The sequence below is a fragment of the Cyprinodon tularosa genome, unplaced genomic scaffold (assembly GCF_016077235.1).
Source record: "Cyprinodon tularosa strain WSP-4 unplaced genomic scaffold, ASM1607723v1 ctg333, whole genome shotgun sequence".
Lineage (NCBI taxonomy): Eukaryota > Metazoa > Chordata > Actinopteri > Cyprinodontiformes > Cyprinodontidae > Cyprinodon > Cyprinodon tularosa.
In genome coordinates, this window is record NW_024039045.1 from 67293 (window position 1) to 125969 (window position 58677).

General features: G+C 36.8%; 1 protein-coding gene across 2 annotated transcripts; it reads left to right on the forward strand.

Moving 5' to 3' along the window:
- The first annotated feature begins 5593 nt into the window (after window positions 1–5593).
- Window positions 5594–50081, forward strand: mgll (monoglyceride lipase). 2 transcript variants are annotated; one of them, XM_038294040.1, is made up of 8 exons: window positions 5594–5874; window positions 7242–7380; window positions 21799–21905; window positions 28245–28381; window positions 38903–39013; window positions 39307–39396; window positions 43995–44210; window positions 47225–50081. In XM_038294040.1, the coding sequence occupies exons 2-8, from the start codon at window positions 7253–7255 to the stop codon at window positions 47354–47356; spliced, it is 921 nt and encodes a 306-aa protein (XP_038149968.1). In that variant the 5' UTR covers window positions 5594–5874; window positions 7242–7252; the 3' UTR covers window positions 47357–50081. The 2 variants fall into 2 exon arrangements, with proteins under 2 accessions (XP_038149968.1, XP_038149967.1); XM_038294039.1 differs by lacking the exon at window positions 5594–5874 and having other exon boundaries at window positions 7006–7380.
- Window positions 50082–58677: the final 8596 nt, after the last annotated feature.

Below are 58677 nucleotides of genomic sequence, written 5' to 3' on the forward strand. Positions count from 1 at the left end.
TGGCTTAGAAAACATGCACCCTGAAACTGGAAAACCAGCTCCACCCCTTAATAATTTGAGTTCCTCTGTTTAAGGTTGGAAGCAACCTTAAACAGAGAGGGTGGACTCAGGTTTCAGCTCTACAACGCAGCGATGCAGTTGATTCCTTCCCAAAACCATCTTAGCCCCAAAAGCTATGCAGGGGTAAAATATATCTCGCCAGGCAAATAATGACCCTTAACGACTGCCTTTTTAGAGGAACGGGCCAGTATCGGGTTTAGCAGGCCAATAACACCTTCAACGACTCTCATTATTAATGGGTGGAGCTTTTTTTGGGCTACTCTATAAAAGTCTGGAACTCAACGCTAATCCATAGATTTTGAAATGAGAAAGCTTCCTGGATGGGAAGCGAAACATCTTCAGACTTGGAAAACAAAGTCCAGTGGTTTGTTTTTTAACTTTAACTTTTTGGATGTACCTTTTTTTTTGCCAGCATATAAAGTATCCCCACAACACAATGCTGCAACCAGTATTTCTCCCTGAGGGTGTAGGGCTTTATATGAAGTATAAGTTTTCAGCCTTTTTGCAGCACAGTGTGAAGGAAAGCCCTGTGTTTATACCTTGAAAGTTTCTCTCTCCAATGCTTTTCATGAGACATGTTTTGCTTGGAGGTCAAAACTTCTATTTTGCAGAATACATTTTACAACGCACCTGCCCCACCCCTTGTACGGCTTATTTCAAGCTTTAAATGAGACTGTCAGGCCTTTCTTTTATTACTAACTTTCTTCCTGTCACTCTTTCCTAAAGGTCATATTTGATGCATGTATTCTTATCCTGTTAACAGCTTCTTCTGCTTTTCCGTTGGATCTCTGCAGCTCCTCCAGAGTGATGCTGAAGACCTGTAGTCTTCAGAGGATGGCAGTACAACACAAAGATTAAATAACACAGATATATTCTCTGTTTAATAATTAGGTCAGTTCTACAGATAAAAATGATTGCAGTGGATTTTATTTAAGACATTGGGGTAAAGAAAGTGAAGACAAATGCAAATGGATGATACATTTTTTTATTTATTTTCAACATAACTTCTATTTCTACAGTTATTTTTATGTTGTGTCTTTCACATAAAATAACACAATGCATGAAGCATTTTTGTTTTTTAATATGACACAATGAAAAAAAAGTTAAATGAGCGATGTACATATTTGATGTGTCTTATTTTCCTGTTAAAATTTAATTCAAAAATGTTACACAAATGCAGTTAATGTACCATGAGGAGAGAAGTGTTAAAATGTGACCAAAGTATGTTTCTCCTCATCTTCTTTCCTGGGCCCACGTCTTTTTTATGTATATATATATATATGCAAGCAATTAAAGGAATGGAAAGAGATTGGTTACTATTATTCCTCAGAGGTGATTACCATTCTCAACACTCTTTAGCTAACCAAAACCAGGTATGGAGAGTCATTCCTTATAAGAAAAAAAACACCCCACTGTGAATCATATTATAGTAATTTTAAAACAACTAAATGTGCCACTAATACTTACAAAAAAATTCCTTTATGATTTGATTTTTCCCATTTGATTTTTTTTTTTTTTTATCATATGACCTTCCCATCGCCATCAGAGGCACATCCTGAAAGTTTTTAACTGGGCGGCCATGGTGGAATTCTCAATCATCAACGTTATGACGGGTATTTAGGACTTTTATTTTACCATCATCCTATAAGCGGGATGGCATTTTGAAAATGTTCTGCAAAGAATAAACATATAAATGAATCTAGAAACTAATTGAAATGTATCCTTGATTGTACTGTTTCCACTTAAGATGAGTGAGGAGTTAACCACTTCAGCAAACGTAGGACATGAGCCAGTAGAGGTCAGCAGAAATAAGGTTTCCAAGAGCTTTTTCAGTTGCTGAGAATGACTGCTGTCTACTACACACTGATTAAAGAGATTAGCTTCTTCCTATTTTGGCTTTAGCACTTTTCCCTTCAGCAGTTAGTTAGAATATTAAGTTAAGAGATCAGATACCCAAATATCTAATATATATTAGGTTTTATAATTTGATTAACAGGTGAAAATTGTTTAATTTTTCAAGTGTTTGTTGTAATGGACCAAACTTCAGAAGATTATTTATTCTGGAATGGAGATATTTTGGTTTCAATGTGTGTAATTACGGTTTATTTAGTTTTTCAAATATTTCTCTCTTACAGTTTGGCTTGGAGTTTAAGAGTTGGTTGTCTTTGGACAACAGGTAGAAAAAGGATCAGTCTTTGAATGTACAGATAAAATAATGAACATTAATGAAAGCTCTACCCAATGAGGGTAAAGTGGTTCAGGTACAAATGCAGTACTGAGGTGACACATGCATTATTTTGACATTTTTGTCCAGATACACTTTGAACCTTCAACTCCCTCCCAGTATAATTAGGTTGATTTAAAATGTTCAGACTGTGGAAGCTGTTGCTGCTGACCACACAAGAAAACATCTTGTATCTGTGATTTTAAATAGATTACGGTTTCACTCTAAACCAGCTTTAGAAGGATTTTCTAAAACAAAACAATTCTGCTCCCATCTGGACTCCACCTTGAAACTTGTTGGACTTGAAACGCCTACAATGGCACATTCTTAAACAGAAAACTTTGACAAATGACAAACATCTTTATTCACCCATGGCAGATTTGTCAGGACTAAGGCTACTGAATGGGTTGGTAAACCTTTATAACCCAATTGTTGAATAAAACAGTCAGCTTAAATATGACTCAGGGTTCATGCCTACAGATAGGTTTAGATTTATTGCGATGAGCAGCATGGCCTTGGGCCCTACACCCCTCATCCCAAACAAAAAACAGTGGTAATATTCACCCTCTTCTACTGTGGTCATCCTAAAAAAGTACAGATGGTGGATGATGATGTTGAAGTCATCAACAATGATTTGTTTATAGATCAAAGAGTAATATCAATGCTTATTTTAAAGAGTATGGAGTGCATTGTTTCTTTTTTCAGTTAAAAATCTTTATTGCTGTAATTAGACTGTTCATAAGTAAAAATCTGCGAACATAAACAGTCTCGGAATACTGTAAAAAACAAAAAAAAACAAACATGCAGACCATTAAAACCTAAAGTTCCATTTAAATTGGTGGGGTTGAAGTTCCGCATTAGTGTTAAAAAAGGGATAGTGCTGATTTTTTATTGTAGCTGAAGTTTATCCAGCCCATTTGGAGCAATACTTTGTCTTTTTTTCAGTTTGCATTTATTTCTAGAGGTTTCATTTTATTTTTCTCAGGATGGATTTGTACTTGGTAATGTGGGGATAACAGAAGAGGATTGTGAGGTTTGCCTGGGTTTTGAGGTTTTTTTGGTGTGAGTGAGCTTCCTATCACAGAGAGGATCTTTGCTGATGTGTTGCTGCACACCTGAGAACATTTCTCAATCAAAGGGGCAAGTGCGTATTAACTGAGGTGTACTGTAGGCTTATCTCTCTTCACTGGATTATTTACCCTGATGGTATTCCAGCCAAATATCTAACCCAGGAATGTCTTTCTTGTTGAAATCTGTCTTTTTGTGAATCCCTTCTAATCTAGAGAGGTGTGTAATTGTTCCAGGCAACCAGTGGACCTCAGTTCATTTCCTATCTTCATAGAAAAGGTCTTACCTGTATGCAGCAGTTCTCAGTCTTCTCTTGGACCTCTGGGGTACAGCCTGCAAAACCCACTGAAACAAACCTCTACAGATCCATGCTACCTTCCCTGCATCTCTTAACTAAGAAAATCAATCAGTTGTCATTAACCAACTCCCTCCTGATTAGCCGGCTTTCTCCCTTCAGAGCAATCAGAAAGTTCAGCTGACTTCCTGCAGTTCTCTGCTTCCAGATTTTTGTTGCATTTTGTAAATAAAACTCTAAAATCCACTGGTTTTCTGTGTGATTCTGCATATCAGACAAAAAGCTACTAACAAACATGTCAAGGGTTGCTCCACGTACCATTTACAAGAGGACCTCCACTGATCAGGTATCACTAAATGATTCATTGTATTTTCCCTGGTTTTCTTTTAGCTCTTAGTTCTTAGCTCTGGTACACATCTACAAATGGATGTGAAGATCCAATTAACCTGGAGGAGGACCTAAGAACAACAGAAAGCAGTTATAGGTTTAGTGATAATGAGTGTTTGGAGGAATTTAACAGGTTTTTCTTTTCTCTGGTGCAGATATGTGATAGTTTATATATCATTGAATACTAACAATTAAAAGAAAAACGCAGGATATCATAGGGAGAATACTTGTAATCCTTGCTGTAAAAAAAAATAAGGTTGGCTATTAAGTAATTTCAGTTTTCCACATTTTGGAGAAAAGTAGACCCTGCAAACATAAATTCAGTCTATACTAAATTAAAACATAAAAAAAACAGACCTAGTTTATCATATGATATTCAAGAAAATATTCTCTTTGAAATAAGGTTTGACGTTTCATTTGTTCCAAAATTTAGAATAAAACCAAAAAACCAACATGAAATCTGTTGTTTCACAACATCTAAAATCCTGAACAATGTTGTTTCTTCTGGATCCTCAGCTGATTGATTTGAAATATTTTACATGGATGAAACAAACTACAAAACTTTGAGAACTTTAAGTAAATTTTAACGACAACCAATTTTACTTTTTTTTTAGCATCTTATATAGTGTTTCCATCTATGTTATTTAGTATCACTGAGGGCAGACATTGCTCCCTTTATTGATAAAGGATACTGACCACTATCAATATTTAAAATCATGGGTGATTCTAGACTGGGGCGAAAAGGGTCAGTAGAATTAGTCATGGCCCCTTTATATGTTTTGGAACCTTGGACCAATAAAATATTTTATACTAACTGTTTGATTTTATCAATGATATAAATAAAGTTGTTGCGCTTTTAGTTTCAAGGGGATTTATTCAGCTTCAACAGGTTTCCAGGGCTGCAAATGGGTCTTTGGTTCCTTGGAGGCAATAAACGATGAATTCGCCCTGTTTTGTTGTACCTTTCTTTTTTTTCTGTTCCCCCCATGAAAAAACCCTGGCCCTACCCTTGGGCCCCTGGTAAATTCAGTCTAGAACTGCCACTTAACAAAATGCAGAATTTTGAATCTTTTTGAAGGTTCATTTTGAAACCTTCATACTATTAGATTTCTCTTTTCCTGCTTAATGAGTAAAAACTATTTATTATTCAAGAATAACACACTTATTACTATTTGTTATTTATTCTTATATTTATTTTTGCTTTATATGCTTAGTACAGGCATTCTGTTGTCCTTGTGCTGCTCCTCAATATTCTGTTCTGTTAACCTTTGAAGATTTTGTAAAGTTAAATGAGAAAACCTAAATTGTGAGATAAAGAGATATCTACAAATGTGACCAAAATAAAAACCTTACCAAAACAAAAACAACCAAAGGTTGCATAAGCCAAACAGTTTCTTGCTTCAGATTATTGCAAAAAAAAACAAGAAAAAAATAACTCCCTCATAAGGTAAACTCTCTTTAAAGAATGTGGGGTAACAGCAGAGAGAGAGAGACAGGCATGACAATTATTAAACGCATAATATGCGCCTGGTGTGCACAAATGGGAACCATGTGGGCGCAAGCATGCTGCGTCCTCCTAAACTGTAAATGAGACTAAACTGAGGGAGGGACAGAGGAACTGCATCTCTGCCTCTGGGGAAATCTGTATGTGTGCGTTTCTGAGAAAGAGAGCTGCGAGGAAAGGATGTGTGTAGGAACAGTTATTTAGTTTCCCCCGCTCGCGTCGCTCACTGCTTTCTTTACTGGAGGCAAAAGAAGTGCGCGAGAAACAGCGATTGAGAAACAGCAGGGAGACACCTACATTGGTGCTGAAACTTCGCTGCAGACGCTCCTTTTGCAGGTTGGTTGATCTTCATTATCCATTAATATTCGTATAACAATTCACCCTGTACGCGTTCAGCGCGCGTCTTTGGGACAGAGTCACCAGCGCGAACAGCCTTTTCGGTCTAAGTTAAAGATTTGCACATATTTCTAGGATTTGTGTGCCTTTATATCATGAAGACAATGATGCTGATGTTGCCAAAGCGCACATTACACCCACTGCTCCTATTATGCACAGGGGGCCATATGTTCAGCGGTTCGGTTTATTGATTAACGCAAGGTTTAAATGTCAAGTCACCTGAAGAATAGTCATTTTTGCGCTTCAGCTCCTGTTCAGTGCACCACGAGACCTCCACCAAGCCTTTGGGTTGGGGACTTAGGACCCCAGCAGTAAACAAACGCGAGGTTTTACGCACGCATGCCAACAGAACAGCATTTTCCCGTTAGAGTCTCCTCAGTAAACAAATAAAACCTCAAAGCACATGCCGCCCCCCCCTCCAAGGTGGGGTATGCGCAAAGATGCAAACATAGAACTGTGAGCGCAAGATCCAATTCAGACTAGACTTGCTTTAAAATGCGTTGGCTGACAAAAAATTATAAAGATGATTGGGGGCTTTCTGTGCCCGGAATGAAAGAAATCAATTCCTCGAAACGCTGACCTTATAAGGAAAATGGGGCGCTTCCTTCCTGTCAGGTCACTTAACAAGAAAGACAAGTAGGTTTGTTTATCTTATATAGATAGTTGCGCCCATATCTGTCTCTATTTATTGTAAATACAAACATTGAGTTTAGGATTGTACTGTCCCACTCCACCCAGTTTCACCTGAAAGAATAAGGTAGATGTATTGTTGAATAAGTGAAGACTAAAAAAAGTTGAATATTTACAATAAATTAAAATTTTGTGACCTGAAATGCATACATTAAAATTCTGTTGTACAAAAATAATTAATTTCTAAGTCATGCATCTGTATGTGCGCAGTATGGATGATGCACAAAGCAGTTTATAGAATGATTTTAAACCGGATTAGAAATAGGGCAGTGTAAAGAGAGATTGGGAGACATGCAGAGCCAGTTTGCAGTGAACAGACCATATGGTCCTGTGACGTAACATCCATGACAACATCGCCTCTGTGCGCGCGCCTGTCCGTGTGTGTGTGTTGTTTGAGCGCGCGCAGCTCCGCGTTAGATACAGACTGACCACCAAATACCGCGTAACACCACGCTCACAGCCTCGCGCGATAAAGAGAGGACATCAAAACAATTTCCTAAAACACTAAAAGATGAACGCCTTGACTACCGCAGCATGTCTGCTGGTCGCCGCCTTCAGCTGCTACCTCTACGGCGGCAGCGACGTGCTGTCATCGCTGCTTCGTGTCTGTGTTGCAGACCAGCCCTCCATGCCAGAGCCGGGAGATGCTCCGCGGCGAAGCCCGCAGGGAGTCCCTTACACCGAGCTGCGGCACATCGTCAACGCCGACGGACTGCACCTGTTCTGCCGCTACTGGGAGCCCGAAAGTCCGCCAAGGTCAGTAAGGAGGAGGGGGGGAGAAAATGACAGCCATGCTGCGATTATTGCCAAAATCAATAGAAACACTCTCCACTTAATCGACCTGCATTCATTCTTCATTCATTTACGATCCTGTCAAGTTACCAGTAATTCAAAGCACGTGCCATTTTTATGTCATGGAGTCACGTGACTTAACAGACGGTTGATCTGAGGATTCAGCTGACTGCAGGGTTCTCTGTTTGGTAATTATACATGCTTTTAACCCACAGTAAATGCACCCTGTTAGTGTTCTCTGCATGTCTGAGCTTTTTGACCTCAAATAAAAATTAAATGTGAATTTTTAATCAGTTCTGAAGAACTGTTTATTTAAATAATTTCTAATAACTTATTTATTAACTCACACCTGTTGACTGGAACTTTGCTGTTGGGACATCTTAGAGGTTTAAACAATAAAAACCAGTCAGTAATAGACGTCAGTGTAGACGAAATAAAGGACTAATCTGTGGGAAAACTGGAACATTTACCATTGTCTTCACATTTTAATTGTGTTAATCCCTTCTTGGTGATAACAGACCATATGCTTACTTATTTTGGGTTGTGACCCTGTTCTTAAAAGGCTGGGTCTGGATATTTGGCTCACTTTCTAAGTCAAAATGCAAATTTATGTTGTTATGCACATGGTCTTTAGAAAGCCAGATAAATTACCACTGAATTATTTTAATTGTACAGTTCATGGTTTTAAAAAACGCAGCTTATTAATAAAGTTTGGTGAGACAAACAGGACTGTAATAGCAATATAATGCTGGGGAGCATTAAAGGGGAACACTATATTGTTTTACATTGGCCCCTTGATTTTATGTTATTACACCATGTTCTAGTCACCCATATGAGTTTTGTGTCATTTGGAGGCGTTCTGAAGATATTCGGTTTTGTAATCCAAGTAACGTCTTCCTATGGGCAACAACTTGCAGACACAAACTAAACTGTTCATAATTTATTCTTTATGGTACGCCAGCATTCATAACATCAAAAGTCAAAAAGCCTTTATTGTCATTATATTCTGTGACAGATACAATGAGATTTGGGACTTCCATAACAGCTACCGTGAAATAAAAATAAAAAATATATAAAAAATATATAAATATATTAAAAGGAAAAGGAAATGTAAACAGTTACAAAAAATATATATAAATATATTAAAAGGAAATGTAAACAGTGAAAAGGAAATGTAAACAGTGAAAAGGAAATGTAAACAGTACTGGCACAGATTGTGGGGGGGGGGGGGGGGGGGGGGGGGGGGGGGTAGTGCAAAACAGGTGTAAAGTGACCGACAGTGCAGGTCGGAGTTGAGGGGGGGCAATGGCTTGGGGAATAATGCAAACCAGGTGAAAAGTGTCCGTCAGTGCAGGTCGGAGTTAAGGGCGGCAATGGCTTGGGGGAAGAAACTGTTTTTGAGTCTGTTTGTCCTGATCCTCATTTGCCTGTAGTGCCTTCCAGAGGGCAACAGGTCAAACAGGGTGGAGCCAGGGTGGGAGCTGTCCTTGGAGATGGCCCTGGCTCTGCTGAGGCACCGGGTGGAGTAAATGTCTGCCAGGGAGGGGAGAGGGCGACCGATAATCCTCTGCGCTGCCTTTATCACCCTCTGCAGCCTCTCCCTGTCGGCAGCGGTGGAGCTGCCGAACCATACTATGATGCAGTAGGTCAGCAAGCTCTCGATGGAGGAGCGGTAGAAGGCCAGCAGCAGATCGGAGTTGAGGTTATACCTTCTGAGGATTCTCAGGAAGTGTAACCTTTGCCGGGCCTTCTTGATGATGGTGGTGATGTTCTCTGATCAGGTGATGCGGTCAGAGATGTGGACGCCGAGGTATTTGACGCTGTGAACCCTCTCCACCTGCTCGCCGTTGATGAAGAGGGGAGCTGGCTCAGGGCTGTGCCTCCTGAAGTCTATGATGAGCTCGTTGGTTTTCTTGGTGTTCAGATTCAGATTGTTCTCTGAGCACCAATCAGCCAGCTTCAGGACCTCCTCTCTGTAGGCGGCCTCGTCGCCCCTGGAGATGAGACCGACCACAGCGGTATCGTCCGCGTACTTGATGATCCGGTTGTGGTTGTGGATCGGTCTGCAATCGTGGGTGTGGAGGCAGAAGAGGAGGGGGCTCAGCACACACGTACCGCTTTGTTTTAAAAAAATATATAAATATAAAAAATATAACCGCGGATGTCTGGGGGACAGTGATTCACCTACATGTTATGAATGTTGGCGTACCATAAAGAATAAATTATGAACAGTTTAGTTTGTGCCTTCAAGTCATCTGCCCATAGGAAGACGTTACTTGGATTACAAAACCGAATATCTTCAGAAGGACTCCAAATGACACAAAACTCATATGGGTGAGTAGAACATGATGTAATAACATAAAATCGAGGGCCCAATGTAAAAAAAAATGGTGTTCCCCTTTAAAACTCAAATAACAGAGCTGCACTGTTCAGAGATTTGTTGCTTTTTGTAAAGCTTGACAAAACTGATATCCACTCTATAATTAATCCATAAGAACTAATCCATAATATTTTAAAACCAAATTCTCCGCTGCCTTTCTAGAAAAAAAGAAATGTTTTGCCCTTTCAAGATAATTACAGTGTAAACAGTTAAAATGGTCACTTATGTTAGCAGCAGCCTCCGTCTATGTATTGAAACAATTCTAGATCTTTTTATTCGAAAATATATTTTAAAAAGCGGAAATCGTCTTATGCATGCTCAATAACAGAGATTTTAATCTCAAAGGGTTGAACAAAGGCACTTTTGTTGTAAAATTTGCTGCCTTCCTGTTGTCTGCTGAAGGGTAAACTCTCTCTTGTTCTCTTGCAGCTTTAATTAACAGCAGACAGTTCTTTTTAAATCTTTTTCTGCTTCTACTCACTTCATTCTCAAACACCTCATTGATCCTAAACATAGCTAACACTGTTCTTTTTTCCTTAGTAACATAGTTCTTGTTACCCTTTTTTTCTATGTTTTATTTATTTATTTATTCTGTACAGCACTTTGCTCAGCTGTGGTTGTTTTTTAAGTGCTTAACAAATACAATTGGATTGGATTGGATTGGATTACCTCTACCTGGTTCCTCTTTTTACGGTCAATGATTTCTGAGTTTCCTACAGAACTGTTTGGGGACAATCGAGCTGAAAATTGACCTGTTTCCTTCATTGGTTGATTTCTCTATGCATCAAAAACTAGTCAAGTATAATAGAATAGGCACCAGTTGGAAGACAAGAACTCTGTTGGATAAATAACACCATTGTGTCTTTGCCAAACTGACGTCTAGTCACGAAGAAATTAAAACAGCACTTCTGACTAGTTCACTGCAGCTCTGATATGTCCCCCAGCCTGCTGCTATAGGCCTCTCTTCAGGCATGCGGTCTCAGGTTTTAAAGTCCTCTGCAGCATTCACAAATGTGTCTACAGCAGCGTGAGAAATGCAGGACAGAAAACGTTTCCACACAAACTGGAGAGCTACTGGGATTGGGATGTTACAGATCACACTCTGCTAACACATTTCATTAAGGAGACGGTTTGTTTTCTGTCGGCTGTAGAGGAGAATTATTGTTTACAGCCACATCTGTAAATATGTGTGTATGTGTTTACAGTGCAGTCATTCTTGATTAACTCCATGTTAGCACACAGAGCTGCTTGTATACCTTTGCGTTTATGTCTGTAGACTTGAGCTGCAAACACAGAGGTGTTGTTTTTGTGTAACTATGGCCGATGAGACAAACATTGGACTTTATAATTACCCACAATGCCACTGTGGACTAAAACAAGGCAGTCAAGCTAAATCCATCTTTAGTTTATTACCTTCCACTGGTTCATCAGCACAGATCAGAGTTTCCCTTACAGCTACAGTTAGAGGTTGGATTAAAAATATCCCCGTGATCTGGCTGTTTTTAAAGCTGCAGCTTGATATGGTTTCTGTAGGCGCGCTCTCACTTGGAGGTCAACCAGTAAACCTGCCAAATCTGCCAGCAGGCACAATAAAGAGAAACTGAGGAGCCCCTATGAGGTTTATGATTTTACTTATATTTAACATCAGGCATGTTACAATGGAACGGATAACACTAATTTTGGATAAGAATTGTTTATTTTTAAGTAAATAGATGGGCTTCTAGCATGAGAAAGCAACAGAAACTTCAGTTAAACTTTATTAGGATGGTTAAATTCCTCACTCAGGCTCATTTTATTGGGTTTGTGGCTTATGTAATTACAGTTAGATACTTTATGTTTTGTTAGCTTCAAAACTTCAGCCGCTCTACACTGATGGAAGATTGACAACTGCAATTTCAAAAGTTTTTCTTCCCTTATGGTAAATTGTTAATGTTTGGTGGTGGAGTGGTTGTCTTTAAATTGCTAAGTTGTGGTTGAATCCCTAACCTAATGGTATGCTGTGTTCTTTCTCTTTAATCAGAAAGAACTGAAGGTTTCCTGTTACATACATGATAGATCCACATACTTAGATGATGATTTACATCAGATCCTTATCTGTAAACAGCCATTAAATTGTTTATATAAGAAGTCAGGCAACAGTTGCAATTTAAGCAGAAAGATCTTTAAATAATGTAAAACACTAGGATTTAATATAACCCTGCATTAGTTTATAAAGCAGATTTTTTTTGCAACAAGAAATACTTATTTTTCTTGATATACACAGAACTCAAAGAATATCACAAAGTAATTCCTTCAAGCCATTTCTTGTTTTTCCTCAAAAAGATGGTTGATTAGCATCGATCCTGCAAAAGTGAGTCAAACACCATGGAGTTGATTACATGTTAAAAATAAGCAGCCTATTTGTCATCAGCAGGGTAGATATTTAAAGGTAAGTGGTCCTACTTATTATCAATTATTCTGGTGATATGTTTACTTAAGGCCGTCCTACGGGCTCGTCACTATTTTCACTCACCGGTGGTGAGTCTGACATCGTGGAAAAACTGCAAATCTTTTGGAAAGTAAGCCTGTATGAGCGATGAAAACAGCAACTTTTAAACAGAGCATGCACGAGGCTTGTGCATGCTCTTGCATTTAATAGGTGCGTTTAATAGGTGGTCCACAGGAGTGGGTACAGGGTTGTGCATGTGCATTTTTTCTTTAAAGTGGAGAGGATAGGTCTTTTCAAGAATTCACATAAATCCTCCACTATACCTTTAAGCCACCTACTTTTCTTTGACATCAGGTTATTTTTTATTCCCACTACTACAGTTTATTATGATGCTGTTTACATTTTGACCAAGTATGATACAGAGAGATAATTATCCATCAACTCCAGACAGTGAAAAGGAGAAATGAATCATACATGGAAACAATTGCAGCGATTAAAAGGGAAAAGCCCAAGCAGAGCATTCAGTATGACCTTTCTTTGATCCTACTCACGGATTCGATGCGCAAATGCAGGAGCAAAAACAGTGACAGTGAAATGATAAAACACCTGCACCCACCAGGCTTATTGTTTAAAAATAATATTTCTCCCACTCAAAAAAACATATCTAAAGTTCACTTTGAGATCGGTGTAGTTCTGTGTAATTTGAGGGTATTTAAAGTTTGCTAGTGTACCTTTAAACATAGAAAAGCTTCATCTTTTATTTCTGGAGCTGCTGAAAAGATTAACCATATCTGTTGTTATGTTTGTATAACCACATCTTTTGATTTTTTCGATTTTAATATATAGAATAAATTATTATGTTGTTAAGCTGAAATCTTTTCATAAAAGCCAAGCAGAAAATCAGAAACCTTCTATCAGCCAGCTGACCTGCAGTGCTAAACTATTTAATCCATCCAACTTCATAAAGCTGTGGGAATAATGTCACAAGAAGCATAGTGTTTTTCAGCAAGTTTTTCTTTTTAAATCTTGGTGTACATGGATACCAGAAGGATCAAAAATGGCCAATAAAGAACTTTGAAATTCTTACTTTCTTGTAGTTTATTTTCTGACAGGAAGATAATTATAATAAACAAAACAATTATATAAATGTGCCATTGTCTATTATTACAAGTCTGTTTGACTGGTTGAATGTTAGCAAAAAATAAAAGTCTTAAAATTTGAATTTAAAGATCAATTCACACATCACATATCAATAACACATCTACAACACTACTTACTGAAAACAACAAAAACCTGAAAAATAAAGTGTCCAGGGGTCAACATTAACAAATCATCCCAGGTTGCTTTACTGACATTACCATGTTTTACATGTTTTTTTTTGCTCATCAGAATATTTAGAGAGACAAACTAATGCAAACTTTACTTTTAGACCAAATCATTATGGTATATATTTTAAAGAAAAAAATAATAGCTCAAAGGTCCCTATAAAGCTTCTGAATGGTCTCCTTTTTTACAGGAAGTGGGTAAAAGGTAGTGAAACAGGCGCAGGATATTCTGCAATCATTAACAGGCTTCTAGCAGATATTTGACTTAAGTTAACCGTCCCCAACTTGAACATAACAGCGGATTGTGTATCTGTAACCTTTTCACATCCTCTTTGCATGCATGACAGCTTCCCCCCCCCACCGCCCCACCGCCGCCCCCCCCCCCCCCCCCCCCCCCCCCCCCATCCATACACAAACAGTAGGTTTCCCTTCATCTTTGTGTTTGAGTCTTTTTAGGAAGTTTAATTTCCCCACCGTGCTTGCAGAAGACACTTTCATCATATTGGTACTTTGCAGGAGCACTTCAGCGTAAATTATGCCTGAGCAATGGCATCTATCTACCTGAGGTGCCCGCTGACTGTAAACGGGCAATTTATCAGGAACTAATGTAGGTTTTTAACACTTACATACAATAACAATACAAGAATACATTCCTCTGGAGGTGCTGTACACTGGAAAAAATCAAAATCTAAATAAGTCTTTTTTTTCTTAATATAAATGCATTTGTTATTGGATTTAGGAGGAAAAAAACAGACATTTTGCCAATGGAACAAGATAATTTACATTTAAATTGAGAAAACACAATTGAATTGTCTTATTTCAAGTGCATTTCTTTAGAATTAAACTTAGATAGATTTTACTTTGTCATTTTGTTTACACAAGTGTAGAACAAAAAGAAATTTCGTTTGGAACAGCTCTCTGGACAATTTCCTTTTTTTTTAAGTGCAGCCTTGAAAAATAGTAAAAATGACTGTAAATTTACAGTTCTAACATTTTTATTTATTTATTATTAATTATTATTTTATTTCATCTAATTATCTTGTTTTAAGAGTAAAAATACTAATTCCATCGGCAAACTATCTCTTTTACCTACTCAAATTAAGGGTAAATACACTTAATTTAAGACTTTGTTACTCATTTCTAGATAATTTTTCCAGTGCTTGCAATCAGCAGGTATGTTTCTGTTAGAGAAGGATCACACTTCCTAGTATCGGTAGGAAGATTTACTGTGTTTTGTAGCTAAATGCTAAAGCAAAGTCATGGGGAGCGTGACTGTGCTGCTATGGTGGGACAAAGGATGTGTTAAAGGAATATCCAATGCTTGTATTCAAGAGTAAACAGTAAACAGATTGTTAGCTTTCTGAAGACAAAGAGGAGTTTGTTTCTGATGCTTTTAGGACTCTGTCAGACCTTCCCTTTATTGCTAGTGCTGTTTTTGATCTTCACTGATAGAATTGAAGTCACTTTGTTCACATCCTTTGGTTTTTAGAGATAATGTGGTTATGATGGCTTCTAGGAAGTTTGTTCAACCAGTGAAGGTGGAATGGAGCAGGAGAAAGATTGTTAGATGCTGCTCTGATCTGTTCAAGGTAAGAAATCAAGTCATTCGTTATGGATCATGACCCTAAAATTGCAGAATCTGGTTTCAGTTTACTTAGAAAAAGCTGGAGAGTTTCACCTGCAGAGTGGGGTTTACTCCTGAGGCAGAGGAACATAATCTATGTAGGAATGGATGGTGTGATTCACTTATTTTTCTGATAAGTTTGTGGAAAAACGTACCTGTGCTGAGGAATAGATAAAATATGGAAGTTGTCAGCATTCCTTGGTCCACTGGTTGAAGCATTCCTGCCGCAACAGCTTGTCTACCTCCATTTCTCTACATCATGCAGCAATTTCCTGATTCTTGTCTTTCTTTCCGTCTCTGCTCAGCATATTTCAACAGCAGGGTAGTAAGGGTAGACACTTCTCTACTGCTTTGTCACACTCACTTTCTACCTGTCAAACTGCCTCATTTTGCAGCTGTCTTACAGTTTTTCTCTTATCCATTATTTTTTTGGCTCCAAGTACATCAAATCTTCCTGCCACCTGGGAAATCAGACTGAATGAGTCTTAAATGGTTCTGACAACTATTGAATTAAGGAGACTTGAGTTTCATCTCAGCCTCTTTGGGTCTTTTATACTGTATTTTTTTGCCAATTTATTTCTACACTGCAAAAAACTCAAATCTAAATAAGTCATTTTTTTCTTAAAATAAGTGCAATCTTTCTTGAATTGAGGAGGTAATTGAGACACTTCGCCAATGGAACAACACAATTTTCATTTAAAATAAGAAAAAAAGAAAAGAAACATTGTATTGTCTTGTTTCAAGTGCATATAATCTAACTATATCATTTTAAGAGTAAAATATCTCATTTGATTTTCAAATCTTCTTATTTACCTACTCAAATTAAGGCTAAATATTCAATTTCAGAACTTTTTACTTATTTCTAGATCGTTTTTCCAGTGTAAATTTCAGAAACGAAGTAATAAAATTCATCTATTTGCTCAAAGGGCTGGGCAACATACAAAAAGACTGTAGCAGCCTTACATGTGAAATGTGTTTAAAGCCACAGTGTGTAAATTTCAGCGACATCTAATGATCAGACTGCAGCAACACGAGCCACCCCACAACCCCGGTCGTCTTCATAACAGGAATGCAAAAAGAAAATAATCTAAATAAGTCATTTTTTTTTCCAAATTGAGGAGGTAAGTAAGACACTTTGCCAATGGAACATGACAATTAACACTTGAAATAAGGAAAAAAAAATTTCAAGTGCATATTATCTAAATATCTTATTGTAAGAGTTAAAAAAAATATATTCAATTGGCAGATCATCTTATTTACCTACTCAAATTAAGGATAGATACAATTAATTTGATACATTTTTACTTATTTTTATATCTTTTTTTCATTGCAACGTGACTGCGGCCTAACTTGTAATGGTGATCTCCACAGTCACTAGTTTGTCTGCTCTGTGCTGCCGTAACTTAAAGATGTCTGCCTCCACGATGGGAGACTAGCTGGAGAAATATTGAAAAAAGCAACTAACATTTAAGATATACACCTTAAATCCTATTGATTTATTCAAGGAAGTGATTTGATTGTCAAACAACAACATTTTTGTACTATGGTACAGCAAAAATATATATTTTTAATTGATTGGCGCCAATGGGGCTAATAATAATAAAAAAAAATGTCTCGCTCTAAATCATCTATCTGCCCTTCTTATTACAATATTTTTCACTAGTGACTAATTGAAGATGAGGGAATAGAAATATGCCAAATCTCATCAGTAGTAGCATCAGGAAACGGCTGTACAATCTGGTATCTAAATGCATGCAGCTCACCAGTGATGGTGGGACCACTGAGAGCCATACAAATCTCCTAACCTTGTTGTACCCCAGTAGCATTACATAAGGCGGATTAGGGCAGTGGCTTTCTTTAAAGCCTGTGGTCCTTTGGACCAGCCCCATGTTAAAGCAGTGGGAGCCACAACCTGTCTCTCACTCTCTGGGGGTTTTAATAGGACTTATTCTATGCCACGTTGTTCCAGCAGCGGAAGCTGTGTGAGAGACAAGTAGCTCTCCAGTTCCCATGACAGAAGAGGCAGTTAAAAGAGAGGATCCTTCAAAAAGAACTAAAACCTGAACGTTTTCCAGCTTTACGTAATCAGTACAGGTCTGAACGGGAATTAGTTATGCAGATGATGAAGCAAGCATTTTGCTCTAAAGAAAAAGTTAGAACTTATTAAATCTGGTGAAAAGTTAGTATTTACCCCACAGATCCCTTCTATATCTGCCTTTTATTTCACACTCAGGTTATCAAGCATGTCTTAATAGGATGCATAAAGGTAGCTATCCTAATACTATATCCTAATACTCCATAACTAGTCATGTCACCCTTGCTATTTGCAATAACTGGCAATTAGTCTTTTAAATCAGGGTGGAGGAATTCTGTACCATTCTTCTTTGAAGAACTGTTTTAATTCTGTCACGTCCTAGGTTTTGAACACATTTAAAAAATCATATAACAACATTTCAACAGGATGAAAGCCTAAATTTTAACAAGGCAGCTGTTAAACCTTATTATTTGTAAGCAATTTAGAAGGGGACCTGTGCATCTAAAAAAGATTGGTCATTGAGATCTTTTTCATTAGCGGCAGTTTTTGGCTTAAAACTATAAGCAAGTCTTATTCTTCTTGTTGAGTCAGAAACACGGTACAGAGGCCAATCTCTTATTTCCGGCTGGATCATCTTAAGTGGTCCTCCTAATTGTCAATCATTCTGGTGATATCTTTACGTAAGGCCGTCCTACATGTTTGTCCAGTTTGCTATCTTTTTCTGTGCAAGAGCATTTTCAGGCGTATATATGTGGTGAGCTACGGTTTCAGACAGTTATTGAAGCTCACCTTTCTCACTGCAGTTCTTTGAAAATGGCCGATGGTCGTAAGAGAAAAAGCGTCTATAAAGTGTAAAAAGAAAGGCCTCAGAAGAGGCAGATATATCCCAGAATGCTTTGAGCAGAGAGCGAGCGGCCTGCTGTCGCCATAGCCTGTTGCTACCCGACAGCTGCGACTAATAAAAAAGATGGCGCAGCCACTGCGTAGTGGAGGAGGAGTTAATAATAATAATAATAATAATAAATCCAATTTTGTACCGCACTTTTCATTAAGAAAAATCTCAAAGTGCTAAAGTTAAGTGTCCAATGAGGAGCAAAGAGTTAAGTGTCCAATGGGGAGCAAAAAGCAGTGATCATCTGTCCGAAAGTAAGTTAACTAAGTCCACTATATAGTCCCCGCTCTTTATAGTGATTGAGGGATTTAGGGGTTAGAGCATTCGGACACAGTAAGCTTGTACGAGCTATGAAAACAGCAACTTTTAAACAGAGCATGCACGAGTAGAAATGGGCTTGTGCACTCTCTCTCAGATGCATTTTTTTTTTTAAGTGGAGAAGTTGGGTCTTTTAAAAGATTTGCGAAAATCCTCCACAATACCTCAAACTGAGGCAAGCGAGGCCTGCTTGGCTTTAGAAGATTGTCAGGCTGTTTTTGTGACCTCCTGGATGAGTCGTGGATGAGCTCTTGGAATAATTCTGGTAGGCCGGCCACTTCTAAGGAAGATCACCAACATTCAGTTTTTTTCCCCTTATGGATATTTCCTCTCCCATTGGATCAGTGGAGCCCCAAAGCCACATAAATGTCTTCATATCCGTCACAGATGAAAAGGTGTTAATGAAATTGTTTCTGATCACTTCTTGAATTTCTTTTGATTCTTCTTGATTCTGCAGAGGAATGTGGCTGGTTACATTAAAAGAGAAGTGATATTTTAATGCAATTGCTGTTTGCTTATCTTTGTCTATTTTTTTTATACATTGCAGTTTTGTCTCAAAGACTCTCTAGTACCTGAAATATACCTCAAACTGAATTTGGTGAGCTGATCAAATGACTTCAGTATATATATCTATATATAGACTATGGTTCTATTATGGGAATACCATCACAGTTAATAAAAAAATGTAGTTTCTTCAAGGAATATTACAAAAGAAGTTCCTGGCAAGTCTTAACAAGCTAGTTTTAGAGAAGTGGAAAAAGTGACCAGGCCTTCTGTAGCTGAGCCAACATACTGAGGATGCCTGAGTCATGTCACAGAGCTGTCGGCAGTGTTTGTTGCTGAACGGGGCCCAGTGGTTGTGGGTATTCTCAAAATGGTATTCAATTTCTTTCATGCTTTTTCATATTAAAAGACAGAGATGAAATATAAGATCATCCAGCACATGAAAAGGACATCTTAAGAAACGATAATTGGAGAAAATCTTGAAAAGAAAAGTGGGAGTCTGCAGCATGCCGTTCCCTGTACAGTTGCCTTGACAGCGAAGCTAAATTAGCCCCACTAATACGCTGCAGCTCCTCTGGTTGTGTGTCGCAGAACATTATGCTCACACAAAGACACTCATTCACACACAAGTTTGCTCGTTTGGAGTGCAGAGGAAGTCTTAGCTCCGAGCGATTGGAGCCTAAAAGAAGGAGGGAAAGAGCTATGAGTGAAATGAAACTACTGATGAACAGCCACTACTGTTCCACTCCTCCTCAGCACCCCACCCGTAACGCTTTCACTTTTTTTCTCCTTGTTTCACTTTGTTCCCTCCTTCCTCTGTCACTGAATGCATTTGGGTTAATTGTCTGCTGCTGATTAGTGAAGCTCTTGCAGGCTTCTCAGCACCACCGATGCCTCAGAGAGGAGGAACGCTCAGCTGCACCTGATTAGTATGCATTGATAGAAAGCGCTAAACATTTGCTAAAATCAAATGTTGCCCTAAAAAGCTCCGTTCTTTCAATACAAATCAAGCAGATTTCTCATCTGCATGTTAAAAATGACCATTTTACTGTCTACTACGTGTTAATGTAAGTCTGGTGCATCACAAGTTCAGGAGCTTTCTTCAGTCAGAAGAAAGCTAGATAACGGAATTATATCGAAAGAAAAAAAATTGAGACCTTTGGAAAAAACAGCACTTTAGGTTTATTGGTGGTTTATTCATTTCTGCAGGAGTTATGTGATGTATAAACAATATGATACAAATAAGAACTTTAACCAGCTCTGAGTTTGAAGAGATGAGTGCAGGAGAAATTTGATCCAAAATTTGTAGTAAAAACATGACATATACATGTGTGTGTGCAGCTTAAACAACGTTTTACCGTCATAAGATGAAAAAGTCAAAACATGTCTGAGAAAATATTCCGTCCCTATATATCAGACACTCATTCATGCTGGAGGATTATTGGCTCCGATTGGTCACCCAGATACCTTCCTTCTAATGCTCTAAAGTTTCAAAACGCTTCACCTTCTTCCTCCTCTGTGTTTTTCCTCTGCCCTGAACCCTCTGATCTTCTCCTTCCCACTCTCATCAGCCCATCTGTCCACAGTGGGGTTTGGAGCCTTCTGCCCCTAGTGCGTAAACTCATTCCTAGAATGAAAGAGACTAATATCCAACCAGCTCATCCTCACCTTTTTTTCCAACAATTAAACTAATTGATGTGTTTTTTACTTCATATTCTTGCCAGAATAAGAAAGAGAAGCTAACGACTGATAGTGCTCTAAAGAACATTACCTTGATAAAAGGTGAACAGTGTACTGCTGCATTAGGTCTTTCTAAGGGACTGCAGTGCTTTGCATACATATTTATCCCCTTTTAAAATTTCTTTACATGCTTCTTCCCAATGTGCGTTATTGAGTTTGCATGTGATACACCAATGCTGACTTTGAAAAGTTGCTGTCCATTTTTATTCAGCCCCTCCTAATGTCACCATTATCAATAAATCAAATGCAGGGCAACTAGGTCAGCTTTTCCTAATAGAGCACTGTGTGAATTTTTAATCTCAGTATCAAATCCAGCTGTGCTGTGTTTGTTGGTGATCATCTCTAAACAGTAGCATGAAGTCTCTGTTTAGTTCAGTCCATCATCCAGTATGGCACAGCTACAAGCATCCAGGACATGGCTGCTTTCCACAGGTTGGGTCTTCAGTTATACTCAGCATGAGTAGACTTTAATTTGGTCTATTTCTTAAAATCCCAATCTCAGACAGAGCAGTAAATCTACAGTGTTTAACAGAACACAAATACTTTTGAAATGCAGTAAGAAAGTTCATAACTTCAGTGAAAACATTCCAATAAAATCACTCTCTCAAAGCAGCCTTGTTAAACAGGTACATGTTAACAATTTAAAAAACTTATCAGAATCCTTTTCACTTTTTGTTTTCTTTATTTTTTATTTAGAGAGAATTTCAAGAATATGCAGTCACGGGTTTTGCTAAATTCAAGTGTTATGCTGTGTTTTGATGGCTTCTAATGTGTGTGTTTAGAGTCCAGCAGGCAGGGGTGTGTAGAGGCAGGCAGACTGACAGATGGATGATAGCTGTTATCTCTAAACACACAGTCTGCTTCACTCTCAGCTTGTCTTTTTCTGCTCTTGCTCATGATTTTCTTCCATCACCCTGCAACTCAGTTTCAGTCCTCCGCCGCTCAGCCGGAGGGTCCGTCTGTAGGAGATTTGGGCTATTTCCAGCCTTTTCCTCTGACCTTATCAATCAATCAAGGAAGGATGCCACACCCATGCAGAATGCATACCTTCTGTCTCCTCATGCAAGATTCAGAAAGGAAATCCAAGGTGTTATGCATCTATAATAACTTTTTTCCTTCTATGTCGTCTCTCGTAGGGCTCTGGTGTTTGTTGCACATGGAGCAGGAGAGCACAGTGGGCCGTATGAAGAGATTGCACAGAGACTGAAAGAAATGTCCCTCCTGGTGTTCGCTCATGACCACGGTAAGTGACAAACACACATCGCAGGACGGCATACATTTACACCCACACTCACTGTGTCCCTGGTGTTTATCAGTAGTGGCACACCACCCTGGCTGACAGATTATTCATTGTAGAGGGAGCTAATCCTGTTTAACAAGATGATGTGTTTTCCATGATGTGTTTTTGTTGCACATATGTTTGAAGAACATTGTCCAGTTGACTGCTTAGAACAGGAAGAATTGGTACTAAACACCACAGACCTGATGTTCTCAGGGTTTTAGACTTTAAGTTAATCCTTTGTTATCGTATGCAACAGTGAAAAATAACAAGGGGTTGGATGCTCATCAGAAGGCACACACATCATAGTCATTAAGAGATACACATATTCAGCACAAGTAGATAGAGATTTAACTCTGGTGCCGAAAACATATCCCCACCACGAATAAATACCTGCTTTAACAGCTGATACCAAGCAGAATGGATCCTTGCTGTCTTGTTGTTTATGCTCATTTCTGACCCTACCATCTGAATGTTGCAGCTGAAGTAGAGACCTGTCGGACCGGCTGATATTTTTCCAATCTATTATCGCCCAATTTTGATGAGCCTGTGTGAATTGTAGCTTTTGTTACATGTTTTAAGCTGACAGTAGTGGTACCTTGAGCGACGGTCTGCTGCTGTTCTCCATCTGCATTCAAAAGAGGGTATTTTTTTCCTCTCTTTCTTGGTTGATTTGTAAATCCCAGAGTTATTTGTGTGCAGGATTCCCATTAATCAGCAGTTTTTTCATTACTCTTACCAGCCTGTCCAGCACTAACAGCCAAACCACTTCTATCCAGTTTCTGCCCCAATTTGATGCTCGGTTTGAGCTTCAGGAAGTAAACTTCAACGCATGTAGATTCCTAAGATGCTGCCATTTGTGCTTAGAAGCTACAAAACGGCTGCACTTAAAAAATTGGTTTGTTAATCACCAATCAAACTTCCGTAAAGCAGGCCTGTCAAGCTATTTTTTCTACAGAGCCACTTCAGCATCATCACATTTTGAAAGAGGCAGTTGCAGAAATGTAACTTTTGATTTCATCGTTTTGTTTACAAAGAGCTCACTACTTGGCTATTACTCTAATTTAATTAGTAGTTTTAGTCACTTTGTAGACTTTAAAAGATACCTCTATTTTATGACATGATGCACTTTTTGGCTTTTTGGCTGGAGTAATTGCCTTGAGTTTTACACGTATAATTCAATAGGAAAGCAGAACTTTGGTAACATCTATTCAAAGCCACAGTTGTCACACTATTGTCACAAGTCTTTTGTGCAAACAAGTCACAGTTTCTATCCTCATTTTTAGTTCCTTAATTTCTTATCTCCTTTAAGGGTCAGATGTTTGGGAACTAAATCATTAGGTCTACTGTTTCACTGTTAATCATAACAAATAAGATATCATATTATCTTTTTATCAGATTTATAAAAATAAAGTGTTTTCTTCCAGTTAATTGCAAAGCAAGACGGTATTTTAATGGTGTAGGCCTGGATTTTAGATGTTTTATTTTTGGCAACAACATAAAAGGCAGAGAACACAATATTAAGAGCCAAAACCTAATTCAAGAGCAAAATCAACTAGATTCTGGTTCTGATCATTTTTCACCCTCCTATACCTTAAGATGAAATACAACAAAGAACTGAACTACAACAAAATACTTACATCAGCTGTTTGTTTTGTGTGTCATTAATTAACTCTATTTTGACTTTAAACAAATGCAAATTGAAGGGGTCAGTGTAAGACTTGAGTGTGTTTCAGGATATTTTTGTTTCATTGCGGCATCAGCGTTTGTACTAGAAACAGACCAATTCATCAGCCCACTAATATTTGTGTTCCTCAGTGCAGGCAGGTTTAATGCCTTAAGATCACATGAAACCCATGCATTACTGTTCCATCCATGTGTCATCCACTATTAATGTTTTCTTTGAGTATTAACAAATGCTTCTTTTTGTTTAAACTGCAGCTCATGTAACATTTGTCATTGTTGTGTCATTTTTTTAGCATGTAGGCCTATGTTGTTGCAAGGGACTCTGTGGAATTTCTAAGTGATGTAGTATAATAACAAATACCAGTATTAGAAGCGTCAGTGTTTTTTTTAAAACAGTATTTGATTACATTTTCATAACAGAATCACACTTTAAAACAACCAGAAACATGTTTTTAGATCTATTTTTATGGTTAGATTGGGAATTATGTGTTGTTGTTTTTTTATATCAAATAATATTCTATAGAAGAAAATCCTTGCTTCATCTTTACGGATCATTTAATGTTTTTGTTTGTTTGTTTTTTTTTACTTTAAAAGCTAAAAATACAAATAATCTGTCAATTGCTGAAAATGGCATCAGATTTACTTCATCAAGCGGAATAAGTTGCATTTTATTAAAAGGTTATATAATATTTGTGGCTCTAAATACTTTCTCTCAGCTAAGTAATATCGATCAAAAGACCAGCAGCACATCTCGGGGATTGCTTAGACCAATTATGTCAAAATAATGGACACCAGCCTTAAAAAAACTGTATCCATGTAGTTTTTATTCATTAATGATCACTTTTGTCCGCTCTATATAGAAATAAATAAATATTTGATATTAACATAGTTTACCTGATCCAGAGACTTAACATATAAATTAATACCATTAATTCTCATAGTTGGATTTTTTATTTCCATGCTTATGTTAACTACAACTCATCTGACAATAAAAACGCACATAAAGCTCAGCCTAACTGTAACAGAATAAATGCTTATAATAATAATTGAGCATCATTGATCTCACAATGGAGAAATTTACTTCTGCAGTCCACCCATCCCTCTGGGAAACAGTGGGCTGCCACTGTGCAGCGCCTGGGGAGCAATCGCGGGTTAAGGGTCTTGCTCAGTGTGTGTGCAGGCTGTGGGGATCAAACCGGGTACTTGCAACCTTCTCAGAGCACAAGCGCACAGCTCTAACCACTAGGCCAACACTCCCTTATGATATTAAACATCAAGTAACATTTTTCATCTCATATTACAAATGAAACATTTTAAGAAGTGTTTTTATTAGGGTTTTGGACTAACTTTATTGATCTCACATTGAAGAAATTTACCTCTACATTTAACCCATCCCCTTGGGGAACAGTGTGATGTCATCATGGCACACCCAGGGAGCAATCAGGGGTTAAGGGTCTTGCTCAGAGAGCCAGTCTGTAGGATTGGATTTCAAGGTTGTCAAAACAACCTCAGGATTCCAAGCACTTTGCCTTAACCACTAGGCCAACCACTAACCATTAATGAAGGGAGTGGCGGTCACTCATTGTTAAGTTTTAGATATCTGATAGTCAAACTGGCAGCATCTGTTACATTACTGATGCATTATTATCAGAAAGACGGAACTAAACAATAATTGTAACACCTCCCATAGCAATATCTGTCCACCAACTTGCATTCAGTATTTATGCTAACCATCTGTTTTACACTTTTGCATTTCTACATCAGGAATTTCAAGAAATTTAGCTGTGTGTCCCTTAACACATTTACAAGCCATATATTGTCTTCTATACAACTTACAAAAAAGTAATCTCACTGCCTATGATTTAAGCTTTTATTTTTTCTAACAGTCTAAATCTGTATTTATATGTTCTTTAAAAACCCATTTTCTGAACAGAAATGATGTTTTCCAAAACAGGAAGAAGACATTCTGTTATTCGGTTCTTGTTTTCTAATGTCACTTTAGTTCAAGCTAAGATTTGCTCATGTGAACACTGTAAAACACATTAGACTTTAACTTGGTTGGTAGCAGGGGGACATAATTTGACTGTGCAGAAAGAAAGCTTCATCATGTTAAAAGTTACACTCAAATGAGCTGCTAGCAAAGCAATAAAAGGAAGAGAATGATTCTAATTTTATGTTCAGTGACACTTTTTGAAATATGACCTTGTTAGATGAAAAATTCAGAAGTGGAACATGTCCCTGCAGACACTATTTCACCCCCCCGTCTCTCTGCAAACACAGATGCAAAGAAACGCGCATCGCCTTAGGGAGCTCCTCACTCTGTTCATTAATTGAGATCTTTATTTTCCGTGCTCCCTCTCTTGGGTATACCTTTATATATAAAATAATTTTATGTCACTATTTCTTGGTGTTTAGGTTTCAATTTTTTGTGTGTGTGTTTGAATAATTTCCTTGTTATGTTATTTTTATTATTAGATATGTGTTGACTTCTGAGTTTACTCCTTTATGCTTAGTCTTCTAGTTTATTCGTGCGTTCATGTTTATTTTTCTCTGCCACCTGTTTGATGGCTTCTTTGGCTCCTTGCTCAGCTCTGGCTTTGTTAGCCTAATCCCTAATTTCCACAATGTGATAATTTCTATAGGTAATGTTTTGCTGCGGCATGATGGACAGACCACCTCCATTGGATATATGGATCAAGTGATAGAATATGGGGCAAAATGTGTTGATTTCTAAAAACCAGATTAGCCAGACAGGAAGTACTTTTGTTAAATTTTAAAAGAAGAGGTGATGCACTGATTGATCTGACACTCATGGAGTGTGGACTGCTATATGGCTCATTTTGGAGGAACGGCGGCGCAGACGGAGAACGTAGAATAGGTGAAGCCAACCTGACTTCACTGCGAAGCTAATTCAGCCCACCTGTGCCGACCACTCATCCGTTTCACCTGCTTTTTTAGTTCCTAGTTTCTCTTTGTTCTCTACTGGATTATTCCATTCTAATTCCATTACCTTGTATTTTACTCCCCCCTCCGCATTTCTGCCTCTTCCTCCATCCATGCTCCTTGTTCTGTTCTCTTTATGCTTTAGATGTATGTTTTTTCGCCTTTTGTTTTCTGTTGAACATTTAATTTACAGATAGAATCAAAGCACCAGCGATCCTCTCAGTGCTTTGGTGCATTTCAAAATCTGCACACTTTGACACTTTAGGTTGTTTTATTCACGCCCTGCACAGATTGAATGCCTGTTGCATCTTGCAAACACTCCATCTGTTAGTAGTCAACATTGTTTGCAATTCATCTTAAAAAGAACTCAGATTTAGGAATCAGCAGATCAGAATTTCTAATTTCCAGCGTCTGATTCAGCGCAATTCTAATGTTTTTTCTTATAGCAAAGAAAACATGAATCAACACTTTAAACAATAAACCATTTTATAGCTTACTTTAGCTCTGAGTTTTTTTAACGTTACCAGTGTTTTCAAACCCAACAGGCTCCAGGTCAGAAGCTAAAAGCTCGACAGGAATAAAAGCTCCTCTGTTTTACACTGCTTATCCTACCTGTTATCCTCTGTAGCAACAACCCTCTCACTGTAGCCTGGAGACCTCCTTTGTCGTAGCTCTTGGTGAACGTAAACCACGCCAGCCATTTTTTACATTTAATAGCTAGAATGTACATTAATTACTGATCTCAGCAACCTAACTTTGCCGAGTCCAAACTCTTGATATCTGTAAACAGATTCTGACTTGTATAAACTGAACTACAGATATCAAACAGCTTTTCTTACCCCTTTTTTCTTTTACATACAATAACATTTCCTTCTTTTAGGTCATTAGATATCTGGTTTCTCTGCCATGTAGCTGTAACAATTAAAATAACGATGTCAAGAGTGATGCTCCAGGAGATTTTTTTTTATTTTTATGGCTGACTTGGGTTTAGTTATGAGTCCTGCAAAAATTGGGTTTTTACATAAGCAGACACAATGTATGATGGGTTACAGAATATCACCCCAAAAAAGTACAAGCGATGATGATGAAAAGTCAAGTTTTATTTTGAAATGCTAGAGAACTGGGGCTGTGGCTTAGGTTCACCAGGCGAGCTCCATGAGCGTCTCAGGGCCTCCTTCGACTTTGCTCCTTGTTACTGAAATAGTTTACGTTGAGCTCTCTTCGCTCAGTTAGTCTCCACACCAAAAAGGGTTGTTTTCATCACCACCTAGAAGACCTCTGGGATGCTTGTTCTCTTCCTGCTAAAGATTAAAATGTTTGAACTGAGTCTATGCATTTTTTTTTCGCCGTGCATCTCTTCCCTGATTATCTCCAGGTTCACAAAATTGAAGTTAACTCCTTGCATTAAGGTTGATAAATAGATGGAAATATTCTTTTTTATTTTTAAATATCTCTTCAAAATGTTCAATCCAAGAATCTAATCTAAATCAAATGATCTAATATTTGATTTCTTTATTCCTTTTTAGTTCACAATTTTAATTTCATCCCATTTTGTTTTAAACAATTTGTCTATTTAAATCTTATAACAAAGCAATTTCCTAAATGTTATGTTTGCAGTGAAGCTCTTTAATATTTATTGTGTATTAATGCCTCTGTTATCTTTCTTTCGTCCAGTTGGCCACGGTCAGAGTGAAGGAGATAGGATGAACATCAGGGACTTTCAGGTTTACATCAGAGATTCCCTGCAGCACATTGACCTCATGAAGTCCAAGCATCCAGATCTTCCCATCTTTATTGTGGGACACTCCATGGTAGGACACTTCCCAGGACCTTCACATATTTTACTTTTTTTTGTCAGTCATAGTAGATATTATATTTATGTTATAGTTTAACCCCAAATGTAGTTCAGCTCTATTTGAATGTGCTAGAGTTTAATTCCTGGTGTGTTGTGAACTCAGGACATTCACATTAGTCCTTACGATATAAGCTATCCTTAAAGCCAAACCACAGAAAGGTAACAGAACTGAACAACCAGCACCCTGCCAAAATAAATAAATGATTAAAGAAAAAACAACTCTGCCAATTTTTAACTCATTTTTAGCTTCTTCTTTGTTTGTTCTGGCTCAATGAAACCTCCACGTGTATTATTTGAGTTTAAAAGGTTCATGCTAGTAGTTCAGGGAAGTTTTGTGACCTTTATCAGCTCTTTACCTTTCACTCAGTGCCTCACATTACACATAGCTGCTTCTGGTTCACCGAAACCCCTAACAGAGCAGGTTAGTGGCTGGGTGACCTGCTAAGGGTCAGGGTGGGAGGGTGTGTGGACAGAAAGAAGAAACTGTTCACAAATCCTCCACAAAGTCAATTTACTTTAGTCGGTAAATTGACTCTCTACTTGTTATAGTTTACCATTACTTTCAGTTTATTTGAGGTCTTTAGACTTTACCAAACTGTGAAAATTTCAATGAGCATCATCTGTTGATAAAAAAGGTTAACTTTTAAAAGGCTGCCAGAATCACCAAGGTTACTTCTGTACAAGACTATTTATTTTGAATCGGTAAATAGCGATAGAGAAAGTTTTTTTTTTAACTAAGCGTTAGATAAATTAATAAAAAAAAACATATTTTAAAGCAAAAGAAAATTGTTAATTTTAAAGTATCTTTTACAATGTCTATCAATGATTAGTATGATCCATGACAGATGGAGCAACTTTGTTGTCACACATTATTTGGCTTCCTGGAAAGGACCCTGTGTAAAATCCTGACAGGCTTCTATAGAAAATATAGTGCCCTTTTTTTAGACATTTCACACAGCTATTATGCTTCCTCTGACCTTATATTGAAATGACTGTACAGTATTGTTGCTGGTAAAGATTCTTAGTCATTCAGGTCATAGTCATTCCAAAAAAATTTAAAAAGCAAAAAAAATAAACTGTTGGATTTTGTTTTCCAAGTCTGCAGAGGTTTTGCTTCCCATCCAGGAAGCTTTTTCAAATCAAAATGTCTTGATTATCATTGAGTTCCAAGCTTTATAGAGTAGCCCAACAAAGTATTATAATTAGAAAACATGTAAATTGAACCGAAAGAAAAGGTCCACCCCTTAGTAATAGGGAGTCGCTGAGGTCGACGATGGCCTGCAATACCCGATACTGCACTGCAAAAATTTTTTATCTAAATAAGTCTTTTTTTTCTTAAAATAAGTGCATTTTTTCTTGAATTAAGGATGTAAGTGAGACACTTTGCCAATGTGACAAGACAATTTACATTTAAAATAAGAAAAAGCAATTACATTGTCTTGTTTCAAGTGCATATTTTCTAATTATCTTATTTTAAGAGTAGAAATACTAATTTTATTGGCAAATCATCTTATTTACATACTCGCATTAAGGGTAAATACACTTAATTTAAGACATTTTTATACATTTTTTGATCTTTTTTGCAGTGTGGCTAATGCCCTAACGACTGCCTTTTCAGAGGCATAGGATCTATGGTTTTCCTGTTTTTGTAAATCGGGCAACCCCAAAATAACGGCAGTTTAAACCAGGAGCTGATATTTTATATTGGTTAGGGGTTTTCTTGAGCCCAACACAACAACAGCTCAGAGTTGGTGCTGAAACAGCAGCGATTTTAGAGTTTGGCTTGTGTAGTGGAAACAGAAATCAACGGTGCTAATAATGCATTCCCTTTTAACTAAAAATGTGGAGTTTCCATTTTCCCAGTTCCAAAATAGTTAAATCCTTCCTGGCTGGGAAAGTCAGAGCTTGGTGAACTTATCTGAGCTCATAATCCAATATGGCTGCATCTATGTAGAATGCAGTGAACAGTACTGGTTCATTTAACCAGTGGATCGTTAAATGTTAGCTTTATGAAATGTTTTATATTTATAAAGCAAGTCCAAATGTCTCCTACTGCCTCAATTTTTCCAAACTCTAATAAATTGACGTTTCATTGTTTCATTAAACTGGTGACCTAGACTGGTGTAAATTTAGGTGCAGGAAGACTTTTATGTTTAGTACGTAGCTTTGTATAAGATCAAACGGGTTAATTAAATAAAACCATGATAGAGAAATAATGAAGGGCAGCAGCTAAATTAATTCTGAGAGTTTTCCAGAGATGCAAAACAGCAGCTCAGCCTCTCATTGATCCGTTCTGTGACCCAATAACTATGAGCACAAACAAACAGAACAAAAACATTAGAGATGAGTTACATAACGGATAAATGCTGTCAGTGTTTGTAGGCTGAGTCAAGTTGGATCTCCTTGAACTCATCCTTGTGGGATTAACAGCCTGTACTCGTAGTTTAGTGAGTTTATTGACTGTTTGACATAGAGTCACACTTCATATCTTTTATGGCATAAAGGGATGGACAAAGAAAGAAATACAGATAAAATTTTTATAATTTGGCTCATGTCAGGAACATTTCCAGCTAATAAGTTTACCTATTATTTGTCTTGTGAGCAGATGATCAAAGGACTCAGAGAAAAACTGCAAATTCATTACAGAACTAATCCCCCATTCAATGCGGAGCCTTTAGGACGCAGTAAATCAGAGAGCATGAGATACTCAACACAAAGAGGTTTTGTTCAAACCTCTATGATCTAATGAGCTTTTCAGAGAAATAAGAACTAGATTGTTTGAAACATTAAACATGAGATTTGTGCTTTTAAACATTTTTTAAGAACATTCACAATCTCCGACGAGTCTTGATCACGTATGTGGGAGCATAACTTTATGTCAGAGTTGGTGGATGTTGTTGTGGATCCAAATGAAAAGTAGAGGAGACATAGATAGTTCATACAGTTTTAATGGTGAAGTAGATGGTTCAAAAACATAAATCCAAAAATAACAGGCTGGGAACTCAGGAACTAAAAACTAGAGAAGCTCAGGACAAACACACAAAAAGAAATGAAGAGAATCCAGCACTGAGGGACTGCAGATGATGAGTATATATGGGAGCAGAACAAAGAGTGGGGTAATTGGGAGCAGGTGTGGACAGAAAGCTAGAAAGGAGCTAAGAGGAAAGGAAAGGGGCACTGGGGGAAAACAAAGGCTCTTCGAAAACCTAGGACGGGTCCTCCAAGGACGCGGTCTACCTAGACTGGATCCTTCGAAGTCCTTGAAAATAAGGAGACCGGAAGAGTTTTGGCTGTGAATTCGACCAGGTCTACCTTTCGGCGGGTTTTACCGCAGTATGCGCTGTTGCTTAACAACCGTGAAAGTTGACACACAAAGCAGGAAAAGATGAATACAGAAGTTTTCAAAACTGTTTATTTCTTTTTTATTGTGAAGTGAACAAAGACTACACTCACAAGAATCCAGAATGGAATAAAGGTTCCAACCACCGGGAGCAGGAACAAATAAAATCAAATGTAATGATAGAAACCTTAGTCAGTTAAATAACCTGCTGCTGTCATTCTGCACATCTCTGATGTTGCTGCTATTTTCAAATATCCATTACTGTAAAAATGTCCATAGCTGCATATTGGTTATTTATTCTCCAGTTTAATATTGTTAAAACACTTTACAATATTTTATTGTTTATATTTTAACTCTTCCCTATCATGTTATTCTTATACATTTTTCTAAGGTCCACATTTGTGTGACCATTTTCAATAATCTTTCTGCTGCTTTAAATTTGCCCATTGTGGGACAATAAAGGGATTTTCTATTCTATTCTATAAAAGGAGTAGAAATATATAAGTAAATCTAAACAATGTATTTATAAGATATATCTGCAAAATCTCTAATATTCAACAACAAAAAATACGTAGTTAAGCATATTGTGCAAAACAGCAATAAAAAGATAAAAATCCTATCAGATTTATAGTTCCCACCCTGCAGATATATTAGAATCTGTCCTTAAATTCCAGCCAAACCCATTTACACAGTAACAGATAAAAACCTTTAGATAAATCAAACATTACCGCCACATATCTGACTCTATAACCATTAAAACAACTATTTTCATTCATTTCAGACGGAACTATTCACAGACTGGATTATATTAAACTGAACTTCCAATTTTCACCACTGTTCGGCGCCAAGTAACCTTTCCTCTGATCACAGCTTGCTTGGTCTCGCAATGAATCCTGGGATATCCAAGAATACCGAGGATACATCGGACCCGTCGTTCAAATCGGGCAAAAAGAAGGACGCATTTTAAGGCCGCATAACGAGGACTCTTGGAATCCGACCAGACCTCGGCGCCGCGCTATGACGTAATCGGCCTTCGAATCCGGTCTTCTAAGGATGCGTCCTAGGTTTTCGAACAGAGCAAAAGAGTAACCAGTGAAAACAGGGCTATAACCAAGGAGAAAACTATAGGATAAGAGAAGGGACTAGAGATAACTGAAGCCATGGAAAACATTACCTGAGGATAATAGAAAGAATAACTAAAACTAGACCAAGGAATGAATAATAGCAAAAATGCTGAAAAGAGATAACAAGGAAGGGTGAAACTAAGAATTCAAAAAGGATATAAATCTTGACATTACAGAAAAAAAAGAAAAGAAAAAAAGCATAATTGAGAACCCAAAATGAAAACTTACACAGAACCAAAGAGTCCAGAATGGCAGATCATGACACTTTAAGCCTTTTCTGATTTATCTATAACACTATTTCCCTTTTACATGTTCTTTTTTGTTATTCTATTTTAGTAACCCCAGCTCCTGCATACATTGTGGAAATTTCTGCTTTAAGACTCCATAAATGTTAACAAACTACCAGCCAGACAGCCATAATAAAAAAAAAAAATCCTTATTGGAAGAATTTTATATAGCAAAGTTGGCCAAAAATTATTTATTATCTTGTCTCAAAACCAGGGGGGGATTTACCATTAGGCAAAACTAGGCAGTTGCCTTGGGCCCACAGTTCCTGGGGGCCCAATAAAACTCTGTTTACATGTATAGTTGATACAACTATTCTTTATTTGTGCACATTAATTATGATTTTGATAAAAATCCTTTCGCTAAAATGACATCAAAACACTTATAATATTAAGTGTGTCTCCCATTTAAACATTGCCGCACATGTTCAGAAAGATCCAAACAAACAGCAGCAAATCATTTAAAAACAAACAATGCAAAGAGCAGTGTTGCCAACTTAGCGCTTTTGACGCTATTGTTAGCGACTTTGCACACCCCTCTAGCACAGAGCAAGTACATTCGTAACCCCGCCTCCTGCCCTCCTCTATCTTGTCTGCTGTCATGATTCATGCATATTTCATTCAAATGAAAAATGGAGAACAGATAAGCAGATCATTGCTTGTCTACAAGGAAAAGAAGGAATGTGTTTTTTTATTTTTGCCGGCGCATGAGAAGTCATGCGGAGTACAAAACACAGAGAGGAAAACAACAAGAAAATGGAAAGGAAGAGAGGGACAAAACACAGAACAAATAATGTATGTTTATTCTATTAACATTTCTGTATCTGTCTGTTTTATGTGCTGTCTTTTCAATTCAGAGGACCCCCTGCCTGTCTTTGCCTAGGGCCTCAAATTTCCGGAATCCGCCCCTGCTCAAAACAATGACAAATCCTGCTTTGACTATAATAGAGTACATTTTAAGGAAATCAAAGGAGCCTGATTGTTTGTTAGAAAAGAAGTTATAGTTTTTTCGTCCAGGGAGCAGATCGGCCTTAAGCAGAACAATTCGTGTCTCTTCATATCTGCTCTTGAGTGGTGGTAGGATGGGTGGGCTGGGAAGGACATCCTCTGCAGTTATGTGGGTTAGTACCATCTGTCATGATGGAGAACAATCTCAATTTACTGGTCTGTCTACTTTCCAAGCCTCACCTATGATCAAGAGATTTAGATCATGAGCAAAGGAATTGGATCTTGGACAGAAGCCACTGAAATGTGCTTCATCTGTAGTGAAGCACATTTCCGTCCAAGAGATAAAGTGAGGAGTTCCGTCAAGAGGAACAATGAACCGTCTTTATCCGAACAGGATTCCTTTAGGTAATATGCCAAACAAAAATTGCATTCTGTCTACTGTTGTCAGAAAAGCGATTGTGGCTTTCAACATCCCTTGATTTTTGTGTCTGAGTTATTTTGGCTCTAGACGTTCAGGGTTTAAAGAAACATCCAGGAATACTGCTTCTTTATTTGGATTAAAATGAAAACTTTTGGTGAGATCATAGATGAAGGCAGAGCATTTTTAGACATTAAAGGGTGTAAATATCAGAACTAAGCTGAAGATATGATTCCCTAAGGTTTATTTCTGTTTCTCTTGTTCTCCCTACATTTGCTCCATCATCTTAGTCTTTCATCTCATTGGTTTCCTTTGGTTCTCAGCAGATATCCGACTCTGAATCTACTAACTTTAATCTGTCAGATTCTTCTTCCATTATCTATCATCCTCCTTCATCTCACATTGTTTTGATTTCCATTCCTTTCTTTTTCCATCCCTTAAAAGCAACAAAACCCCCGGCTGAGAGTTACGGAAACCGAGCCCATGCATAGCGTCGTGTTTTCATAGGCCCTGGTCTCCAGCTTCCCAGCATTGCAGCAATGCTTCCTGTTGCCATTAGCCTGTTCCTCTGCTCCTCTTTGTGTACACGAATCTGTTTAAAAAGAGCCTCCAATGACGTAAAAACTACAAGACAATGAGCCATCTGTAGATTCAACTATGTCTGCTAAGATTGTAATGAAGATTTCAGGATCCAGACACGTTGTCACCAAAAAACTACATAAGCGCGTTCCTTTTTCATCAGATTTAGGGGAAAAAACACTTAGTTACTCTGTTATTGTCATATTATTTTGAAATTTAATTCTGGATGATAGTAATTAAGTGTTCATGAAACCAGACATGTTTCTTAATTGTTGGTTGCATGGGGAAGGGAGGGTCTTTGTATCTTAACCGTTCTAAGGACCTTAAGCTTATTATGTTATCAATCCCTGGAGAGCTCCAGATTTCAGATCCTGAGCTTTAGCATGTCAGGACTATGAGCTTGACACTGTAACACAGCTTAAGCTCATAAATAACTCCCATATACAGTAGGTATTTCTCCATGTTCCCTCTCTAAGCTGGCACTAAGGAATCTAATTTGTTTTTGTATGAGCTCATAAGAACATTCCAGCATGTGCTTGCAAGCTGAGTTTCTTCTTTTCTCTACATGCAAAAGTTGTTCCTCTCCAGCAGAAATTAATTTATTCTACTTCCCAAGTACCTTATATTTATGTAAAGGCTTATCACAGTTTATTGCCTGTTTACTAATTTTTTCCCCTATTTAGATTTATATGCATCTCCTTGGATGACGACCTGCATACTGCAATTTAAGTACAGCTGTACACCCTTTAATTGTTTCTATTATTCATGAAAAATCAGCCATTTGAAACTTGACAACTACTATTGAAAAATGAGCTCAGAAAAGCCTTTAAATTATAGAAAATTGCTGTTTTCTGTTAAATCCCAGCTATCATAACAAGACTTTTTCTATTGTTATATAAAGTCTTTTTTTTTCTTAGATAGTTTTACTTGTAATATTCTGCATATTTATTGTGGAGAATTCATTAATGTTATTTAGATTTATTTCAGAAATGTCTTGGTAATGATATATCTATCGTTTGTTTTTTCTTAAAACCACAGCTTATTACCAGAACGTTAGAATTTTTGATGCTATTTATTTTTCCCAACCATCCATTCATCCTTCTTAAACTGTGCTAACATACTTGAAATGGAAAAAATTATCACGTTGTGTAGATTTGGTCTTTTTTTTAATCAAGGGTTAAATAGATCCTTGCCCACCTAGTGCCTGCAGATTTCTCTCTGATCCACTAAAGGAGTTTTGAATTTTGTTAATATTATTATCTTATTAGTTGTTTTATAAGTAAATAAAGTAGGAGAGAAAATTCTTTATATAATTAGCTTATTGGCTGTATTTTAATCCTGAGTAGAATAGCTGTGAACTGCATTGCCTGTCTGCATATTAGCTCATCAGGCAGTTTTTTAGTTTTTTACAGTTTATTTCGATCAAGTTTCAGAGAGCAGCAGGACAATAACAGCATTCATCAATCCACCCAAAGTTCAGAGGAAGAGACTGTAAGAAGAACATCAGTCATCAGTGTCTCATAAAGCTTCAGTCTCAATCCTTTATTTGTTGCTTTTCCCATCTATACATAGACCACTGATCAAAAAAACAACTTGTTCACTTAAAAAAAAATAGAAGAGTCACATATTTCAGGTGTTACATAAGCTTAAGATATATTTACACTCTGGGTTTTGACTGATAATTCAGGTTAGGACAAAGGGTTCAAGTTTACACACAAAAGTTTTACTGTCCGTGTGAGGAGGGGTATAGAAGAACTAAAACTCAGAATGTGTGTCTGTTTGCAAGCCTACATGTCTTTTTTCTTGTTCTGTCTTCCTGTTGTGCTCCTTTTCATGGAAGGGAGCTGCCAGAGGCCCCAAGATGATGGATATTCACCCAGCTTACAAAGAGTGCTCAGATAAACAAAGGTGGAGCTAATTAGTTCCTAAAGCAAGAGAGAGACAGACAGGAAGGCAGCTTTCGCCACACAGGATGCCGGTGCGAGTCTGTATGTCCACCACTTGTTGCACACAGGAAGTCGACCAAAGATAATTGATGGACACAGAGATGCTAATACAGGAAATATCTGCACGGCTGTCAGACGTTAGCAAACTTGAAGCAGTGTGTGCTTCGCCCTCAGGGCTTCATATTTATGTATCCCTCCCAGTGTGACGGTTGGAAACTCACACCCACATAAAAACAAAAGATTGGATTGTTTTACGTTGATCAGTACCTCCTGGTATTTTTCCCAATGCTGCATGCATCAGACGCTCCTTTGGTGGGACCTACCCACTGCTGTCATAGTAGGGAAGACTCTCCCTACCTGGTGTTACAACTGGATCATCATATCACTATGCATCTATCACCTGTTGAACTTTCCTATTTTTCTGTTGTCATAACAACATGCTGTTGTCCCTTATATCAGTTTACCAGTACCAATAAGAATGTATCTTTAGCACATTTAATATTTAGGTATAATATGCAGGGGTTTTTCTTCATTCTATGGATAATCCAGGTAAAATATTAATTAGGTGAAAATATGTATGCATCTTTTAGTTATTGCACTTGTAAACACTTTTTTTAATGGGAAGTGATCTTGGATAGCTCTTTATTCAAGTATGTTTTTATTTAGTGACCTTGAAGGGTTTCTCCACATAAACAGCATTTTCCCATGCCACAGATTCCCTATCTGATTCAAATTTATTTAAACCACTGTGTTAGTTTATGGTTAAAAATTAAAACTGGTCCCAAATAAGTCAGCTAGATTTTTATTTCTACTTCTTACTTTTGCTCTTTTTTTTTGCAATTGTTTCTACTACTTACAACTTAAAAAAAAAGACTTGTTTTATTTAAGCTAATTTGTTCTGGCTTATTGGTATTTGGAAAAAAAATCAAAACAACTTGTTTTATCTAGATAATAAATTTCTCTGTGGTTGGACTGGTGGTGGTGCTGCACCAACTGGTTGTTCGCCACATTCAAAAATAAATAGTTTTTCAAGAGGATGCAATGTTAAATTTGAGAATGTTACCATTAGTTATAAAATTAAGGAAATTAAGTATAAGGAAGTTATACAAAATTGTAGAAAAAGTTCCTTTAATAAGGTAGTGCAGTAACCAGTATAAGGTTTAAAGCTTAATACTTTTCCATGCATTACCTTCACTTTTATACTTTAAGTAGTTATAAAAATTGTATTTTACTTGAGTAGCTTAAGTTGATACTCTTAACTTCTACAAAAGTGTTTTTAAACAGTAGGGTTCATACTTCTACTTGAGTAATAAACATGAACACTTTTGAGACCTCTCCCTGTGGATCACTATGGGCCTAAAGCTTTAGAAGTAGGTTTATAACATTTCCAGACTGATAGATTTCAATGGATTTATCATGTTGTTGAATTTCTTTAATAATGAAATGTTAAGATTTTTTGCCTACTTCATTTAGTCAGATTCTGATTAAAATATTTCTTGAATCTACAATTTCAGCAAACCTCATGCAGGTTAACCAAACTCAAGTGATAGTTAATTTAAAAAAGAGCAAATTTCCCATACAGCCAGATTACTGCATAACTCTCTCCATTATTCAATTAAATACTCATTTTAAAAGCTGGTTGCTTCTTTGTTTAGATTATTCTTTTCCCACTGATTGCATTAATAACATTTATTACTGGAAACATTAAATATGACAATAAAAATGTTTATTAAATAAACATAAAACAAAGGATAACAAAGTTTAATTCCAGCCTTTAGAACAAAAAAGAAATAAAGTAAACTGTGGAATTAAAAGTTTTTATGTGTCCTTCTTCTTAGGGCGGTGCGATCTCCATCCTCTCTGCCTGTGAAAGACCTGGTGAGTTTGCTGGAGTGGTTCTGATAGCTCCAATGGTCCAGATGAACCCAGAGTCAGCGACACCCTTCAAGGTAACCAATAAGATTTAAGTTGTCACTCCCTTAATTCTTGCAATAATCTAAAAGTAAACTTTTGGAAGCCAAACATCAAATAAAAATCCCAAGTAGGACAGGGAAAGTTTGCTTTTCCCAACATGTTTGTTTTGGTAAAAACAAATATGCATGTTTAATGTTAAAATAAACACTTGGATAATAAAATAAAAAATGTGAAAATGTTCAGACAAAAAAAGAACTCATGTTGAAGATGTTAAAATGTGAAAATAAACAAATTCTCAGCAGACTTGTGTTGTTTTTTTCTCCCCAAGATTTTTGTGGCGAAGCTTTTAAACCACATGCTGCCAAGCCTCACTCTGGGATCCATTGAGTCCAAATGGGTCTCACGGGACCAGAAGCAGGTGAGAGACAGTTGTCGGCCATTGTGAATCTGGGTTTTACTCTGATGCTGATGTAACTGACCCGTCAGGCACGGATGTGTCGGTGTCTCAGGGGGAAAATGTGTCCATTGTTTGTTCATCTGAAGTCGAGCATTTTCTGAACAATCCCAGGATGAAAACCACACCTGTTTGGGAACAACAAACAAGTGTGTCTCCATCTTAAATAGCTAACTTAAACCTGTAGGTTAACCACAGGCTAGCCGAATACGACCATGCAGACACGTTCAGTAGCATATTTGTGCAGCTTCATGCATGTCTCTCTGTGGTTGTCTGTGCACCTCAGCAGGGCCCACATCCTGCTAATTCTGCCGCCCACATTAGGATAGAGGAAGTTTATTTTTAATCTTCTTGCTACAGCATTAGATGGCTTTAACATATATGAATGATAGAGATGTAAAACTTAATTGTTTGGGTTTAAAAATAACACTAGTAAACATATTGAAAGAGAGCTTTGAAAAAAAAGATTTCAATGTTAGAAATAAACAGAAATCCTAAATTCTGTTGTGAAATATGCATGAATAAATTAAAAATAGAGAGTCAACCATATATATTTAATGTAGCTGCTGGTTCTATTTGCAAGATTAGTTTCTTTATGCTTTTTACTATTTGAATCCAAATTTAACTAAATCTTGCTTTACTTCTCCAGTTGTTTCATAATGATTTCTGATTCATTCATGCATCATTTTGAAGAGCTTAATCTTGAAGACAAAACCCATTTTAAAAGATTATACCAAGCAAAACCCTAACTACTAACCCGTCTGAAGGAACATCTAAAGCTAAGCTCATCATTTGACAATATAAGCATTTCAAACTTTTCCTTTTTACATTATTCTGATATAATCTCCTCTGGATTTATACTATTTATAAATCCACAATTTATGTAGTTTTTGTTTGTATCCAACTTAAACTATAGCATATTTCCCTTTGGTTTAGATGACAGAGAAAGATGTGCTTCCATAGAAACTAGTGCTACTGCATCACCTTATAGGGAAAGTAGCTTGACACTGCAGAATACTGTGAAGCCCCTTAATATACAAACTGTATTTCGAACCAGAGTTCATAAATGATAGACATCAAAGACCCAACAGGACATGATCTGACACATTTAAATTTGCTCCAGTTTGGACCCATAAAACATGTGTTCTTAACACATATGACACAATAGGAAATCAGCTTATAATTCATTCCCCCACGCATCTCAGTTTATTTATGCAAAATGACTGTTTGTCTCAGTAAAAAGCCATGCAGAGAAAAAACGCTATGATTGGAAAGTCTCTCCTCTTATCAAATGATCAACTTCTGCTTTACTATCACTTTAAGGGGCCTTAATTCATTATTTCACATAGTTGGACATAAAAAAGTCACAAAGAGGCATTTAAAATGATCTATGATGAAGAAGGAAAACATGACCAGATGTGAGCAGCAGAAAAACACATCATTTCTACATTAGTTCTGTCTATTACAAAACATAATTAGGATACTGTTACAGTGAATGGATGTGTAGAAATCTTCTGAGGAAACCTTGCCTTGTATTTTGGGTCATTTTAAAATTATAGCACAATGATGGAAGAGGTCAGATATCTATTTAGACACCTAAACAGCTGTAAATCCCAGTAAATAGAAAGCTGTGCTACTAAAGCTCCAAATAGTCACAAAAGATACAAATCTGAAGACGAACAACAGATAGTTGGTCAATAATATCTCTAACATCCATGTAGGGAACTTCTCTAGCATCGGAAAATCTAATACCATGTTAGTGTTGGATATTCAATAATGTTCATCCCCTCTGAGCTGACTTGGTTTCTGTAAACATCTAAAGTCAAAAGACTGATGAAACTATTCATCTTTACTAAATTACTAATCATGAAGTATCCCTAAAGGATCTCACCTCTACGAAAACCAAGAATTTATCCTTTAAGATGTAATTTGACTGGAGCTTTTAAATTAGATTTGTTGATCCACCATTTCTCTTACTCTTATTTTGAATTTTATGACTTGTGGGGCATAAAATCGTTTTCTGTTTAGAGTTGGTCACAGCTGTGTGTACTCAGAAACTAAACACTCACGTGTTTAACTTACCACATCAGATTAGAAGCATTAATTAGAAAAAGACTTTGACTATTTGAGGGTCTGATTTGGCTAACAAAAAAAAAACTCCTTTCTTGTTTTTTGGTCACCAATCCTTCCACCTGTTTTCTATCTTCCAGATTTTTCTTTAAGCTTTAATTTTTATGCACATTTCTTCCCAGAGCACCGCATATTCTCAGCTTGAAAAAATGTTTTCCTCCTCAATATAAATAGTTTGTTTAAACATTCTTTGTTTAAAAGTTCTGCTAGGCAATCAAGTGGAGCTGCTTGTCTAAAATGTAACTATTTGAAAGGACAATGTGCAGCTTTCTGTGTTTTGCTTTTTTGTGTGTATTTAGTTTGTTCAAAAAGGTTTCAGAAAGTAAACTAATCCAAATATTAGTAAAAGGAATGAGATTCTCACTGTAAACACAGTTAATCTACTTCCATGGACTCATCATCTTCTTTGCTTCTAAAATATTTTAAGATAAATACAATCAAACTTTTGTTTTATAATGTTGATAGCAGAAACTACAGATGGAACACGCTCTATATTTAGTCGTTTTTAAGGAAGTTATTTGCACTAAATGTTTTACATTCTTCAACGCTAGGATTCCAACATTCTAATACACTGATAAAAATCTGGTGTACCATTTACGTAGAACAGCTAGGAAATGTTTTCCACATAGCAATTTAAATCAATAAAATGTTACTACCAAGTTTCTTTTATAAACCAAAGATGTGCTTCTGTTTTGCTAGTAAATTTTACACAGAGACATACAACCATGCACACAAGGAGAATCTAAAGAAGCCAATTAATTTAACAGTCATGGTTCTGGACTGTGACCCGGAGAGAACGTACGTACGCATGGGAAGAACATGCAGATAGACCCTGGAGCAGGGATCTAACCCTGAACCTTTCCTGCTGCAAGGCAAAAGTGCTACACACTGCACCACAAAGAAACAGTATTTTCTATATCTGACCTAAACATGTTAAAGGAATAGTACACCCAAAACATGATTAGCCTTCATTTTCTACTCACCCCCATGCTGAACAACACTCTGGAGTACTTTTTTGATATGTCAAATGCATCTGGAGATCTGGGAGGCTTCTTGCTGTCTGCTGACATTCAAATAATGGAGGTCTATGGTGCCCAAGGCAGAAAGGTCCATAAAAGTCCACAAAAAACGTTTCAATATTCCTCCATACTGCTCGTCCAATGTATTCCAAGTGTCCTGAGTGGGTAGCATCCAGAATTTACTCGAAACGAAGTCATTTAGAATGTTTTTAGAGCATAAACAGTAGTGTATAGGATTTCCTGAAAGCGCGTTCACGACACTACGGAAACCGCGGCAGACCAAACCAGATGAAAGTGCGCATTCAGCTCGGCAAAGAACTCATGCTCTTCCTCAACACTGAAGTCCTCAGACATTTTTCTTTCGTTGTTTCTTTCTTTGCACAGGTAAACAGCACATTTCTTCTTCTACGCTTGCATTATCGGCAGAGCAGACGCTGAATGCGCACTTTCATCTGGTTTGGTCTGCCGGCTTCCGTAGCGTTGTGAACGCGCAGGTGCGCGCTTTCAGGAAATCCTATACACTACTGTTTATGCTCTAAAGACATTCTAAATGACTTCGTTTCGAGTAAATTATGGACGCTACCCACTCAGGACACTTGGAATACATTGGACAAGCAGTATGGAGGAATATTGACTCGTTTTTTATGGACCTTTCTGCCTCAGGCGCAATAGACCTCCATTATTTGAATGCCAGCAGACAGCAAGAAGCCTCCCAGATCTCCAGATGCATTTGAGATATCAAAAAAGTACTCCAGAGTGTTGTTCAGCATGGGGGTGAGTAGAAAATGAAGGCTAATCATGTTTTGGGTGTACTATTCCTTTAATGCAAGGAAAAAGCACCAACTTTATTCCTAATATCCAAGTATCATCTGTTAAGTTGGGAACTTATTTAAATAGTTTTGTTAATATTATTTGGATTAGATTAAATACATGTACTTACATAGATATAGATTTACAGATTAAGTCTAAGTAACATAAATAAAAGGCAACATTTTGAGTAAAATTCTACATAAAAACTGAGGTAATATTTACAGGTCCAAAAAGTCCCTTTTTTCACTATAGATAGTCGTACTATCTGCTTTAGTTATCATGAGAGATTATTTTCTGGTAAAATAAAGTTTACCAAAAAAAAAAAAAAAAACATGCAGTAAAAGTAAGAAAAAGGGATTAAAGAAAACACAATTATATGATAGAGAATCTTTCAGGATTGGTTTTCTCTGCGGTGCATTCAGTAGTAACATTACATTGATAAAAATGTGCTGAACTTTTTTTTTAATCTTTAAATGACAGATTTTCTGATATATATATATATTTTTTTTTTGTTCAATTTGTTTGATCTTAACACATGGAAGAATTGCTTAGTTCTTCAGTCCTTTCTAATCATTGCTTTCTTGCCTGGATGTGTCCTGTCAGGTGGAGGCGTACGACGCTGATGAGCTGAACTACCACGGCAGGTTACGCGTGTCGTTCGGCATGCAGCTGATGGGTGCGGCGGAACGCATCGAGAGAGCGATCCCATCAATCAGCTGGCCCTTCTTACTCCTCCATGGCGATGCTGACAAGCTTTGTGACATCAGAGGCTCCAAGATGATGTATGAAAACACTGCAAGTTCAGACAAAAAACTAAAGGTAGGTATGATCTCACAATGAGTTTAACCTTTTTATGATCGGATGAAGTTGGTTTATTCAAAGTCCTTCACATCTACAACAGGACATACAACTAAAAATGAATCCTTTAAGATAAAAATGTTCTAAACACTGATATCTTTGGTGCTGAAATGAAGGAACCAACAGTTTCCGCACATTTCAGCTTTTCAGAGAACAAAAAAAAATCCTTCCTCGCTTTGATTTGTTACGTGCCTGAGTAAACTGGGTGGACAGCTTTTTATAATAATAGGAGTGTATTTATATTTCATGCCCGGCCTGCATCTGAAATGTATTTAAGCCCAAAGACACGATGGATCTTTACGGATACTGTACTCATCAAATCAGAATCCAGAGCAGGGATTTAAGAATTGCTGTGTGAGATATCTGCAGTGGATTTTGGATGAACTCTGGTTACCAGATTTATATTGTTATTGAGAAAACTAAATACACTGAAATAATCTAACCTGTTAAGAATAGTGTTTTGATTTGAAAACTAATTCTGATCATTTAAAGGCTGTTAGACTGATTTAGTAATACGATACTAGTCTGACTCCATCTTAAGGGTTTTTCACATACACTCACCGGCCACTTTATTAGGTACCCCATGCTAGTAACGGGTTGGACCCCCTTTTGCCTTCAGAACTGCCTCAATTCTTTGTGGCATAGATTCAACAAGGTGCTGGAAGCATTCCTCAGGGAGTTTGGTCCATATTGACATGATGGCATCACACAGTTGCCGCAGATTTGTCGGCTGAACATCCATGATGTGAATCTCCCGTTCCACCACATCCCAATGCAAATTAGTTTTCTTAGTTAAGATGTAAATTGTCTTGTTCCATTGGCAAAATGTCTTCTCAATTCAAGAACAAATGCAGTTATTAAAAGATTAATGACTTATCTAGATTTTTTTTTTCCAGTGTGACCTTAGTAGATCCTATTGATGCTGAATAGAAAAAGCACAAGAATGGAGTGTTGAAATATCCCGCATATAATGTTTGTCTGTATCACTGCCAAGTGGCTCAGGGTAAACCTCGTCTGCAAGATGAGGCCTGAACCAGTTTAGCACAAAGCCAGATGCTCCGACTCTCTTCTAGTCGATTTATTAGGATCCTATAATCTTTTTCAAATGCAGCTCTGAGATCCAGTTATGTAGTACAGTAGTTTTTGATGCATCACAGTTAAACATGTGTGGATTAGAATATTCCCCAATGTATTTTTATAAGTCGGTTGGAATCAGAAACCTGACTAGGTACACAGCAAAAATAGAAATCTAAAGAAGTTATGTTTAATAGAAGTAACAATGAGGAAGGTGCTGTAAACTGATGTTGAACAGATAGGACTGTCATGACAGTCCATTTTTTCATATAAGGTTCACAAGTCTAATGCTGTGCTTTATGCAACGAATAATGAAAAACATATTCTATAATTTGGAATATTTTATTTATTTATTTATTATCTGAATATTATTTTATGATTCTTTCAGACATTTAAAGGCTCTAAAACCCAAGCCTTCAACAAGTACGGGGTCTCAGAAAGTAAACTAATCCAAATATTAGTTAGAATGAGATTCTCACTGTAAACACAGTTAATCTACTTCCATGGACTCATCCTCTTCTTTGCTTCTAAAATATTTTAAGATAAATACAATCAAACTTTTGTTTTATAATGTTGATAGCAGAAACTACAGATAAAACACGCTCTAAATGTAGTAGTTTTTAAGGAAGTTATTTGCACTAAATGTTTTACATTCTTTAATGCTAGTATTCCAACATTCTAATACACTGATAAAAATCTGGAGTAACATTTACGTAGAACAGCTAGGAAATGTTTTCTACATAGCGATTTAAATCAATAAAATTCTACTACCAAGTCTCTTTTGCTATTAAATTTTACACAGAGACATACTGTACAACCCTGCACACAAGGAGAATCTAAAGAAGCCAGTTAACTTAACAGTCATGTTTGTGGACTGTGACCCGGAGAGAGCATACGTACCCATGGGAAAAACATGCAGAGAGACCCTGGAGCAGGGATCTAACCCTGAACCTTTCCTGCTGCAAGGCAACAGTGCTACACACTGCACCACAAAGAAACAATATTTTCTATTTCTGACCTAAACATGTTAATGCAAGGTAAAAGCACCAACTTTATTCCTAATATCCAAGTATCATCTGTTAAGTTGGGAAATTATTTAAATATAAATGTACTTATATAGATATAGATTTACAGATTAATTCTAAGTAACACATTAAATAAAAGGTAGCATTTTGAGTAAAATACCATCATGACAGTCTCTTTTTTCATATAAGGTTCACAAGACTAATGCTGTGCTTTATGCCACGAATAATGAAAAACATATTCTATAATTTGGAATATTTTATTTGTTACCTGACAGTTATTATCTGAATATTATTTTATGATTCTTTCAGACATTTAAAGGCTCTAAAACCCAAGCCTTTAACAAGTACGGGGTCTACATTAAAAAATATATTTCTATATTTAATTAGAAAAAAAAACAACAACTTTGCATTAAGTAGATGATTAGCAGAGTAAACGGAAGCTCAGGCCTTGTGACGGGGACCTTTGACTTTCCAAGTTTGAATGCAGATTTCAAGGGGCAACTATTGGATTTTTACAACTTAAATTACTTAAACTTCATTATGTTTTTTGAATGTAGAAAATATAAAACCCATCATGAAGCAGTGCTTTTAAAACATTTGATTTTTAATAAAAAAAAAATGGAACAAATAGGCAAGGAATAAACATCATTGTTTGTTTTATTTACAGAACAGAAAAGAAGTGTTGATTTGTGCAAAGCGGAGATTTAAGGTGTCAAGGTTTCCTAGTCTGAACTCGGTTTAGGACCGATTGAGTCTTTCTCTCTTCAGATGGCTATTACAGTACAGAATGTTCTGTCTTTTTTAATAAGAACTCCTTTTAGCTGTTTTTAGATAAATGTATATCCTTTATCTGATAAACCAAAATGTTTTCCCCAGATTTATGAAGGAGGATACCACGCTCTTCATCACGACCTCCCAGAAGTGGCCGAGTCTGTGCTGAAGGAAGTGACGAGCTGGATCACAGAGCGTCTCCCCGCGGCAAAGACGGCACAGCAGCAAGGCCTGTAGATCTCAAAGAAAAAAACAGCAAAAAACAAAATAACTCAGTCAGCGCTCCAAGGAGACTTCCAAACCTTATCCCGCCAGGCCCCGCATACTTTTTCTGAAGCCTGTGAGACGTAACAGTCTTTCCTGTCCAAGAAAGACATTTGGGCTTAATGATGGACTTTGTGTTCTCTATATGAAGGGTTTATTAATCTTCTTTAAGTGGATGATGCTAACACACACTTTGATTCTAGAAACTCAGCAGCAGTAGACAGTTTCCAAGCAGAACCTTCAATCAGGGATGTTCCTCACATGATCCAGCCGAGGGGTGTGTGTGTGTTTTTTTTTATCGTCTCCTATGCTGCTCAAGTGAAGTAGAAATAAATGTAAGCTATGGTTCTAAGTGCAATAATGAGATTTTCTTTTAGTATTTACAGACGTGGTATTTTAAATGCTATTAACAAATATAACACAATACTTACTGAGTTGAAGAGAAAGTGTTTCCTTTTCCCTCTCAAAAATTACAGGTGAAAAATTCAGAGGTCAGAACGATCAGTCTGACCACAGTTCAAGCTGACAATAGTTTAAACCGCTGATATTCCAACATAAACACTATTATTTTCCTCCGGACCTTCATTTACTTTGTTCATCCCAGTCATTTCTTTATCATCTCTTTATATTTCTAAGAAATGCTGTCAAGCCAGTCTAATAAATAGCTAAAAATCAATGCTTATAAACATTAAAAAGCCATTTTTTAGGCTTATAGATTTACAGACCCATTTAAGGCCACGGTTGACTTCATTGTTAGAGATTCATATATCATCTGTTTGGTGAATACAGACTACCTTAAAGTGTTGAAATAATTTGTAGACATAAAGCTGTAACAGGAAAGAAGCAGCAAACAGAGCAAATTACAAACATAAACTTAATTTATTGGAATTTCATGTAATAAAGCAAAATGGTTGTGAAGATGAAGGAACGTGAAAAATCTGCAGCATATTTGCACGATTCAGTCAGTCACCGCTTGGTTAAAGTACCTTTTTTGTTTTAAAAGAGCAGATCTTTTGAGGTCACTACCAGCTTTTCACATCTAAAGATTATAGATGTAGCTTTTACTTCCCAATATAGGTCTAGTTTAGACAAATAGAATGGAAACTGACTTTGACTAGGCCATTCTAACCAATAAATTGAGGTGGACCATTACACTGTAGCTCCGCCTGCCAGCTTCCCTAAATGGTGACTGGAAAAGTCCACTTGTGGCTTCTCTTATAGTCTTTCATTATTGATTTCTTCTTACTAATTTTGCAGATCAGACAACTCATAATTGTCCTGCTCACAAACTGTACCACCTGAGCTGCAGATCTCTACAGCTCTTCTAGAGCTGCTATGGGCGATATTGTATAAATTTCCTTGTTCTTGATGATGCTTAGCATCATTTTTTATTCTCCACCAGATGTGTTTTAATTTCTTACAAAGTTACAGAGAGATGGACTATTTACTATTAAAGGCATTGTTTATTTAGGAGTATCATGCTAAAGGGGGTGGAGTATCAAAGAATGCTTGGATATTATGATAAACTTGCAAGATGCTTTTAATTTAGTACTTCAAAATTTAAAATATCCAACCTTATTTGAATATAAAGAAAGTCTAGAATGATGTGTTCTATCCTGGGTTTTGAATGCTAAATAGTAGTGATTATAATCATTGTTTTAAAAATGACTTAATTGTTACCTACTTTACAGCTTTAGTTGAAGCGCTGATGGAGGCAGCCGTCTACTCTTGTTTTTCTGTCAAACAACGGTGTGGCTCCCTGAAGTCAACCATGGCCTTAAGGACCTAAGCAATAATGTCACAGCGCTTTTTACTTTTGGTAGCTCTTTAATTATAAGCCAAACAGACAAACTGCAGCGTTTCATCCTGCAGACTGTAATTAGCAGCTATTGCTACCTATTGGTTTGATGCATTCAAAATGGAGAAAACCTTTTAGAAGTCAGAGCTGTTAGCGTGGCTCCAATGTCAGCATCACAGTTAGATCCTTCTTGATATTCACAGCCAACCATTTATAGATGTCTTTTTGAAGGTTTTTATGTTCATTATCACTCTGCCTTTTTTTATGATTTTTAAATGAATGCAAAGAGTTTAGAGGACATTGTGTGCTATCCAAGGTGAATGAATGCCAGGTTGATCTGCAGCAGCAGTTTTGTTTTGTTTCACTAGTGCAGTCACCAGGGGGGATCCCTGCAAAAGTGAAAGAAAGGCAGGAATCTCTGGCTTCTGCACGCCTTTCCAACTTTCTGTCTCCTCCGGTCTGGCCATGTTTTACTGTCAGCTGCTTCTGCCTCTTGCTTTTCCCTTTCATGTTCCTCCTCTTCTCTGGGGAGGGGGTTACGAGTTCTGTCCATCACATACGCCGTTGCTCTGTTACTGATTCAGACATGTTGTCCACGTACACCCACACCATCACACACAGGGAACTATTGTAGCAGGAACAGGCTGCAGGATATACTGTGGAGATGTTTTGCCTTTAAGAGCTCCTTTTGTTCTGTGAGACATGCAACGCTTCTAAACCTGTAGTGGGTTAGCTCAGCTACACACTCCAAAAACAATGTAGAAATAGGTAGTCATTTCTTAAATTAATTGCATTTGCCCTTAATTTGAGTAGTTAAATAAGATAATTTGCAAATGGAATGAATATTTTCCTCTTGAAAAAAGATAATTTGATTTTATGCATTTGGAATAAGACAATGCAATTGTTTTTTTCTTATTTTAGATATCAATTGTATTGTTTTATTTGCTAAGTGTCTCATTTACCTCCTCAATTCAAGAAAAATGCACTTATTTTAAGAAAACATTACTTATTTAGATTTTATTTTTTGCTGTGCACCGTCCAATTTTGTGTTGTAAAATCCCCTGCTTACAGGAGATTCATTACTTGTTATCACCATGAAAGTGGACTCAGGAAAAAGTGCAAAATAGGAAGTGTTCGCTTCTATCTTTATTATCACAGGCAGAAGATTTATTCCCAACCTGCTTTCCCCATGAGTGCGGATATAGATAGAAATCTAATGTATTCCTGATTCCCAGCAGGACTCAGACCCTTAACCCCAACCAGAACTGTTTGCACTTCAAACACAATCTCCTCCTGATTAGGCAGCAGCAGACCCAGCAGCACACAAAGCCTTCCCGCTCTCCACTTGTATTCCAACTCCTAATGGCTCTGCTGCTGCACGGCATCAGCACCATGGCCACAGCTCACACGGTAATTTAAACAAAAAAAATAATAAAACCTCTACCTGACAGACTGCATGAGTGGATATTACTCTCTGTTGTTTGCTTCGAGGATGGAGAGAGAGATGCAGCGAGAGGAAGGAAGCTGACAGTAACCATGGCAGCACTTTCTGTTGTTTTTTTTGTGTGTGTGAAATCACTCAGTAAAAATAAATATCCTCTTTAATTTTGTGGAGGGTCTGGAGAGGGTCTCGGAGCTTGTTGTCCATTTGCTGCTCTGAGGATTCCCTGTTTGTGTGAGTGTTGAGATAAGAGTCTAAAGCATCATCAGCTCACAGTGAATACCAGGAGCTGTGTGCACTGAATCCTAAACAGCACCCTTGGACACCATTTGCGTCTCAAATGAGAAGCGTTGTTTGGACATTGTGTGGTTTTTATTTCCTTTCGTCACATACACTGGCAGATTTTATCCTTACCCATTCCATGTCTGTTGAATAGTGGAAGAAATAAGGGGAAATTCGCCACTTTTCTGCAAGATTTTGTTCCTTTTTTTCCTAACAATGCACAATTTCTGACTTCACACTTTTAAATCTTTGTTTTGTGGTCAGACTGCCTACACAAAGACAGCCATGCGGAAATGTTCAGTTAATAACTGATAATCCTTACGACTGTTCAGATACTGAGTTAGAACAGAACAGCTCTATATTAAGTAACTGGAAAAGAAAAAGGGCAGCAAAGAGCTGAATCCAAATTGGGCTGCAGCTTTTTTAACAAAGCCAGATTCATCCTGCCTACTAGTTTATCAATAGGGTCATTGTTCCTGTTTGAGTTTCTTCTTTTATGGCTTTAAGACTGTTTCTATGACGGAGCTGTTATTTATGATAGTGGAATGAGGGGCAAAGGACAGTATGTTTATAGTTTTGTGAGAATGATGTGTTCTGGTAGACTTAAGGAATGTTTGGAGGAAAGAGATAATTGTTTTGTTTTTGTTTTTTTGCAATTAATTTTTTTAGGAAAGGTTCTTAGCAGTTCCCAGCATAAATGATCATATTGATGTTTCAAAACTCAACTTAGTTTGTTCTGCTGGTCTCAGCAACAGCTGATCTCAGAGGGAACTAAGAACAAAGCAAACTTCCACAATACTCAGCATGACTCTAGTTTCAAAAATGCCAAAGAGGTTTATTCTAATCCGGACTCAGTTATGACCGGTAGTGGCCAGGGGTTTAAACAGGGTGCTTAGTTCCTGTAAAGGCTGCAAGTTCCGCAAGTTGCACTTTGCAAATTTGCATAAACAAAAAAACGTTATTATTATTATTATTATTAACATCATTAAAATTATATTGTGTGGCACTACTTGGGACCACAGTTCAAGAGAGTTAGAAATGGGACCTACCAGTATTGGCAGCTTATGCAGATAGACACTTTTTAACATGAAAAATTCTTCTTAAATAAAAGTTTATTGGATACATTAATCTTTTACTGTTTTTTCTTTGCTTTACTTTAACTTCTAAAGCAAATTAGATCAAAAGTATCCTTCTGCCAACACTGTTTTACTGCATTATCCCTGATAAATAAAGCATAGTATTACAATAAAGATGCTTAATATAATAATTTTTGAAATAAAAATAAATATTATTTTAAAATAATTTATGGACCTATATGCCTTTCTTTGAGCTAAAAACATGTTTTCCCCCAAAACGGGTTAAATAGGAAACCAGTTGACCCACAACTTAGCAAGTGAGATGATAGCAAACATTAGAAACATTCAGATCTACGATAATTTGCAAAAATATGGTTTGGTTAGTTTTATTAGAGTTCTGTTGGTTTAGTTATTTACAGAGGAGGAAAATATTTTTAGATGGGGAATGGAGGCAGTAGGTGGTGCAGCACTATTTCTCTTCCTGTGGGAAACAACTAGAAAATGCAACCTTTATGGCGAGAAAGACTAAAGGAAAACGTAAAGAGGGAAAACTGTTCTAGCAGTTTTAGTAAACAGTTTGTCCGTTTTTCGTCTACACTGCCCCAATGTAATACCTTTTAATATGTTCAGTTCATTTTTTTAGGCAGAAAGGAGGAAATTCAGAAAAAATATATAGAAAAATAAGAATGGATTTCATGGGACCTTATTAATGTTTTCTACCGTCTAAGGTTTCTGTTTGGATTTAACTCCAACAATAAATGCTTCACATCAATTTCATGCAGGAAGATCGGTGTTACACCAACACCAACTCTAGTTTCTCTTTAATTAGTAATCAGCTTACTTATAAATAACCAGCCAACACAAACATAATGATGGTTTAAAGCGTTTACATGCATCTTTGAAACTGGAGTCATGAAGGTGTGGTCTGTGCTGACCTCCTCTCCTAGTTGTTAACTTCAAACCTTTTCTAAAGCATCTCTACCTAAAATCCTGAACTATCCCTGTAAGCTCATGTTGCCATGCTCAAGCTGTTCATGAGATTTCAATCGATCTTCTCCAAAATTCTGCAAGTGTAAAAAGTTAAATTAATGCTTGCCAGTTTAACCCATGCCTTGAAAGAAGCATTGTTAAACTAGGTAAAGGGTGAATAATGAGTTTGGAAAGTTGCTTTTAAAAAGAAATGTCTTACAATCACTATACAGTAATATTGTATTAATAACACTTGACATAAAATAAATCATGAGTGTATTGTATTTTACACACTTTTTATTTATCTTGAGTAGTGTATTATTAGAAAAAAAGCTTTATGTACCAGCATGTATGTATTTGTTATACAATGTCTGTTGCAATGCATGTTTTAGACCATAACCTGTTCAAACATGCTGATCTTTACCTATATTCCTCTTTTAAAGATGTATTTATGTTGTCAGCAACAAACATTTGTTTTTCTAAGATTCATACTAAGAACAATTTAGTCTTCTATGTTTAAGATGTTTAAGTTTAAGATGGCGTTGGATGCAAACTTTAACTACTGCCAAAAGGTTTTACAAGAGCTTTTAACATTTTCTGTTTTGTCTTTTACTTTTAAGATGATAATATTTAAGGGTTATCTTTAATCTTTTATCGCGTTACAAAATGCCTTTTTATTTCAGCAGATCTGAGAGTAATCCAGAATATTAAGCACTTATCAGGACAAAGGAAAGCTCCAATTTAATACCCTTAATACACAAGTTTAAAGTTGTTCATACTATATATATATATTAAAAACTTAGTTTTATCTGTGTTGTTTGTGCCTTATTACCGATGAATGTGAATACTATAATTTTCTGCCCGTATTGAACTGTAAGTTAGCTTGAGATGGACCGATCAAAGTGCCATTCAGACAATTTTCCCTGATTGGCTCATGTTAGTGATGTGCAGCCAGTTATTTTTTTTAACTCACCAAAACTAAGAAATTACATGAGCCATTCGGATACACTTTTATTTTTTAAAATGAGATACCCTGATCCAAAATCAATCAGATTTCTTCTTATTCTAATTCATATATAGCCTGAATCAAGGAATCTGCAGCATTATTTGTATTTTCTTTTTTCCTATAAACTAAAATACATTTTTAAATCTGGGAAATGGGAATCAGCAGTTTATAATCAAAATCATTGCTGACCAGAGCGTACCTAATAGATGCATTTCTTTTCTTTTCTGACGACTGCTTTTTTATTCATCTGCTTGTGTTCCCTCTATCCATCTTTTTCTTTTATTTATGCCTATAAGTTAATTGATGAACAAATGAAATCCGATATCATTCAAAAATTGCTCTAATTAAAAAGAAAATTAATATTGTAATTGACTAATATTGTAGGATAACTTTTTCTTATGTCGCTCCATACACGCATGTGTGCGCCAGTTCATTCAGCATCCATCCGTCCCACTGCTTCCATTCGTTATCTCTTGTTAATGTTTTAATTAAATGTTTATTTTTGTTTAAATTCAACAGTCTTTAACAGCTGTTATCATTATGTGCTTTTTAATTAACATGTGACAGGAAGAAGTAAAAAGCAATATTGGCTTGAAGAATCTGCTCCAAAATATCGACAGCATATATCGGTTAGACTGAGCTCAAAATAATGGCCTTATTTTGGCCTTAAAAACTTGTATTGGTAGATCTTTTGCTGATGCAGCAGCATTTTTCAAAATCATATAAAATAGATCTGTCAGGTGTAGATTTTTTTTTTTTTTAATGGAGCTTAAAGTATTAATTTGTATTACTCTTGGTAATTTTAATGAATGGTTCATTTGCACTTTTAACAGGAAAAAATGTCTCCTTTAACCCTACTGCTTATTAATATTTTGAACTTCTTTCTTCTCCTTCTGATGCATTTTTGTATGTCTACCAAGGTAAACTGAGCATTGTAATACAAAGCCTGCAGAGATTGGATTGTAAAGTGAGCATTGAGGATTGGACCATTAAGTCTTCCTTGTAAATGTGTCCATTTGTTTTAACAGGTTATAATATTCTAAAGCACAGTTTGAATATTTCACACTGGTATTCTTCAACGCCCTCTAAGCTGTAGTTCAGCTTAAATTCAGGTATTAAATCATTGTATTTTTCGCAGAGGGATAATCACTTTATTTAACAGTTTTCTTTTGTTTATAAGATGGTCATAGAATGTGGTTATTAAGATTTTTCTGAATGTCAAACCACTTATTGCTAGACTGTTCACATTGTCTACATGTCTTGTAAAATAAACAACATGACTGTTTACCTGTGTCTGCTGACCTTTTATTAATCCAATTATCTTTCGTGTTTAAGTTCAACTGTTGGTTCAACATTGGTTTTTAAATCTACCATCAAAACTGGTTTTATGTTTTTATGAGTCAAAATGCTTTTTGTAAAAATGAAAAATATTTTTAAAAAGTCTTTAAGGGGGGATCCAGCTTTTGTCCTCGTCCTTATTCGCAAATATTGAAAAGAAGAAGTAATTGTAGATAATATCTTACAACACTGTATTATTCGAAAACAAACTTTAATATTTTTTCCCAATAGGTTCATTATAATAGTTGAGACCTTACAGGTGCCTTGGAGTGTCAAAATTTGCAGCAACTGGAATCGATTTTTACTTCTAGATGCAACTCCTGTTTTCCTGTTTTTTCTTTTGGAAATACCTGCTTTTTCTGTATTTTTCTTTCTTTTTTATTTTTTTTTTTGATTGGCATTAACCAGTATTTAACATGCAAAGCAAATGTGTAAGTTCTCTGTCTTGATAAATGTAATTTTTTAAGATAAAACCCTTATCAGAGCCTCAATCTTTTCAGAACTTTTCAGAACCAATCTGATTCTGATCCATTTTATCTGTTTAAAATCTTTTAAAAGTCATCAAAAGTCTTCCATCTATCTTCTTTCCATATGTAACCTAAAACATTTATGGTACAAAACTATGCAAATACATTTGGCTCCAGAATACACAGCCTGGACAGATTGTGGTTGAAGATAAGCTTTTAAGATACTGTTTAAAACAGTACTCCAAAAATTACTCCAAAAATCTGTTTGCTTTTCTATTTCCTCAGGTTACCTTTAATGATTTTGAAATATGTTTGATGATTTTGAAGTTATAAAAGCAAAAGAAATCTGTGAGAGGGGTAATTTCACAGTGCTGAGTTGTTGTTGTTGTTGTTTTTTCTGCAAGGTACCTGAAGAAGATTCTCTTTTTGAATCAAAACATCTGGTCTTTATCCTTCAGCTTGTGGAGGTTTTTCTGGTGCATCATTCCCCCTCAATAGTTTACAATCTGGATAATAAGGAACTTGTCTCTTTATATTGCTTTTAAGAGTGTGTTGTGCTTTTGAGTGACTGGTGACCTTCCCAGGATGTATCCCTGTTTCTCTCCAACTGGCTGCTGGACATGAGCACCATTCCTCATTTTTTTAAACATCCACCCAGTTTGCAAAAGTTTTCATTTTCAACCAAGAATGTGTTCACATCCTGCATTCCATTTGTTTTCACCACTTTACAAATTGGCTGCAGCTTAAGAAAAGTATACCTTCTTTTTGTATATAAAAAAACTGAAATGAGCATTGTGCAAAAGCTTTGAGCCCCTTGGACTTCATACTAGAACCACTTTTCTCTTCAATTATAGCTGTACGTGTTTAGGTTCTGTGTCTACCAGCTTTGCTCCTCTAGTGACTGAAATTTTAGTCCAATCTTCTTTGCAGAAAAGTTCAAGCTCAGTCAAATTGAGAGCATTTGTGATCAGCAGTTTTCAGGTCTCTTAGATTTTTGATCAGTTTTGGTCTGGACTTTGACTGGGCCATTCTAACTCATGAACATTAACCTCGTCTTTTTGTCTAAGTCGTTTTCCTGCTGGAAGGTGAACCTCACACACAGTCTCACGTCTTTTCTAAACTCAGCAGGTTTTCTTCCACAATCCCTGTATTTTTGGCTCATCAACTCTGACCTTCTTCCCTGCTAAAAGATGCGCCTTCAGAGCATGATGCTGCCACCACCATATCTGACAGTAGGGGTGGTGAGTCCAGAGTGATGTCCAGTGGTAGTTATCAGTTATAGTTTTTGACATTTTAGCCAGTTTTGGTTTCATCTTACTAAAGCACCTTCTTCCACAGGTTTCCTGTGCCTCATACATGGCTTCTGTTAAACTGCAAACAAGACATCTTATGGTTTCCCTTTAACAATGGCTTTCTTCCTACCACTTTTTCATGAGTACATATTTGTGCAGTTCACGATTATTAGATTTCGACAGATTCCCCCACCAGAGCTGTGGATCTCTTCTATTCCCCACAACCTTACTCCTGACATGTCTGTGGTCTGTTCCGTGAACTTCTTCCAAGTGCCTAACTTTCAGAAAAAAAGAGTGATTTCTCACGTGCTTGATGATCTCATTGTATTACTTTAAAAAAAACTTGAAGTTTGGGTTTTTTTCTTAGATCTGTGATGATGTTTGTTGTAATGAGAATCTGGAGAAGCCAGGATAGAAGCAAACATCTCCAGGTTAATCTCAAAGAATTAGGATGTTATCAAAAAAAATTTTTTATATGTAAATCTGTTCAAATAAGGTAAATCATACATGGTACAGAGTTAGTTGTCATGCAACAGTGTAGCATGGTATGGAGGTGACCGGCCCATGGCTCTGCTGAGGCGTAGTAGAAGCATAGAAAGGTTTATTGGTGGCCTTTACCTGATCTACAATGTTGTTTCTGGTGTCTCTCATCTTCCTCTTAATATATCCAATATATTCTCTACAGGGCTTAAGTCCAGTTCACTAGCCTGTCAAGCAGGTATTGGCGTCAGCAAAAGAAAGTTCTCTAAAACTGCTCTGATGGATTGCTCCACTTACTACCTGATGAGGCAGAGTAGATGAAAGGGCTCCTCAAATGAAAACTTACTGGAAAATGTACAATTGAATTGTAAGCAGTATATTCTGTGGCTTTCCAGTAATTTTCTAGACTCTGAGTTGTTCTTTTTTCAATTAAAATACAAAATTCACTTTCATTGGAAAAGAAGATCAGTCAGCTACAGTTGCCTCTGCAGTTCTGAGTAATTTCTGACAGTTTTGAGAGGGACTTAACAGAAGGAATGCAGCAGCTGTAGTTTAATCCAGGATACGTCTGTATGCATCAGGTCCTGAAGCTCTGTGTCCAGATGTAGTGCACGCCCTGTGAATATCCTCTAAACCCTTGATTGGACTTTGCTTCACAATCAAAGCTGCATTTTAACCTGTTGCTATAGCACCTTTTCTTAACAAATGTAACATACATGCAACTGTCCATCAAAATAATTTAATAAAACTCTCTGTGAACAGCAGACAAGTTTAGCACTGTCAAGTCAGTCCCTTATTTAGATGATAATGTTGTTTTTCTGAATTTAAAATATACATTTTTCACCTTGTTCTAACCTTCTGAGACACTAAAGGTTGGTTTTATTTAGCTGTAAACCAATAATCCTCTATATGAACCTAAATAACAACACTGTTTATAATTAGTCTCTATAATAAAAGACTTGCTATATGATTGATTTAATGAATAAAATGAATGTTCTAGTTTATGCACCATGAATGTATCATAGCAGCGAAACAAACAAATCTTTGCTCATCAACTGTCTTATATTGACCAGCAGATGGCAGTGTTGCATTATGGCATCAATTGAACACAGCCTGTTTTGTATGAATGTAGTTCTGGCCCTTGG

Coding starts and splice junctions, on each gene's coding strand:
- mgll (XM_038294039.1), top strand. CDS start 7,136: ATGAACGCCTTGACTACCGCAGCATGTCTGCTGGTCGCCGCCTTCAGC. Junction 7,381..21,798: donor GAGCCCGAAAGTCCGCCAAG/GTCAGTAAGGAG, acceptor CGTCTCTCGTAG/GGCTCTGGTGTTTGTTGCAC. Junction 39,014..39,306: donor AGTCAGCGACACCCTTCAAG/GTAACCAATAAG, acceptor TTTCTCCCCAAG/ATTTTTGTGGCGAAGCTTTT.